We start from the raw sequence: 72,089 nt of genomic DNA on the forward strand, positions 1-72,089 counted from the left end.
CATTTGATTATGACTTGTCCCGAATTATTGAACAGGAATATGAATAGGGCATGAATGCCTGAGAATGTGCAACATTATGATTATGCTTGTGATTGTTGATTAAGCATGTTGAATGCATTGTATTTGGATATCAGATATGTGGATGCTCAATATTCCATGCCTATAAAAGATCCAAGGTGCGTGCTAAGGTCCCATAAAGGCCTAAATACATGTCTGAGCCGCAGCACACTCGGGCCACCGTCGTCTTGCAACGGCCTCGCATCACCTCATGGCGCATGTGCGTCTCGCGAGGCCCCAGCCTCGCATCACCTCATGGCGCATGGCGTCTCGCGAGGCCTTAGCCTCGTGCCACCCCTCAGCGCGCCCAGCGCCCCCGCGTGGATCGCCTCGCGTGCGCACCTCGCCCACCGCCTCGCGCGCCACGGTACTCAGGAGGCAGCCTCGCGAGCCCCAGCGCCTCGCGAGCCCCAGCGCCTCGCGAGCCCCAGCGCCTCGCGCGCCACGACACTCAGCAGGCAGCCTCGCGAGCCCCAGCGCCTCGCGCGCCATGGCACTCAGCAGGCAGCCTCGTGAGCCCCAGCGCCTCGTGCACCACGGCACTCAGCAGGCAGCCTCGTGAGCCCCAGCGCCTCGCGCGCCACGGCCCTCGGCAGACGGCCTCGCCTAGCCTCGCCACGGCTGCACCATGAGGGCCTCGTGATGCATCTCGCACCCCTTCACCTCGAGATGCATCTCCTATGGAGATCTGTGGAAACCCCACCATCTAGAAGTGAAAGCCCAAGTATGATTCAGAAAGGTCATGTTAGTACAATCTTGTACGGGGTACGGCTTTTAAGACCCCGTACGCCTGACCATGGCACTCATGCAGGACAAGTAGTTGGAGCACTAGGAGAGAGGGTCTGGCCTGCATGCTCCCAACCAGATGTCAGAGTTGACACCACTACTACCTGCACCACTCCTCTGACAGTCGTACGATCGAGTAGTGGAGATATCCTCATGGTACCTGGCAATGCACTTGTACCAACAACACCACCTCTGAAATCTCTCTCCTGACAGTGTACTTATGTACCACCTAGTCCCCTGGACCACAGTGTATCTAGGGCCATTAGAGCCCACTATATAATGAACCCCAATTCCACATGGAGGGGGGTTGGAAAAATTACTGTAGCAGTGCACCATAGTGAATACAAACTGATTTCTCCATTGTTCTTCTGCCATTGTTCTTGGAGTTTATACTTAGATTTCTAGAGTTTTTCTTTTGATAATCTATACTTTACAATTTTTCTAACTTAACTTAGTTGACGAGTTCTCACCGTCAACAGTTTGGCGCCGTCTGTGGAACTCTAAGTACCAAGCTACTGTTCTACCATTACTTCCGGCAAGAAAAAATGCTGAGACATTCAAAGTGACTCAGGGAGCCACAAGAGGTGGAGGTCCACCTTAACGGAGTCCAATTGAAGGCCTCCAAGAAGGATCCTCCTCCACCCAGAGATGTGGAGCCCCCAAGGGACCCTGAGGTTCACGAAGGTGATAGAGAGGCCTCATCACCGGCCGTCCCGCCCGGAGGGAGTCCTCCAAGGGCACCACCGGGGAATGCCAATGAATTTCGCTCCCTAAACCACCACAAGTACCGAACTCCGGCCGGCAGGACCCGGGCCCCTCGACGCGTAGACATGATAAGCATCCTCGGGTCCATTCCGTGAGCTCGAGTTCTAAATCTCGATTCTATGAAGAAGAACTATGTGAGCTCCACCGTAAGAACCAAAGGTTGGAGATCACCCTAGAGAATATGCAAAAGGTGCTGAATGGCCTATTGCAAGGTAAGTCGAGCGTGACCTTGCCCAAGAGAAAAGAGAAAGGTTGGGAGGGGGCAGAGACCACCGTACCGGTAGACGATGGGAGGACTCGACACTCCACCAGTAACACCCCCTGAACGAAGCAACGCAAACATCCTGAACCACCGAAGCAGGCCCAGAAACCAGAGTCGAGGACCAACGCCGCCCCTCGCAACGAGGACGAGGTCACCTCTAGGAGAGCACCCTCAGATTTACGGGAGGAGCTCAACAAAAAGAGGGCAGGTAAAGGGACCACACCCCCTATGGCACCTCGAGAGGGCAAAGGAAAGGGGGATCTTAACCCGTCCGCTTTAAGGGACTCCCTAAGCAAGAGGAGGTAGGACTTGGACACAGAAATGAGGAGCCTACGAAGCAAGATTGTCACCGCCTGTGGCGGTCAGGCTATTGAGGAAGAGTTTGACCATGAGTCACCTTTCGTGAGGGAGATCCAAGCCATCCGGCTCCCTGCCAACTTTAAGGAACCCAATATGACCCCCTACGAAGGAAGCACCGACTGCTTTGCTGTCACATTGAAAGGACCCGCATACAAATGGTTCAAAAGACTAAGTTCGGGGTCCATCAGATCCTGGATGCAGTTTTCTTATGAATTCCTCCAACAGCACCACGCCGTGCCAGACTACACGATGCCAGGCACCAGCCTTGCCAATGTGAAGCAAGGAGAAAAGGAGAGTCTAAAGAGCTACATTCATAAGTTCAACATGGAGGCCGCTAAAGTGGGGAGCCTGACCCGCCGGGAGTTAAAAATGGCCATTACAGCCGGGGTGCGCCCGGGAAGCAAATTGTGGGACAACATGTAACGTCCCTAAGGTAGGGTACGTCTGCCACATACTCGTAATTCTAGGGTTTACGAGTATGTAAGGCACTTGACCAAAAGAATTAAATAAAATGATACGAAGAAATACAGAAAAATTTAAACTTTTATATAAACTTATTAGAAGAAATTATTACACGTATGAATACTTTAAATTTAAGGCAGCCATATGAAAACTCTAAACTATTATTGCATTGCTACTGAGTCCGTGCTCCACAAGTTGCTCAACAGCTAAAGCCACACCTGGAAAAATGTTGGAAAATAACATAATGAGCTAACGCTCAGTAAGCAAATCTCATGCATACACATACACATGAATGTCGTGAGTTTGTAGTGCACATATACTAATATGCTGACTTATATACTTATGCATTTCATTTATTGCTCATGCACTTTCAAACTTTACTTTTATGCTCTTTCTTTTAGTTTCACATTTTTATGGGCCCAATATCACTTGTGCACACTGTTTGATTCAGCCAATGCCTGCAGGGCTTGTTACACATATCATATAGAATCCCATGGGTTCTCCTCCGGCTAGCCATCATCTCAGCTAGGCTCATCATAACACTCATTTCATCGTTGCCATAGCTGCCATACTTATTACACATATGGAGGAGAAAGACGGAAACATGGCAAACATATCTGAATGGTCAACTCTGACCTAGCCCACACTAGTGGGCAGCCACTATAAGTCTTATAGACTTCCGTCTTCTTTACTGAACTTACTTGATTGCTTCATCAAAACAGTGGCACCCTTTTTAAACATCTTATTATCACTTTGCTTAAGCCTTGTGTCATTAAAATGTTTAACTTTACATAAGACTTTTCAAGACATTTCATAACTTTTCTCATATCCATATGCATGGTCTTATATCACATAATAATGTATCACATAAATGTACATGCCATGCATACATGCTGATGCTGAAATGCCAATGTTCGTGTTCATGACTGATGTTGATGGTATTCAATCAAGGCATTGTATCACATCTCATATAACTCAAAACATCTTTAGTCATAATACATGAAGCTTTGGGTTGGTGGCGTTGTTATACCTTAACGTAGAGCTATGGCTCAGGTCTAAGGTTTCCAGCCTAAAAACTTAAACGCTTCATATATCATAACATATAACAAATCATGAACATAGAGTAATCCACATATCCATCAACATAAGAACACATACTTGCACATAATTCATATCATTCTTAACCAAGTAAGACATCTTTCACATATCACAGAATTCATCAATTACATATCACACAACACCCTTATGGTGTTCATATAACCATTCTTCACATACTTATCATATGCATCATCATCATACCATACTTAACTCATCAGATGTACACAATCAATGTAGTCATGCACCTTACACTTAAGCACAAAAGGTGAGATTTACTTACCTTAGGTCCTTAGCTTATTTTAAAACGGCTCACCAAGAGTCAATCAATCAAATCCATACAAATCCTATTCAAGGCACATAATTTATTAAATTCTATCTAATCCGTAAATATACACTATTGATAGTGTATATTAATCATACCAGAAACTATATAAATGATAATAATAATTATAATCCTAACAACAATAATAATTATCGTCTATAATTAAACTTATTTCGATATTAATAACAAAATACTTCAATAGCAATACGTATATGGATGTATATATTCAAATAGTCATTTTATAAAAGAAATCATATTTGTAACATAAAGTTGTAATAATCAATATAATGATAATAATATAAATATAAATATTTATATTATTATTAGTTAGTCATAATATCAATTCCAGTGATATAATAAATATACTTTCTCCAAACTTCACTGGTCTTACAAATATCAAAAACTGTAGGAAACTAATATTTGATATTATTTTAATATTCAAATATTAATATACAATAATAATGGTTAGATAATAGGTTTACTATAAATCATACTTTTCATATATATATATGAATCTGTATTCTTGATTTACTTAACAAAATAATAACAATAATAATTAAAATTACTTAATCATAATAATTTCCATATTAATATAAAATCAATTAAATATGTATTTTTATACTTGATTTAATATCTAATATTTTCTAGAAAATTAGACAGCACAACGGCTATAAAGTAGACAATTCCAAAATCAAAACCTGTATCAAAAATATATATAATCCCAGACAGCCAGTAAATTACAGAAAATATTCCATATATCAATAATATATAATTATATACCATAAATACACATAATAACAATTACTTTAATCAATCACAATTAAATCAAAATATATAGGTTAAAGAAATTATACCAAAATGATCGGGTTCCACAATAAGTCAAACGATGATTTTCTGAGACTCAAAACGTACTTCGGAACCTCGAACACTAAGTTTCGACCGTCGGTCTACGGTGGATCGCGGTGGCTCGTGGTGGGCCCACCACCCAACTATGGTAGATGTAGGAACAAGTTATTGGGTTTTGAAGCCCACAACACGAGGAGCACGATGGTGGTGACGGATCGGCAAACGGATGCCCGAGGTGGCCGAATCGCAACTTTGAAGTCGCGGGGTGGCCGAACTTAAATCGAGTGGTTGAGGCGTTTAATCGGCGAGTGAGCTCTAGATTCCCGCGTGGGTCGATAGTTCGGAGGCCTCTGAATCCAACGGTCCGGCGCGTGGCTAAAAATGGTGGCCGGAAAGTACTCCTGCGTCGTCGGCAACAGTAACACGCAGAGAGAGAGAGAGAGAGAGAGAGAGTTTCTGAGGAGAGAGAGAGAGGGGCTCGGGTAAAATGAAAGGCTGAAGCCTTTTATTTTATTTTATTTATTTATTTATTTTTAAAAATTACACTTGGACCCAAAATACTAAAATTCTTTTCAAATAAGCCCTTTAGCCAAACTTTCTTAATTTTATAAAAATCCCCAATTAAAATTATATGACATTTGGGTCCAATACTTGACTACTCAAGTTTCTCTTTCTTTAATCTCATTAAAAACATAAAATCATATTTTAAACACTATTTTTCCATTACTATTTCTTAATTTGTAAAGTTGTACATTTTATGTATTAAAACTTTGATTTATAATAAATAAATGTATTATGAAAATGTTGGATATTACATCTTGGACCCAGAGATGGTCCACAGCAACTTAGGGTCCGAGACAGGGGACAGTTTATGGAGGTTCAGATTTTTCCTGGTGAATAAGTACTCTGCCTTTTTCATAGCAGGGTCAGCGTTGAGGAACTTCCTCATATCTCTCACTTCCGGCCCGACGACTGTGAGTTCGGCAAATTGTTCTGCATAATACACGCCATGGTCGATATGAACGTAAGTCATGAAACAATAAGTTGCAAAAAAGTAAAAGAGAGAAAGTGATGCTTAGGGTACTTACTGGGAGTGGCTCAGAAGTGCTCGCGGACAGAGAGGGGGCCTTGCACGAAGAAAAAGTCCTGCTTCCAGGACACCAGGTTGGACACCGAGCCCTCTATCAAAGAGGTCTCGTTGTTGGCTTTTTGTAAATAATAGAAGCCCTTTGACTTGGGAGTGGGCATGAGGTCGTAGAGGAAATGCACCTCTAGCGCCATAGGAGCACGCTTCACCAGTTTCATAAACGCAACGAAAAGGCAGCTCAAAGTCAGCCAGCCATTGGGTGCCAGCTGAAGCGGTGCCAGGTCAAAGTAGTTGAGGACTGCAACAAAGAACGGGTGTAACTGGATGGTACCACCCGCTTTCAGGATGTGCTCACTAAGGGCCACAAAACCGGTCTTAGGGCAGTCAGCCCGGCATGTCTCCAAAGGAGTGTATAAAGCGTACTCCGGGGGAACCCGATAGTGATTCACAATTTCCCTCAGTTTGTTTTCGGACACATGCGACACCAGTTCGAATGCCAGTAAAGGAGCATCGTCCGGTTCATTGGAGGCTACCTGTCGTCGTGCCCTCGGCATATCTGCAAAACCAAAAGAAAAAGGTGAGAAAGAGATGGAACACTTGACCCTCCATTTTTTCTTCCTAGCAAAAGTCTTCCATCGGGGGAGCTACTGCGGAAGCGCTAAGCTAGGGAAAATCGAGACTAAGGGCTGAGGAGAAGCGGAAGCGGTCCCATGACAGTCATCAGGCGAGGATGGGCTGGAGGGCTCAGGAGGAAGGTGTCCCTCCATAAACTCCAACTCCCTCTGCAACTCTAAAAGGGTCACCCTAAGGCTCACTACATGGTCACTAAGATCTAGGGGGAAAGGTGCTCCGTCTCCTCTCAACGCTGAGTCAATTTCGCTCTCCACCACCCAAATTTTACGCCTAAGTTCAGCCAAGTGCTCAAGATGACGGATACGGGCCTGCCTTAAGGAGTCATAGTCTTGGTAAGGATTTTCCTCATGGGACTCTGAGTCTGAGGACAGGTCAACAAACTCAACCCCCGGAGGTATGTCGAACGGACCGTCACTGGCCATGAGGCCTCGTCCCGAAAGCAAAAAGGGGTTCACGTGTAAATGAGAGAATTGCTACAAAACACAAAGGAATGGGCTTAAAACCTCTAGGTGCAAGTGCCCTAAATGATCCACTACAGGGTATAAACAGGGGGGCATGCAACTGGGCTAACTCACGGCAAGCTTAGGCCAAAATACCCCATCCCGAGTAATTCTAGTTTGGACCCAATGAATATGAGGGAAAAAGAAAATATCTCAAGCAGGAAAAATAGAGTGCAATCATGGTCTATAGGAGGTCGAGGGCCAAACACGCCGGCAAGGTCAAAAAAAGATCTAAGTGGTCGAAATCACGTGTCTACAGAAATAAACAAAAAGGATGTGTTAGCCTCCAAATAGACATACCAAAATATTAGCTCATATGTATAAAAATAAAAAAAAATGAAGGAAACTATGGAAAAAATGAGGATGTGGGGGATTGAACCCCTCACCTCTTGAAAGAGGAAGGATTCTCAAAACCACTAAGCCAAGGAAGTAAGGTGAAAATAATATGCCTTGCATGAAGGCCTATTTATAAGAATCAAGGAGAATAGTCTACAAGAGCACCTAAAGGTCCTTTCCTAGACTGGGGGGCAAGTGTGGATGCTCAATATTCCATGCATGTAAAAGATCCAAGGCGCGTGCTAAGGTCCCATAAAGGCCTAAATACATGTCTGAGTTGTGGGACGCTCAGGCCACCGTCCTCTTGTAACGGCCTCGCATCACCTCATGGCGCATGTGCGTCTCGCGAGGCCCCATCCTCACATCACCTCATGGCGCATGGCGTCTCGCGAGGCCTTAGCCTCGTGCCACCCCTTAGCGCGCCCAGCGCCCCCGCGTGGATCGCCTCGCGTGCGCACCTCGCCCACCGCCTCGCGCGCCACGGTACTCAGCAGGCAGCCTCGCGAGCCCCAGCGCCTCGCGCGCCACGACACTCAGCAGGCAGCCTCGCGAGCCCCAGCGCCTCGCGCGCCATGGCACTCAGCAGGCAGCCTCGTGAGCCCCAGCGCCTCGTGCACCACGGCACTCAGCAGGCAGCCTCGTGAGCCCCAGCGCCTCGCGCGCCACGGCCCTCGGCAGACGGCCTCGCCTAGCCTCGCCACGGCTGCACCATGAGGGCCTCGTGATGCATCTCGCACCCCTTCACCTCGAGATGCATCTCCTATGGAGATCTGTGGAAACCCCACCATCTAGAAGTGAAAGCCCAAGTATGATTCAGAAAGGTCATGTTAGTACAATCTTGTACGGGGTACGGCTTTTAAGACCCTGTACGCCTGACCATGGCACTCATGCAGGACAAGTAGTTGGAGCACTAGGAGAGAGGGCCTGGCCTGCATGCTCCCAACCAGATGTCAGAGTCGACACCACTACCACCTGCACCACTCCTCTGACAGTCGTACGGTCGAGTAGTGGAGACATCCTCATGGTACATGGCCATGCACTTGTACCAACAACACCACCTCTTAAACAACTCTCCTGATAGTGTACTTATGTACCACCTGGTCCCCTGGACCACAGTGTATCTAAGGCTATTAGAGCCCACTATATAATGAACCCCAATTCCACATGGAGGGGGGTTGGAAAAATTACTGTAGCAGTGCACCATAGTGAATACAAATTGATTTCACCATTGTTCTTCTGCCATTGTTCTTGGAGTTTATACTTAGATTTCTAAAGTTTTTCTTTTGATAATCTCCACTTTACAATTTTTCTAACTTAACTTAGTTGACGAGTTCTCACCGTCAACAAGATATATGATATATGTCTGTCTGCATTATCTTCTAGAGCAAGGCTTGACTTGTGAGTCAAGGACGGCAATAGCGCGCTGATCACTTGTCATTTTGGTTAGGCTAACCGGGAGCACATCATACGCTTGTCTGACCCAATGGTCGTGGAAAATGCAGCGCCAGGTATGCTGGGCCAGCTCGAAGGCTAGTTATACAAAGGATAGGGCAATGGGCCCTGAGGTGACTTATTAGTCCCATATCCTAGGGCTGGGCCCCAGCATTGACTTATTAGTCAAGGACGGCCTTAGCACGTTGAGTGTTGGTCGTAAAGCATTGACTTATTAGTCAAGGATGGCCTTAGCACGTTGAGTGCTGGTCGTAAAGCATTGACTTATTAGTCAAGGACGGCCTTGGCACGTTGAGTGTTGGTCGTAAAGCATTGACTTATTAGTCAAGGACAATCTTGGCACATTGAGTGTTGGTCATAAAGCATCGACTTATTAGTCAATGACAGCCTTAGCATGTTGAGTGATGGTCAAAAAGCAACTTATGAGTCAAGGACGGAAATAGAGTGCTAAGTTCTGGTCGATATGGTTTAGTCTAACCAGGAACGCATCATACGCTTGACGGACCTATTGGTCAGAGAAAACTAAAGCGCCAGGTACGCTAGGTCAGCTCCAAGGATGTTTATACAGAGGACAGGGCAAAGGGCCTCGGGGTGACTCATTAGTCCCATATCCTAGGGCGCTGAGCCGGTATGATTTATTAATCACGTATTAGGGCATCAAGCCCCAATATGATTCCATAATCATGTATTTTGGGCATTGGACCCTGTTATGATTCATTGATCATTTATCTTGGGTTATTGGCCCCATATGACACTGTAGTCATTGATATGAATGGTATGTGTGTGAGTAGGGTTATTAATACTAGGCATGCTTATTATGATTTGGGAATATGTATTAACTGCTTATGAGCATGTTTAAGTTTTCTTGCAGAGCCTTGGCTCACGGGTGCTATACGGTGCAGGTAAAAGGAAAAGACATTTGGACCATCCTTGAGTTGGAGAGCTTAGGTGACGATTTGTACATATGCGGCTGCTCGACCATCACAGCCAAGGATTTAAAAAGGAACTAGGGTCAAACCCTATTTTTCTGCTTAGGTCAGTAGGTTGTAACTTTTTCATTATAGTTAACCTTTTAAATGTGTTATCCAAAAAACTGGCATGGATGACGTGGCAAGTGATTCCCGGACACGTGGCTAATACTTGGAGGAACTCTGCTAGGATATCGACCAGAAGACAAATTATAAGCAGTAGGCAGCCGAAACTTACCTGCAACCAGTATGGTCGCGGGTTCCGCATGCTTCATGATGTTTCAATAAAGATCTTTGTAAATCCCGAAATTAACTCCCACAATCTCCTGAGTACCCGATTATTTAGGAAAGAATATCTGTAACAAATTCATGTAATCCCCCTTGAGCCTATAAATAGAGAAAGATAGCTCAAGGAAGGGACTTTTGGCTTTCGAATTATTTGAAACTAGAGGGATTCTATTTGAGCTATTGTCTTGTTCTTCAGAGGTTGGTGAAACTCATTGAACCCTAGTTCTTTGATCACTCCTTTTGATCTTATATCAATAACAATCTAAGTGGACATAGGTTATTACCAGATCCTGGGGCCGAACCACTCTAAAATCTTGTGTTCTTATTATTTTCGTCATTACATTTATTTCAACGTATCCTTCCACGTCAAGCGTATCCTGACTCTGTGTCAGTTGGCCAAAATCAGGGTCAACATTCTGGTGCTTTCATTGAGAGCTTGATATATCACCGTTGAGAAAACCAATGGCGAAAACTACCAGGAAAACTTGACAGGCGGCCGGTGCTGTACCATCTAACCCGCCTCCTCCTCCCCCTCCCAACGTGGCTGAGGATGAGCCACATTTAGAACTTGAGGAGGAAGAAATGGATGACGCGACGCTAAAAAGTACTCTGGGGGCGTTGCACGAAGAGCTCGCCAATCTGAGGGCCAGCCAGGAAAGAGCTGCCGAAATCATGGCGCAGCAGCAGCAAGAAATTGAACGACAGCGCGTGGAGTTAAGTGAGAGGCAGGCGGATATGGACCGTCGCCAAAGCGAAGCCATGGCAACCCTCGAGATAGCCTTGCAGTTGGCTAGGAATCAAGCTGCACCTGCCTCGCAGCCTGATCAACCTACGAATGGACCAACACAAAGGGGTCCTAATCCTAGCCCACCTATCCAACCCTCGAGTCCACAAAGGCCCGAACAGCCTCAGGGGCCCCATGACGATTTCCCACTGGACCCTGAGGCACAGCCTCCATCCCAAGCTAGTCGTGGCAATCCCCCGCATCAAAGGCAGAATAGGACCAGGCATCAGCCTCGCAGTCTTAGACGCCATAGGGGCGACAAGCCGAACCTTCCGAACAGAGGACAGCATCCTCCTGGTAACAGGAGGAACTCGGAGTTAGGCTCTGCGGTCTGAGGTCCCCCACGGCATGATAATGCACGGGGACCTAACGACCAACGCAGGCCACCCTCTAACGCTCGGGACGTTTCAGCCTGGGAAGGAAATCGAGGGAACAGTCGATCCCGTCATAGCCAATCACGATTCAAAGATGGCAATGGTTATGATGAAGTCGATTCCAGCAGAGGAAATTCCGGTCGGAGGAATGACGAAAATGGTGGAAACAGGAGCCAGCCACCTCAAGATGACCAACCCGGAAACCAGAGGGAAGCCAGAGAGTGCTACAACGCCTCAGTCACGAAGGCGAAAAAGGGAACATCAAAGAGCACTACCTCAGATAAGTTGCAGATGGCGATCGATACACAACCCCAATCCGGTGATGAGGTCACCAAATAGGGTGTTGCCCAAAGTGAGGATAGAAATTTAGATCCTCGCTTTGGGGATTTTGAAGAGAACGTTGGACCCGTCGAGGACCTGGAAGAGGTCCAACTTGACGAAAAAGACCCGACCAGAGTCGTGAAGATCGGGAAAAACCTGGAACAAACCACGAAGCATGCACTGGTGGAATTTATGAAGAAGAACCAGGAAGTCTTTGCTTGGTCGCACAAAGACATGGCTAGGATAGACCCTGCAATTATCAGCCATGTCCTGAACATAGACAACACTTTTCCGCCCGTGCAACAAAAAAGAAGGCTGCTAGATAAAGATCGATCGAGAGCCTTAAAAGAAGAAGTAGAAAGGTTAAAGGAGAATGGGTTCATCAGGGTAGCATTTTATCCATCGTGGGTCTCCAATCTAGTGTTGGTTCCCAAGCCTAATGGAAAATGGCGAACCTGTGTGGATTTTACAGACCTCAATAAAGCCTGCCCAAAGGACTGCTTCCCACTCCCAAGAATCGACCAGTTGGTCGATGCTACTACAGGACACGAGATCCTCTGCTTCATGGATGCATATTCAGGCTACAATCAGATTAGAATGCATCCCCCTGACGAGGATCACACCAGCTTTCGGACCGATACGAGCTTATACTGTTATAAAGTAATGCCCTTCGGACTGAAAAACGCAGGTGCAACTTACCAGCGGTTAGTTAACCACATGTTTAAAGAATTGATTGGGATAAACATGGAGGTGTACATGGACAACATGCTGGTAAAGTCTAAGAAGGCAGAAGGACATGTGAAGGATTTACAAGAATATTTTGACGTATTGAACAAGTACCAGATGAAGCTAAATCCCCTCAAATGTTCCTTCGGAGTTGGATCAGGGAAGTTTTGGGGGTTTATTGTAAATTCAAGAGGAATCGAGGCCAACCCCAACAAGATAAAATCCCTGATCGACATGAAATTGCCAGAAAAGATTAAAGATGTACAAAGTTTAACCAAGAGGATTGCAGCCCTAAGTAGATTTATTTCAAAATCAACAGACAAATACGTCCCTTTTTTCAATCTACTTAGGGGCAATAAGAAATTTGCATGGACAGGAGACTGCGAGCAAGCTTTTCAGGCCTTGAAGGCCCATATGGCACAACCTCCCATTTTATCCAAGCCGATCGAAGGAGAAACTTTGTTCATTTACCTGGCGATCACTGAAGTTTCTGCGAGTGCGGTACTAGTACGAGAGGAGGAAGGCATACAAAAAGCAGTATATTATGTAAGCAAGAGGTTGATCGGAGCAGAACTGAGGTATCCTCCCATCGAGAGGTTAGCATACTGTTTAATCTTGGCCTCAAGGAAGCTACGTCCTTACTTTCAATCCCACCCTATCACAGTTTTGACTGACCAGCCCTTTCGGCAAGTCCTCCAAAAACCAGAGGCGGCTGGGCGCTTATTAAAATGGGCAGTCGAACTAGGGCAGTTTGATATCACATATTCACCGCGAGCAGCAGTAAAGGGACAAGTCTTGGCTGATCTTATTGCAGAGTTCACCGAACTCCCAGACAACGAGCAGTGCGTACATCCTAGCGTGCCTGAGCCCCAAGATGAAGCTCCTTCGTGGAAATTATTCACGGATGGGTCGTCCAACGAATCCCACGCAGGAGCGGGGGTGATATTGATAACGCCAGAAGGGCATCGATTTCACTGCGCCGTTAGGTTCGACTTCACTGCGTCAAATAATGAAGCCGAATACGAAGCACTCCTCGCTGGATTGAGAATGGCAAAAGATATGAGCATAAAAACGCTTGATATTTACAGTGATTCACAGTTGATAGTGAATCAAGTTCTAGGGGAATATCAAGCGCGAGGCCTAAAAATGGTGGCCTACTTGAATAAAACTAAAGACTTGCTTGCCCAGTTCACGAAGTATACCCTCCAGCAAATACCGCGGGATCAGAATTCGAACACAGATGCCTTAGCCAAACTCGCGAGCGCGAAAGATGTTGACACTTTGAACATTGTGCCAGTAGAAAGGTTGAGTGAGCCAAGCATACGAGCAATAGAAGCCCGTATGGAAGTCCGAACGGAAGATACATGGATGGTGCCTTACTTGGAGTATCTGACAAATGGTGTGCTACCAACAGATAAAAACAAAGCCAGAACTCTACAAAGGCAGGCTGCTAGGTACATATTGGTCGATGGTGTTATGTACAGGAGAGGATATTCAATGCCACTACTCAAGTGCGTTACACCAGAAAAAGCTAAGGAACTATTGAAAGAGGTACATGAAGGCTTCTGCGGGGATCACGCTGGGGGGCAGAGTTTGGCAAAAAAGATTCTAAGGCAAGGTTATTTCTGGCCGACCATGAACGAAGATTCGATGGAGTTTGTACGAAAATGTGATAAATGTCAAAGGTTTTCAAAAGCTCCACTAGCAGCTCCAAACGAGTTAAAACAGATGCAGAGTCCTTGGCCTTTTGCAGTATGGGGTATCGACTTGATTGGATCCCTGCCCACGGGAAAAGGCGGAGTAAAGTACGCAGTTGTGCCAGTTGACTACTTTACCAAGTGGGCCGAAGCTGAACCACTCGCTACCATAACGACCAAGAAAGTTCTTGACTTCGTCATCAAGAACATTGTTTAATGGTATGGTTTGCCCCGAAAGATTGTTTCAGACAACGGAACCCAATTTGACAGTGACTTATTCACCGACTTCTGCGAAAGGCACGGGATTATTAAAAGTTTTTCTTCAGTTGCGCATCCACAAGCAAACGGGCAGGTCGAGGCCGTGAATAAAACTCTTAAGGACACCCTGAAGAAGAGGCTTGAAGACGCTAAAGGAGCGTGGCCAGAACAGCTGCCTGAAGTCCTCTGGTCGTATAGAACTTCTCACCGAACAGCGATAGGTCATACCCCATTCTCCTTAGCTTACGGATATGAGGCCATGTTACTTGTCGAATTAGATCCCCCCTCACATCGACGTATAACGTACGACCAGGACCAGAACAGCCAACTGATGATGGAGTCCCTAGACTCAATTGACGAAATACGAGAAAAATCCCAACTCCGAGTTGCTACGTACCAGCGAAAAGTCGCCAGGTACTTTAACTCTAAAGTAAAGGAAAGAAAATTCAACGTCGGTGACCTAGTACTATGACGAGTTTTCTTAAATACCCGCGACCCCACTGTTGGAGTACTCAGACCAAACTGGGAGGGACCTTACCAGATTGAAGAAGTCCTTCGCCCGGGCACCTACAAACTTGCACGCCTAAATGGAGATCTCGTTCCACGCTATTGGAATGGAGAACACCTGCGCAAGTATTATCAGTGAACAGTCCTTTTTAAAGGGCTGGCTTGTATTAAATTTTACTTTTTACAAGTTTTGAAAAAAGGGTTAGCCACGTTGTATGGCTAATCGCTTATAAATGTAAGATCCATTTTTAGGATCACTCGTAAAGACATGTTTAGTCCATTTTTAATACGAGATTATAAGGGACTGTGCGCAGCCAGTCATTCTTGCCAACCTTTGTGAATTTATTTTTACAAGTATTTGTTCATTACATGTGTTGTTTTGCTGTATTATAAGTATTACGTTTTCCTACCGAGAAGAAATGTTCGAACAGGTCATGGTCAAGGCAAGTGACCAAGGACCTAAAGCTCCTCGGTCACTTGGGGGGCATATAAGGTACATCGATAGCAAAGCATACCAAAAGGTATGTAAACACATGAACAAAATAAGTGAAAGCATGCTAAGGTACTTAGAGTATTTTTCAAATTTTATATTTTGTTAAATCAAACCAAAGTACTATGCTAAGTTCGGTCATATGGACAAATGTTATAGTAAATGAAAATATTATAACATTATAATGCAGTCTTTTACACCGCAAGCATCACCGCTTGGATGTAATTGATCAAATAAAAGGAAAGTTTGCTGCCCATGCAGCAAATTTAAAAAAATATATAGTCTTTACATCACGACCCGTGGGTCGTGTAATTAAAGAAAGAAAAAATAAAAAGTTCAAGAAGCATTAGGAGCAGGAGGGTCTTTATCAACATTTTGATTGGTCGTATCCTCAACAACCCCTCCTTCCTCTGCGCCAGCGATGCTTGGGGAAACAGGGATCCTTGCTCTTTCCTCTTCTTTAGCCAATCGAGCAGTGCAGCGGGCCAGCTCATCATTCCTGGCATCTTCTGGAAGGTAGTCAAAGTTGGCACCCCGGTTGTGTTTCCAGAAGTCGTAGAAACACCAAAGTGTCACATTCTTGTACCTTTCCAGATCTTTGGCATTGGTAAGGTTAAGCTGCTCCACTTGGCTCTCAAAAACGGCTATGGCCTTGTCCTTAGCAAGAAGCTCCTCCTTAAGCCTCTTGACTTCACGGTATTGGATACGGCTGGACTCTTGGAAGTCATCCCTCTGCTTCCTTATGGCTGCCTTAGAAGACTCAGCCTCTGCCAGCTTTGCCACTGCAGCATCCTTCTGTTGAGTGACCACCTCCAACTCCCCAACATGCCTAGCTTCTGCAGCCTGAAGCTCCTCAGCAGCTTTCACCTGGTACCTCTCGATGGCCTTTGCCCGAGCCTGGTCGATGGTAGCTTGGGCACAGGTATGAGCAGTAGTTGCAGTCAGCAAGGCCTATGGACAAAGGATAAAGTTAAAGTCTGTGGCAAGGAAGAAAAAATGAAAGGCAGAGAGATAAGAAATGCTTACGCTGGCAATTTCGTTTAGGGCCCTGTTCAGAATTTGGTCAACCCCCATATTCTCTGCCTCAGCCATCACATCCTTGCAGCGGTCATACCTCACGATGTGTGCAAGACGGTCCTTGGCTGCTCGCAAGGTGCGGTTTGAAAGTTTGGCCCCAGGAGCTTCGGCCAGCTGGGATTGTTCTTTAGCGGCTGCAGGTGGAGGATTCGTCGTAGCAGGTGGGGTTTACTTCTTAACAGGAACCGAAGGCTGGGCAGAAGCTTGCCCAGTTGGCACGTCCTTGGAAAGATCTTCTGTTCGAACCTTCTTGGCAGGAGGTCCTTGGCTCGATTCGCCGTTATGCCTCCTGGACGTCTTTCGCCGAACCAGAGAAACTTCTACCTCCTCCTCAGCCGGATACAAGTCGAAGACGTTGGGAGCGGCCATATCTTCGTACAAATAAACATATGCAAATGATAAATAAAGGCGGATAAAAACTCTTGATAAAACAGGAAAGAGGTCACAAAGTTTAATACCCGAGCTACAACTACTGATCGCTATACTATTGACTCTATTAGTCACACACTCACTATCTGGCACGAAGAAGTCTGGCCCTAGATTTGGAGTATACGTAAAGTTGCCCTCCCCGTCAAACAAGTGATAGGGAATTGGCAAGCTATTTAAAAGCGAAATAACAGTACCGTTTTCATCGGAGGATTCACCCAAGTCCACAACAGACTCTGTTGCCTTTTGTTTCCCCTTGCCTTGGGGTACAGAAGGCCTTTCTGCAGAAGGATTGCCTGTGGGTTCCCTGATTGTAACCCTCGTCGGCCTCCTTCGAGGAGGGGACGCTAGGGGTTGCTTCTCGGGATCCCCCTCGGCCGCGGCATCTGCTACCACAGGTCCTCTTGTTTCATGGCGAGGAGCCAGGAGGCCGGATAGCCTTAGATTTTCATCAGTGACCAGGGACTTGACGCTTTTTTCTGCGTCTGTCATCCTGGCCAATGCGGTGGACCTCAACACCATGTCTGGTGTTGGGGTCGGACGTAGCCATGGTCCTGAAAGGCAAAGTGTACTTTAAGAAAAATGTAGGAAAATTCGCTGATGAAAAGTATCGACCAGTAAAAACAACACTTACCTCCTCGAGCGAAGGCCAGATTGTTGGTGGTCATGTCCGACGTGAGGAAGTACTCCTTGCTGTACTGTCCCACGTTGGATATGAGCGTAGTGTCACTCAGGAACATCCGGCTTGTCTCTTGGTGACAAAGATGGAAGAAGCCTGTCCCATACTGTTGAGGGTTGGACTTGAGGTCGAAGAGGAAATTGATTTCATGGAGGGTAGGTTCTGGCATTTTTTTAAGTTTGTACAAGATATAGAGTGCGGCCGGCATTCTATATCCATTCGGAGTAATTTGAAAGGGGGCGACACCAAAATAGTTGGCCACCCCCTGATAAAAAGGATGTAGAGGGAGGATAGCCCCCGCCTCTATATGATATCTAGACCAAGCATTGTATACACCTCCGGGAAGGTTAGCCCTTTGGTCTGCAGCTGGAATTTTGAGATTAACCCCTGTAAGAGGATACTTCCTACGGTAGTTGGCAAGCATCCGAGGAGTCACTTGGCTGGTCGGGGAGAGATACCACTCGACATCGGGAAGTTTTTGATGACGAGGGCGAGCCTTGACTTGGATACTAGGGTCTAGGGCAGCATTTTCTTGACCACTGGTCGAAGGAACCCTAGCATGTGAATCATGCTGGGCAGGAGAGTTTGGGCTATTTTCGGAGTCAAGTCTTTTCTTGCCTAAAGACTTAGAACGAGCCATTTAAGGAGGTGATGGACAAGGTCTAGGAAAAGATCGTGAAAAAGCGATCTCGTGAACTCGGTCAGTCGGTTGTTCTTCGCCTTCGAGCAGCTGGGCAAGAAGATCGTCGTCGATGGGCCGTTCACCTCCCCACAAATCTGGCATTAAGGTCTGCAAGCAGAAGAATGGGGAGGTGAGGATAGAGAATTTTTGAAAGTTTTTAGAATAGCGATGGTCAAGTATAAAAGTTAAGCTTTTACACAGCAGCATTCTAACAAAAAGCTAAAATTTTCCACGAGAACAGTTTGAGAAACAGATCAAAGGGTGAAAACAAAAAGTTTTTCGTAAAAGTTCTTTCAACTCTTCTTAGGGCGGGAAAAACCTATTTTTTCGGCTGGCATAAAAATCAAAATTTTACTTCGGTTTTACGTCCTAAAAAGTATGATCTCGACTATCAAACTAACTCGTAACTTTTTTCACCCACAAGACATTCTACTGACAAGCATATCAACCCAGAAATAGATGAACTCAACAGTCAACATACAGAAACATGCATTACAAAAACATGAAACATAAAGGTTCCAAGACTTACTAGGAAGAAGATCGTGGAGGTTGGTAAGAGTTTTCGGAGATCAGGGAACTCTCGGGCTGAGTCTTGAAAACGCAGAAGGACGGTCTCCAGAAGAAAATGGAAGCTCTGGTTTTAGGGTTTCTTGAAAGAGTAATGGCATGCGTAAAAAGAAAAGGAGAACTTTGGAGATGTTATATATATATTTTTGTCTGTGGCATTAAAAGGGAGTAATCACCAGTTTCCCTTTTTTCGAAGTATGGGGAAACGAGATAGCCGTCGAATTGTTACTGGGGAAGCAAAAAGTAGTGATTAGACAAGAGTAGGTTGCTTTTTCCAAGAACACACGAAGGGTTCTGACAGGTATGGCGAGATCACCGAAGGGTCGCTTCCTCAAAATTTTATTTATTGCTCGTAATAAATAAACTTGGGGGGCAAATGTTATCCAAAAAAACTGGCATGGATGATGTGGCAAGTGATTCCCGGACACGTGGCTGACACTTGGAGGAACTCTGCTAGGATATCGACCAGAAGACAAATTATAAGCAGTAGGCAGCCGAAATTTACCTGCGACCAGTATGGTCGCGGGTTCCGCATGCTTCATGATGTTTCAATAAAGATCTTTGTAAATCCCGAAATTAACTCCCACAATCTCCTGAGTATCCGATTATTTAGGAAAGAATATCTGTAACAAATTCATGTAATCCCCCTTGAGCCTATAAATAGAGAAAGGTAGCTCAAGGAAGGGACTTTTGGCTTTCGAATTATTTGAGACTAGAGGGATTCTATTTGAGATATTGTCTTGTTCTTCAGAGGTTGGTGAAACTCATTGAACCCTAGTTCTTTGATCACTCCTTTTGATCTTATATCAATAACAATCTAAGTGGACGTAGGTTATTACCAGATCCTGGGGCTGAACCACTCTAAAATCTTGTGTTCTTATTATTTTCGTCATTACATTTATTTCAACGTATCCTTCCACGTCAAGCGTATTCTGACTCCGTGTCAGTTGGCCAAAATTAGGGTCAACAAAATGTATTATGGGATTCCATGTATGAGGTAAACATTTTAATGAAACGATGATACCTTTGACCAAAAAAATTTAACCCTAAACTGTTAATCACGTTTAGTTACACGATTATGGCCAAATGACTCATTTAGCGAGTTTAGCACTATTCAAAATACGCAGTGCAACGGTCCCTGGGTAGTAGGGTGTTACAGTGGTCGTCTATGGATCCTTTGGCTTCACGCAATGGGAGAAGTAGGTCGACTCTGGCGAGTTCTTCCTCTTCTTAAGCATTGGGAGACTAGTGAAGGCCACTCCTCATGGCAGTTGGTGGTGATTGTTGTGTCTTGGCACTTTGTCTTAACACATCATCGCTTTGCGAGCCACCATGTGGGCCACTCCTCACGGTGGCTGGTGGTGGAATCAAGTCTTTCTAAGAACTTAATATTTATTAGTGATCGAGCACTAAGAGGAGAAAAACAGAGAATACAAAGGAAAAAGAAGAATTTGCTTTATTGAATTTGTGTAACCAAGTTGTACAAAAGGGAAGAGTTCTCCTTTATATAGGCAGCTTAAGTGTCTTGTTACAACAACGAATTGTGGTCTTAGCTAAGTAAGTAACAGAATTAGTCAGAGCAATTGCTAACTAAAATGTACAACTAATCAAGAAGCTTAAGCTAGCTAATATAGTTATAAAATAACTACTAATTAAGGGTATATCTAATAGGCCCCTTTAAGATGAAGTGTATATGTTAATGACACCCATTTTGGATACAATTTCTTTGAAATGAGCTGGCAAGAGAGCCTTGGTAAATATATCAGCCAAGTTGTGTTTGGTGTCGACATGTATCAATTTGAGTGTGCATTTAGTGATCTTCTCCCTGACAATGTGGCAGCCGATATCAACATGCTTATTCCTCTCATGAAAGACAGATTTACCAAGATGTGGATTGCAGTGTTGTTGTCACAATAGAGTATGGCAGATTGCGAATGTTGAAGGCCAAAGTCTTTTAGAATGGCTAATATCCATGTGACTTCACATGTTACATTGGCCATGGCTCGATATTCAGCTTCATTAGAGGATCTAGATACTGTTTTTTTTCTTTTTTGACTTCCAAGAGATAAGATAATTACCAAGGAAAACACAAAAACCATATATAGATTGACGTGTGTCAAGGAAAGCACCCTAATCAACATCGAAAAAGATCTTGACTTGAACAAGTTAAGCATTGAGGCTGGTTTCGGCATATGCAGACACCTAAGATGAAGAGTGAACAAAAAAGAAAAGGCCTTGGCCTGGTGATGCTTTCAAGTATTGTAATATTCGACGGGTACCTTGTTGATGAGGAACTCAAGGTGAAGTATGGAACTGACTTAGTCGATTAACAGCAAAAAAGATGGTAGGTCGAGTTATAGTCAGATAAATGAGTTTCCCAATTGAGCTACGATATGAGGTTGGGTCTTCTAAAAGGTCGCCAATGTCATTGCTCAACTTTAGATTGGGTTCCATGGGAGTAGATACTGGTTTGGCTCCTAAGAAACCAGTATCTATGAGCAATTGTAGAATGAATAGGTGTTGAGAGACAAAGATACCCTTAGGAGAGCGAGCAATGTCAAGACCAAGAAAAAAACAAAGTGATCCAAGGTCTTTGTGAAAGTGGAGATTATAGAGTCCTAGAATTTTACTTAGCTAGTTAGATAGTAGTAGTCGTAGTAGCAGTGGTAGTAATAGCTAGTAGTAGTGATAGTATGTTTATTACTGTGGATTTTGGTTCAAGTCGGGACTTAGTTGAACACTCGTAGCAACACTTATAGATTTTATAAGTTTAACCTATAGTTTAAGAATATTAATTATAACATAAGGTTTGATTAATATAGCTGATTATAAAGATGTCATTTATTATACTATAAGGTTTAGATAGAACTAATAAGATCATGACACTTGTCATGTGCTTGTTTGTTGAGAAATTAAGTATTTTTTATGAATAGTTTTATAAAAAGAAATATTTAAAAACCCTAGGACCTGCCAGCAGCTTTAAAACCATATTATGACTCAGTCAAACCTGATTAACCAATTCAAATTAAGCTAAAAAAGTGCAATTACGTGTATAATATTTTAGTGTATGTCGATATATCGCAGCTATAGGGGCGATATATCGCCACACGGGGAATACGAAAAACACGTCAATTTCGCAAAAACGAATCGACGAACACTCAGGACATAAGCCTAGGCGATATATCGCCTATGATGGGCAATATATCGGCTCTAGGGTAATGTTTTCAAACGTTTTCAAACCGAACTCATTTCATTCCTTAACCTCTTAACTAGCCTCTGAACGTTTTGACCGAGTCTTAAGCCTCTCTTGAACGAATATTCAAATATTTCTCAATTAAACTCATTATCTTTATTCAAGCTAAAAGGAGGTAGTTCACTCCTTGAACTCTATAAGTAGGACCTAGTACCCCAACCATTTCTCTCATTCTTCAAGCAGTATTCAGAGCCTTCAAGTTGCTAGGGTTACTATAGAGTGATAAACACTTGGGTTGGGTTATAAGCTTTATCATTTTTAAGCTTTTTAAACACTTGGGAAGTAAGATAAATAGTGTGTTTTACAATATCAAGGTGTAGTTCGGTTCTAGTACATCCAAAGGTATTCATAATATTAAGTTCATTTCAGTATGTTTCTTCAGTTTCCTTTAGTTTTCTTTACACAAATCCTAACTCATTGTTTTCATTCTTGGTTAGGTATTTAAGTTCTTTGAACTTAAGATTTATTTTAGGTAAGTTTCTTCTCTGTGGTTAGTTATCTTCTTTATCATCTCTTTTCTTTAGAATACTCACATTCCTATTGTTGGTTTTAGGAGTATTCCAAATCCCGTCCTTATTCTCATATCTTGGTATTGGTAAGGAAAATAGGATAGATCTTATATATTTATATGATATGTTATGCTTATGTTATGTTATGTTATGTTATCTTATGTTATGTTATTATATGTTAACATTATGTATAGTATGTTTTCCTTGGGCATATGACTTGTTTAGCTAGCAAGCCGCAATAATTTATGGGCATATGACTTGCTTAGCTAGCAAGCTCCATAAATCTATTGGGCATATGACTTGTTTAGTTAACAAGCCCCAAGAAGTATGATGGTCATTGTAGTATTATATGACATATGTTATTAGTATATGTTTATGATATAGTTTATGTATATGTGTTTTATGTTATTAGTAGATTTTCCTTGCTGGCATTAGGCTCATCCCTTTATTTTTATGTATGCAGGAAAATAGATTTGGCAGCGGAAGGATTCATGGTAGTTTGGCCTGTGTATTGAGGAAGAATAGATTCGATGGACTACGTGAACGATTCAAGGACGACGTTATTTTTAGTCTCATTAAAAAAATAATTATGTATTTTCCGCATTTGGTTTTGTAAACAATTTCCTTTGGTATAAAGTTATGTTTTATTTTCAAACAATGGGATCCCATACCGCTCATTCATGTATTTCAACATTTACCTTAGAGTTTTTAATAAAGTTGTGAATGTTTCTTATGTATGTTTTCTCGAAAATAGTGTCTATGTATAGTAGTTTTAATGGTGCAAAGTCTTAGAATTAGTTGGGTCACTACAGAGATGGCATTGAGTTGTTACTAGTTACGAGAATGTCGTCGACATAGACTAATATTGGTAGAAAAATGCCATTTTTAAATTTTGATAAAGAGTGAGTGATCGAAAGGCGATTGTGTGAAACCATGAGCAAGTAAGGTCGAAAAAGCTTGGCATACCATTGCCGTGAAGCTTGTTTAAGACCATAGAGACTTCTCTATAATTTGCAAACATAATATTTTGGTAATGAACTAGATGGTTGATAACCTTTGGGAATGGTCATGCAAACATCCTCTTCTAAGTCACCATGTAAAAATGCATTATTGATATCCATTTGATGAAGATGCCACAGTTTGAGGGCAGCAACTGCTAATAATATTTTTAGGATATTAAACTTAGCTACGGGAGCATAAGTTTCTCAGTAGTCAATGTCTTGTTGTTGGGTGTACCCTTTGGCAACTAGGCATGCCTTATACCGATCTATGGTACCATTGGGTTTGTATTTAATTTTATAAACCCATTTGCTACCAATAGGTTTGTGGACGAGAGTTAGAGAGGTAATAGTGCATGTATTGTTAAGCTCTAAAGCTTGTAATTCTATCTTCATGGCTTCTTGCCATTTGAGATGGACAGAAGCTTGTTTGTAAGATGTTGGCTCCATAAGTGTATTGGGAGCCAAGACAGCAGCTCGAAAAGGTGCTAAGAGTTTTGTATAGCTTAGGGAATATGGTATAGGATGAGATGTGGAAGCGGAAGCTTGAGATAGATGACAAACAAAATCATTTAAATGAACAGGTTTGGTGATTTGCCGACCTGTTCGTGTAGTGATAATGTTTGTTGGAGACTTGTTTGTGTCTTTTGAAGTGATAGAAATGAACTGAGGTAGAATTAATGATGGAATTGTAGTATTTGGAAAAAAAATCATCAATGTCCGTGTGGTGTAATTGATTTTGGAAGGGATATATATTTTCATGAAAGATGGTGTCCTTGGAGGTGAATATTTGATTGGTTTCTAAGTCCAATAGGCAATAAGTGTTCATGCCTTCGGGATAGCCATGAAGATAGAGGCGTGAGAACAAGGTGAGAACTTATGTCTAGTGCTATTGAGTGTAGAAGCATAAGTCAAGCAGCCAAAATTGCGTAAGTGATCATAAAGAGGTTCTTTTTGATATAGGACCTCAAATGAAGTTTTTCCTTTTAAGAGAACCAAAGGGGTTCTATTAATAAGATAAGTGGCTGTCCTAATGATGAAGGACCAGTAAACTAATGGTAAATGGGATTGAAATAGAAGAGCTCGACCAACATTTAAAAGGTGTTGGTGTTTCCTTTCAACCACAGAGTTTTGTTTAGGGGTATCTACACATGAATGGAAATGGATGACCCTTTTAATGGCATAAAAAGAAGTTAGACTTAACTCCTTTGCATTATCAGTTTGGACAGCTTTGATATTGGTTGAGGTGAGTATTTATCATTTAAAAAAATGATGGAATGATGTCTTTGACATCTTATATTGCTTTGAGTAAATAGTTCCAAGTAAACTGTGACTTATCATCAACAATAGTTAAAAAATACTTGAATCCTTCCACACTAATGATAGGAAAAAGACCCCAAATTTCAAGATGTATTAAGTCAAAAATAAAATCAGCAAAGTGATTATGTGAGGGAAAAGGTAATCGTTTTTGCTTTACCAAATGACATACTAAACAATGTGAGTAGTGAGACTTTGGAAAGAAAATACAAGATTTTTATTGATTGTATTTGAAATGTACAATGAGGGATGACCTAGGCGTGTATGCCAAAGGTTTACATCAGTAGTAGAATTACAAGTAATGGAAAAATCAGAGCAAGGTAAAACAGGAAGATCTTGCTTGAGTATGTAAGGATTATGAAGTCTTTCAGCAATCCCAATCTCCAAATTCTGGGTTGGAGCTTGGATTATGCATGAGGCATTAGTGAAAACCATGATGTTAGAAGTGGCTTTGAGAAAATAATTGACAGAAAATAGATTAAGCCTGACTTTGGGAATATAAAGAACATTTGTAAGAATAATGTCTTTGTTAATATAGACTATACCAACATTATAAACATCAATTGTTTGACCATTAGGCAGTAGAACATGGGAGGAAAAGGATAATTGCTAAAAGAATGAAGCAAATGAAAATTATTGCATATGTGGTTGGTTGTACCACTGTCAATAACCCAATAAGCATAAAAAATTAAAGAAGACTTACCAGAGAAATTAGAGGCAGCTTGGGTCAGAGTAGTTTCTTATTGATGAGCCTCTATGATCCGAGTGGCTTCAATCTGATGAGCATTGTGTTGAAGTTGTTGACTGAGTACAGAGATGAGTTGTTGGTAGTGGGTGTTTAGGGCTTGATTTGTTGTAGAAACCATTGGATTAGATGAAGTTTGACTTGTGCTTGCTTGATTGGCAGCAGGGGTGGGTCTTTCAGATTTTCTTTTGTCACTATAACCAAGTGGGAACCCATGTAAGAAGAAGCATTTGTCAATTAAATGACCTGGTTTGTTGCAATGGAAGCAAGAGGGTCGGGGTTTCTTGTTGCGAGATTGGTGTGGTGGATTTGTGATAGCCGAAGCAAGGGAGATTGGTTGGGAAGAACCAAGGGTCCTTTCCCTCTAATCTTGAACAACCATAGCACATGTTTTTTAGTTTGGTGAAGTAGGAGGTGACCGAGTGATCTCCTTGATGCATGCCTTGAGATTGGTCTTTAATTGAAAAAGTTTGGGTCCATTGCCTTGGTTGAATCGCTCAGCTAGGTCACTCCACATATCAGATGGAAGATCAAAGAACATTATGCTTTGAGCAATGTCGAAGGAGACCGAATGTAGCAGCCAAGACATGACCATATTTTTGCACCTGGTCCAAGAATTGAAAAGAAAATTAGAAGAATTAGGGTGTGAGAGAGGCCCATCAACAAAAACAGTTTTATTATTTGCAGCAAGAGCCATTGAATTGGCCCTTTTCCATGACTAAAAAGTGGGACCGGTGAGGAGTTCAGAGACATGAACGAGTCCGGGATGATCTAGATACATCTTCATGAGCTAGTCGATTGGTCAGCTGGAGGTTGGTGGAGCCATCAATGGTAGAAGAATGGGGATTGACGTTGATCTAGGGATCTTGAGTGCTGAGGTTGTCGACACCATCTGGGTTTGAAGTTCTCGTAGTAAGGCACACCATTGTTTTTAATCTTGAATGGTGTGGATGAACTCTAATACCATATTAGTGCTCGGGCACTGAGAGGAGAAAAACAGAGAATATAAAGGAAAAAGAAAATTTTGCTTTATTGAATTTGTGTAAATAAATTGTACAAAAGGGAAGAGTTGTCCTTTATACAACCTAAGTAGGTTGTTACAACAACTAATTGTGGTCTTAGCTAAGTAACTGAATTAGTTAGAGCAATTGCTAATTGAAATGTACAACTAATCAAGAAGCTTACGCTCTAATACAATAATGAAATAACTACTAAGGGAATATCTAATAATATTTAAAAAGAGAGGATGTTGGATTCCAACATTGATGATATCTTTCTTCTTTAATGTGAATCATTTCTATTTTAATCTTATGCTCTTTTGTTACTTGTTTTAATTCTTGACAAACCTTTCTGGGGATAAATTAGTTTGAATGAAAAAAGAAATTAAAAAATCACTAAAAAATACCCAAATTTGAATACGTAGCTAGTTATTAGAACACTAATAAATAATACTCAAATGCCTAAATGCTCAAAATCAGAATAAGAAATATTAAAAAACAGAACTATTAGTATCACATACCTAACCATTCATAATTAGATTAAAAAATACTTAAACATTTATGATTTTTTAAATCCATGAAACTAAAAAATATAAACAAGTTTGAGAATAATTTTTCTTGGCAAACAAGATTCAAGTTTGCATTTTTGTTATATATAAAATATATATATATATATAAATTTGAGAGAAAAATAATGTTTTAAAATAGAGAGGGAGAGAAATATGCGGACTATTGCGGAGGAGAGAGAGATGCAAAACGTGGCTAGTCTTTTTATTTATTATGTTTTCAAAAAATGTTTTTTTTATATTAGTGGGTACAAAATTTATGTTGCCATAATAAATAAAATTTTATCATATTAGGGGATCATAATTTTATTATGAGAAATGTTAGATGTACTCTCATTTGCAATCTTAAATTATACACTATTATGTGCAAGTAATTTCAACCATAGATATTTCAACTATGGATATTTTTAACCAGGGTCCACATTATATTTAATTATAAGGTTAAGATTACTACATATCATATATCTATATCATAGTGTGTAGTGTACAAATTAAAATTACAAATAGCTTTCTCATGATTTGAAATCATATGCCAAGTGAAAACCTATAACTTGGAAACTCTATTATGTAAGTTTGTAAACACAATATGAGCATCATTAATGCTCAAAACAGATTCTATGCAATCAATAAATGCTCACAATCAATCCAAGAACACATTTTATTTAGCGCATTAATTTGGGAATGTAGAGAACATACCTCCCATATTGCTCATCACATCTTGAGCCATTTCCACACTTAGAAATCTGCCAAAGTCACACAATACACAAGATCAAGTGCTATGGTTATAGAAGACCAATGGAGAGCAACCCTTACCAAGATACAACCACACTCCCTTATGCAACTATATGCCTTCTTCCCCTTTTATGCCCTCTTACCCTAAGGGGTATTAGTGGGTTAATTGGGTTCATTATGATAGTGGTGGTGGACTATAGTTTAATGGGTCAACATATAGTCATTAGGGTGCCACCATGTACCTCTAATGCAATTAGTAAGTGTGAATCATCCCATTATGGTTATTGGTAATTAATAGGCACTTTGGGTAATGGTTGTGATTATGAAATAATGTTTATGATTATATTAGTCCATAATAATAATTCTAACATTCTCCCACTTGGACAATATAATCAAACCACCACAATATTGTCTAACACACACATGGCAATAAAATAAATCACACATAATATCATACTGATAGGATACAAATATTACATATGACTTGGCCTTGTAGACATTTAAATATCATAACAACCATTAACTATCAAACCAAACATGCATGAGGTACGAGAGATTGAGACTATGCACATTCATCTCCTTTTGTACCTGTCACTTCAATGAACAATAATATATATATAAACATATATACGCAATAAAAACAATAAGAAGTGACTTCAATTATCATTATGCATATTCAGAACAAAATACAAGCTATAAGCAATCCATACAAAATACTCGCATGTTCAATACATAAATAACAAAACTCCCACTGAGCTTAACAAGCTAGGCTCCTGACAATCCCATTCGGGCAATGTGCTCTAAAAACACACATATAGGTAAGTCTTTCGTTAGTGGGTCTATAACGACCCAAAATTACTAATAAGGCTTAAGGGCCTTGATTAGTGTGACGGGAGGGCATAATTGGAAGTTATGTGAATTAATGGTGAAAATGCATGATTATGTGATATGCATGATCCTATGATTGTATGGATATGTGAAATGCATGTTTATGAGTATTAGATAAGCATGCGGACCCTGTTTAGCTTGTAAGGGCATAATTGTAATTTTGGCCCGTTAGGGCATAAATGTGATAAGTTGTTAAGACCACATTATTATGTGGATATATTTATACTTGCAGCATTCGGCACGAAGCAATCCTAGAGAGCAAGAAGCAAGAAAGTCACAAAGGGACCCGATACTTGACTCAGGGCGAGTCTGTAACGTCCTACGTTTTCGGGTACCTTTAAACGACTCGGGTCGGGATTTCGTCCCCGAGTTAAGAATATTATTTTAAATAATATTATACTTGTTTAGAAATTATTCCATGAGTTATTGCTCGCCAAATTATGAATTTTGTTATTTAAAAGTCAAGATAAGACTTTCGGTCTTGGACCGAAATAAAAACCCTGATCGGGTAAAATCTCGAAAAATAAAATGAAAATCTATGGAAAATATATTTTGGGCATAAAATACATTCATAAAAATTCAAGTTTGGTCAAAAATAATAAACCTAAGGGAAAATGGAAATTTTAGGGCATTTTGTGTTAAATGCTTAATTTTACCAAAATAGGAAATTTTATTCCATGAATGGACCTTAGGTTATATTTTATTGTGTGATTAATTAAATTAAATGTGAGAGACATTTAATGTTGATTTTTGTGATTAAAACTTAATAAGAGTGAAAAATGTATCGAAAGTCAATTTGGACTTTTCTTCTTATGAAATATTTATTAACCTTTATAAAAAAAAATATAAAACATAGATAAAATGAAAAGGATGGACGGCCATGTGATTTTTTAGAGTTGTGTGAACCCAATTTAATTAGTTTAATCCCATTATTTAAAAAGTTAGGGATAATGTCAAGTGAGCAAGTGGGAAGTAAAGCACCTAAGTGTTTTTTTAGGATAATTTAGAGTTGTAAACTCTTCTAACCTCCCCCTAAAAACCGACCGCTCACTTTACTTTCACTCTCTCACTGTCATCTTTTTTGAAAACTCTCTCAAAGTTTTCTCTCAATATTCAACCTCAAGAACACTAAGGACTCTTGGAAGCTAAGCCTTGGTCTAGGAAGGATTATTTTTCCCTAAGGTAAAGTTTCAATAAACTAGACTTTTGTGAAGTTTTAACCATAGATTTTCAAATAGATAATTATCTATGTTATTTGGGGGAGTTTATTAGGGTTTTTGAAAGGTTTTGAAGGAGAAAAAGCTAGTAGGAAGATCCACACCTTAAGCAAGAACACGAAAGAGGTAAAAAGTCTACTTTTATGGTTGTTATTGTATGATTTTTAGTTTTAAGCATTATTTTGTATAGTTAATTCTTAAAGTTTCTTATTGGTGATGTAATAAGGTTATGGTAGTTGTTTTATAATTTTTATGATGCTTGTGTATTGATTTTTGACAATAGGAACCAAAACCCCCAAGGGTTTTGTAGAAAACCTTAAAACAAAATACATGTTTTGAGCTGTGACTTCCAAGGGGTCTAGCATCCACTGTATATTAATTTTGTAAAATTTAATTATACTGTGATGTTGTTGAGATTGAGTACATAAGATTGAGCTTTTGAAACACTCAAAAATGTTTAGAAATGAGTAAGTTATGCTATTTCAAAGTTTAGGTAAAAAACTGTTTTTTCGTATACTTATTTTCGGAACCAAGTTTGGACAGCCACTGTATAGAGCAAATGTTTTCTAAAATTTCGTTGACATATTTTTGGCATAACCTAGTATTCCACTGTAAAATTTGGTAAGAAAATACTGAACGGTTTTAAAGTTATTAAGTGTCAAAGTTTGGAAAAAATAAAGACTTCAAAATAAGGTCATTTTTACCTCATTGTTGGAAAATAATTTCACCAATAAAAAATGCTCATTTTGACCTAAGATTTTACAAAGACCTAAAAGGCATACCAAAAATGGAATTGGGAAATTTTAGTAATAATTGGGTAAGTAAATTTCATGTTATGAACTAACAAAGTATGTAGTTAAAAATGTGAAAAATAGGGTTTTCACACTTAGTGCAAAAATGAGATTTTGGAACTTAAAGGTAAAAAAAGTAAAAAATTTCTTATTTCAAGATATAAACTTGGTAAGTCTTGAAAACATATTTTCACTAAAATTACCACTTTGAGTTGAGTGTGAATTATTTTTATTAAAGAATTTTTATTCTTTTTAAAAATAAGAGATTTAATTTATTAATAGTTAATAAATTAAAAGTGGATTTAAAACCCTATATTTTGAGAAAATAATTAAGTGAATTATTTTTCTAGTAAGTAAAATTGATTAATTGATTTTGGAAAATTAACTAGTCAAGATGGGAAATTTTTAACGGTTTTCCTAACTAAGACAAATTAGGCAATTTCCTTAAAACGGTTTTTAGAGATTAAAACCTTAAGAAAAAAAAAGGAAAATTAAGAGTTTATTTTCTTTAAAAATAATTAAGGAATTTATTAGTATTTTCTAGATATAATACTGGCTAAAATCTTACATATTTTAACTGACTTGTCGAGAATGCGGGTTAATAGCGATACTTTTAAAGAATAAGATTTTTAGCGGATAGTGGGAAAATACTATTGTGATACCCGAGCCTAGGTATCGAGACCATAGGATAGGTCTCCCCAAGACTTAGGGTTTAGTCTAAAATATTTTGTATGAATTTCCTTAATGGGTTTAAAACCAAATAAGGATCATAAATCTTTACAAATAATTTTTATTAAAATGACCAAACTGCCCAAAATAATAATAATAAATTATGAGTGCCATAATTAATCCGAGTATACTGTTAGATAACTACAGTATTGGCTAAGCATAACTGGACTGAACGTTGGAGGGTGAAAACCTGCTGAGTGCTAAGGACTCCAAGTAAGTCAACTTATATTGTATGGCTGCAACATGAAACGATTATTGTATTGTATGTTAGTATAAGGATACATGCACATATACAGATTGTCATAGAAAGTTTCTTAGAGACGTTAGTCTAGTGAGTGTTGATTTAGAAAATATGAACGGTAGATATCCTTCATATCTTAGACGGTTGATCCCCATCACACTGCTTGATTTTATTATGTTCGGCTCATTACCGCGACGAGTGGCCAAGAGGTGAGGATTAGCTGGTTAAACCTAGGGGCGCCAAAATAAACGGGACCTTGGGGCCCTCATGCTTACTTAATCAGTGAATGGTTAGAACCCGAGCAAGTCCTCTGATAAGTTATTCCCAGAGAACAGCTGTGAATATTGGCCATTCAGTGAGAGTGCCTATAGATACTAGGGGTTGCCAAGATTGAGTGAGGTTGAACACCCTAGGGGCAACTGCTCACCACCACTGATTAGCATAGAAGTCTTTGTAAAACCGTGTAAATTCGATTTCACTCTTGGATAAGTAGTGATGCCCTAGGTAATGCGATAGTTACCCTTGATGGAGATATTTATTGGCTAGATCTTAGTGTTGAGACTCAGTTCTCTCTTACAGATTAGTAATTATGTTGGAGGGCGCGTTACGCCTGAATTGTTGGAAATTGTCGAGCGTTGGTCTCGAATTATATTGTGATTTGATATATCTGCTTGCTTTGGGGTTTTCTGAGTGTAGGGATATATTTGTTGATAAGATATAGTTGTGAAATAATATATCTGCTTGCTCTGGGATTTTCTGAGTGCAGGGATATATTTGTTGATAATATATAGTTGTGAAATAATATATCTGCTTGCTCTGGGATTTTCTGAGTGCAGGGATATACTTGTTGATAAGATATAGTTGTGATATAATATATCTGCTTGCTCTGGGATTTTCTGGGTGCAGGGTTTTATCTGTTTATAGGAAATAATTTATTATTGGTTATCAGGCATGACCATAAGTTTGCCAGGACGCTTTGCGTTCTTGAAATTGATTGTGTAGGGTCCGAGTGGATCCGGAACCCTAATTCTCTACATGCTTTTATTTGAAAGTAGAACTTACTAAGCGTTTTCGCTTACCTAGTTGTTTCATGTTGTAGGTAAGAGCAAGGGTAAGGCAGAGCAGTGAGAGACGGAGTCTACCTTGCAAATATACGTGTGGACCGACCTTTTGGGAAGCCGTTTTGTTTTTGGAAATGTTGTGTAATTTTCCTAAACTAGGCTCACTCTACTCTTTATAAAATATGCTTGTAACTAAATGTTAAGTATGGTCATACGACTTTTTTAAAAAGTTTTTTATACGGGTTTTTGAGACATTTTGTTAAATGAAAAAAAATTATATTTCTGCATTATCGAGTCTTGAAAATCCAGGTCGTTACAGAGTCAAAGGGTATTTTGGGTATTAGACAGTTATTTGGGTTATCGGGTTATGGAAATAAATAATTAGAGATATATTTGAGGTTAGGAAGCCTAGGTGGGAATACTGGGAAAATTTATCATTTTGCCCTCAAGGACGTTTTTGGTACCCCAAGCCTAGGGATTTACTTAAGTAATTAAGGATAGATAAAACAAATTAAGAAAACATCAGAAGATACCCAAACCGATCCTTCTCCTCTCTCTCTCCTCTCTCTCAAGGGAAACCACAGAAACAAGAGGAAAACTTGGCTGGAAACTCAGGGAATTGGGTTGAAGCTTTGGAGATTAACCCAGTAGTAGCTAAGGAATCCAATCAAGAATTGAGGTAAGACTTGAATTACAGTTTGATCATTTGATTATGTAGCTTTGTACTGGTTTATAAGAGTTCTTGGGTTTTGAATTTAAGACTGAATTGATGCTAAAGACTTGGGAGTTAGCTCAGTAATCTCTTGGATGATTGGTTCTTCAGTGAAGGTAAGCTTTAATTTATGGTTAAGCATCTAAATTCTGTGTTTTTCTTTGCTGGGTTTTGGTGTTTATAAGTTTATGGGTCTTAAGGATTAAAGTGAGATTTTGATGAGTTTCTAAGCTAGGTTCTGTTGGGTTATGTTGTTGGAAACATGTTAGGATGTTTGTGATAATTGAATTGTATCATGGTAAGATTTTGGGTGGATTTGAGTGAGGTTTGAATGTTGAAAATGGTGAATTTTCTGGGTTCGAAGGGGTCGGGCCATGGCTCAGTTCTTGGTGTGACGCAGCCTTTGGAAGTAGATGGGAGCTGAGAAAGAAGGGCGGTCCGCGGCATGGGGAAGGTTGGGCCGCGGCGCGTGTCTGTCATTAGGTGAGACTGGGCCTCTGAGAAAGGGCGGGTCGCGGCATGGAGTGCTTGGACCGTGAATCTTAAGGGCAATTTTGGCCTTAAGGAAGTTTTACGCGCGGGAACCTAACCTAGGGCGCTCGGGATCGATTCCACTACCGTGTTCGGTAGAATCTGATGTCTCGAAGGCTAGAACCTGGTCCGGAAACCTTTATTCACCTATTATTGATGAAGTCCTTTATCTTGGTTGTGACTAGGTGTACGCTAGGGCTCGGGGCAAGATCGTGCTCGAGGGTCGTCTTTCTTAATCAAAGCACTCTGAATTTAAGGTAAGAAAACTGCACCCGGTTAGGTGATTATGTTGGGACTAAGAGTTCCCTATACTTGTATGTAATGTCATATGATGTTATTATGCCATGGGGACATGAGATAAACGGCCTAAGAGTGATGTAATCAATATTTGCACACAGGGAGCAGCTTGGCCACTAGTAGCTGAGGACAGCTTAATAATCACTGAGCTCGGTTTAAGCGGACCGGAGTCAGTGGTGTTGACGGTAAGAACTCGTCAACGATTGATGGTTAGAAAACTACAATCTCTATATTATAGGAAGCTTTGAATCAGATAGAAAGAATACTAATCAACAGAAGAAAACTCAGGCAACCATGAAAACCAGAAGCATATATTTCTTAAGTCTCTTTCATACACTCAGTTTTTCCAACCCCTTAGCCTGAGGGGTTGGAGCCTATTTATAGGGGGGGCTCTATTGGCCCTGGATACAAACAAGTCCCAGACCACAGGGACGTACACAGGTACTCTTATAGTGTAGTGGCTCACGGCGTAGTGGTGTCTACCCTGGTGGTGTCGGAATTGTGGCCTAGGACATAGTACTGTCGGCTCTAGCGTATGGTCGGGGGTGTCCAAGTGGTACCACTACTCTTCGTACAGGTCCGTACCGCCACTACTCCTCAGACGCAGATCATAGGGTCGTGCCTCTGTTCTCTCCACAACCGTATGCCCCGTGTCAGCGCACGTGTTCCGTACTTGGTCGTCCTCATTAATCCCCGTTCAATGCTCCATGTTCGTTTGGCATATCAACAAGGTTCCTTCAAGTGCTCCCGTGCCTATGTCAAGGAGGCATCAACCTATGTGTGTCCTGAGAAGTCAAGGCGCCAGGGGTCAGGGCCGGCTTATGCGGGTCACATGGACACGAGGCTCACACCATGGACGCCGTGGCAAGGCCACACCCTCGCGTAGCGAGGCTGGCCCTTTTCCCTCAGGCGTAGGCATGGCTCGGGACACGGGCGTCGTAACAAGGCAGAACCCTCGCATAGCGAGGGTCCCTCGCATAGCGAGGGTCCCTCGCATAGCGAGGGTCCCTCGCATAGCGAGGGTCCCTCGCATAGCGAAGCTGCCTTTCCTTCCCCCTGGTGCAGCGTCGCGAGGCTAGGGGCACGGATGCCACAACAAAGCCTCACCCTCACATAGCGAGGGTGCCTCGCGTAGCGAGGCTGACCTTCTTCTCCCGAGTGTAGACGAGGCTTGATGCCTGATGGAACGGGGCGCACGCGAACGACCAGCTAGGGACCCTCGCATAGCGAGGGTGAAGTTTGGATTGGAAAGTGGCCGAAGGCCCTCGCCTAGTGAGGGTGACTCTCTTGTCCCAGCTCCCTCACCATCATGTGACGCCCTTTTAGGATGTCTCGTAGTATAGAGCTTCACTCGTGAATAGAATTCACAAGGAAAAATTTCCACATTTACACTTCCCCCCGAGTCTATAAGTACATTTTTAAATGTGTTTGTAGACTCTCTCCATTTCTCTTGCTTGACACGCACGGCCAGCCTTGGGGGACTTAGCCTTGGAAATTTTTCCAACGTCGCTCGAAGAAGCCCGAAGTGTGGCTTGGAGTTGTGTTTCTTTTTAGTGTTCAAAGAAACACAATAGCCACCTAACACTTGGGGGATCCATGAAAGTTCCTAAGATTGCATAAGGACCAATCATCCTCCATCGCGGATCCCAAGATTACCCATACTCTTGATCTCCACCATTTATGGGGAAATAGATCCAATGGCTAGGGAGCATTGACTTTCCCTATAAATACTCCAAGGTTTGAAACCACTTCTCTACACCAAGACTTGCCTAGCCTAGTGGCATGCCCTCCAACTTATTTTCAAGAGTTCAAGGGTTCCATTCTCCTTCAAAGCATTCTTGAGGTACTTTTTCTTTTATTTTAGTTATTCATTTTCTTCCTCCCTTCTTTTTTTTTTTTATAAATTTTTTTTTTGTTTCCTTTTCTTTTTTAGCCTCGTGGTGACGCTGGGCATTCCCTTGTTCCTGCGGTCTTGCTCCTGCTCTTTCGCAAGTCTATCCCCGTGCCCTCTCAGCTTCGTATTCCCACAGGTAGGTTTCCTTCATCTCTTCTCCCTTTTGTTTTGCATTGATTACGCGAGGGTAGAATTGTTGGTTGTATGACACTCATTCTTCAGAGTTTAACATTTTCTTCGCATAGCCTCTCCAGTATCCATACACAGGCCCTTTTCTTATACCCTCACACTCGTGTTGTAGATATTGAGTCGCCCTTATGCGTACACGCCCTCGAGTCTTAGCTTGTCCATGGCATCTAGGCGATGTCCCGAAGGTCCGTCTAATGTTGAATTTATTGAGTTGTCCTCCTCCGACTCGAGGGGCGACGCACGTAAACCCTCTAACCGCGGGGGTGTGCGAGCGCTCTACCTCAGGAGACTATCTTACCTTAGACATAAGGCGTACTGTCTAGAGAGGGAGCTAGAATCCTATCCCGAGGACGCGGGTTCTGATCTCTTCCCCCGTCAAGCGACATACATTTCCCAACTACAATCAATCCTCCAGGATTGCCTTTCCGAAATTGCTTGCCTAGAAGAAAACTTGCCCCCTGAGCCTTTTTCCTTTTGTCGTGACGAGTCTCCTGATTACGTGGATTCCTCCTTTGAAGGCGGTAGACATGAGTTGGTTGAACCGGAGTTCCTTTCCATGGTGTCGTCCATGTTCCCTCTCCTATCCCATGTCTTGCGCCCTAGGGTCAAGCAAAGAGCTGGTAGACATAGGACATGTGGGGAATCTTCTAGGACCCTAAGAAAGTCTGTCGCTCATAAACTGCCTTACTTTGTCCAGGTACCCGAGATGCCGAAGAGAGCCTTGGACACTTCTGATGAAGCCGGAAGATCTACCGTTACCCTGAAGAAATTGGGCAACATGCTGAAAGCCCATAAGTTACCCTTGAACCTCAAGTTCGTTATACCAGAGCGCAAGGAATGCGCGTCCGCACCACAAAAGGGGTTCGTGGCATTTAGCGATGCCATAATCCGATCTGGTGGAGCTCTGCCACTCCACTCTTTCTTCATCAAAGTACTGGACTACTTTGAATTGGTGCCACTACAATTGTCCCCCAACTCCTGGGTGATGCTCAGCTGTTTGTATGTGTTGTACCATCAGGTGTACTCTAGGGGGCCTTCAACAAGCGAGGTTCATTACTTCTTTACCCTGAGGGAGAATACGTCGGCCCCCGGGTTCTACCAACTCCAGAAAGCCGCGGCCCTTAAAGGGAGTTCCCTCTTGGAGGGATCTATTTCCAATAGGGGGGCGTGGAAGTCAGACTACTTCTATACTTACATTGGGCAGACCCGATATTCTAGCTTCAACACCCCACGTAAGGCTATCCTCACCTTGATCCCATATACCAAGAATTCCTCTTATTATTCGACCTCTCTTTTTCTTTTTTTTATAGTCCTTGTAACTGTGGTTATTTTCTTTCATTCGATGGCAGGTCTCTTAGGGGTCGTTGGTCCCAACTTGAAACGGGCGGCTCATGACCGGGTAATACAAATCCTGGCTATGCCGAAGGTATGCAAACAAGCCAGCGCCCTTTTCACAGAGAGCAATCTCCACTCGTGCGGGCTGCTGACCCCGGACCAGAAAGTTACCTTATGCTCCATTTCCCCTGAATCTGAGGATCCGCACCCCGCGTCACCCGACTCTGTTGATTTACCCCCAGCGGTGCCCGTACTTGAGAGTCCGTGGGTATATGGTCACGATGAAAGGAATTATGATGAAGCCGCCGATAGGGATTATGTCTACTCCCCGGGTGACCATATGGATGTTGAGGAGACCGTGGTGTCTGAGAACTACTCCTGCTTGTACTCTGTTGCTGGCAGGGCTAAGGGTGTAGCCGATGACGGCCACACTGGCGGTGCTTCCTCTCGGATGTCGCCGTTAACGCCTGGCGGCGAGTTTGCCTTCGATGCCCCTGCCCCTTGCCCCTCTGTGCCTAGAAGGAATTTTGTCATTCCTTCTTTCGATGGGGCTCCTTCACCCCCGAGGAGGCATCCTAGGTGGGCATCCATAGGTGTCTCTTTACCCCAGGAAGCGACTCCGTACTCTTCTGCCCCCCGCACCACTGCAGATGGGTCTCCTTGCCAAAGCGGGCCTCGGTAGGTACTCACGCCTCTCCCGGCCCAGCTCATGTTTCTATTCCTGAAGATCATCCTCTGGCGAGCCAATATGGGGAAGCCATGAGCCATCACTTAGGAAACTTTCCCAAAGGTGAATGGGGGACGCTACACGATGTACCTGAGGCTCAGCTAGAGAGCGCCTACATGCGAGCCTCCCTGCAGGTAATTGTCGCGATACTTGGTTTATTCATTTGTGCTGGCCATATATATACTTTTTATATTATTTCTGGCATATCGTCTAACCCTTGAGGCTTTGCTTTATATTCTCGCCCTCACACAGGCTTCCATTTTGAACCATCGACTGCTTGCCTCCCACTCTTCATCGACCCAACGGTTGCAACACGAGCTTGAGGAGGCACTGGGGAACCTTTCGGTGGCTCAGACTGCAAAGGATACCTTGTCAAGTCAATTGGCCGAGGCGGTATGCCAGAGGGATACTGCCTTGGCCCGGGCTGCATCAACCTCTCATGCCAACATTCAGCTGGAGGCTACCGTCCAAACTCTAAACGGGAGGATTGCTGTGCTCGAAGCTGAGCTTATGACCGTTGAGGATCGCATAATCGAGAAAACGTTGCATGCTGTCTGGAGGACTAACCCCGCTGTTGACTTATCTTCTTTTGGGGACTATGCCGTCGAGAGGATTTCTGAGTGGCAGGGTCGAGGTGGAGATTTGTAGGTCCCCTTGTACTCAGTCTATGTATGCTTTGGGTGTGTAATCCCTCGCACCACTTCTTCTCTTTTTGTTTTTTTTATCAAACTTAAGGGGCTCTGGCAAGTCCCTCTTATTACTGTTGTTCGTGGGCTATATGTTTTTCTTTGATTTGATGAAGATAATCTTTCTGGTGCACCTTGATTATACTTGTAAGGACACGTTAACCCGTTGGGCTGTTGTGGTCCTTTTATGTTCTTTGCGCGCGCTTATTACTTTTTGCGAGAAGCGTCCTTCTCGTCCTTATACATAGTACTATTTTTTTTCCAAGGGTTCCTTGTAAGACCCTTTTTGGGCTAGCTGGCTTAATGGCCGATCTAGATTTATCGGGTGATTCTCTCCTTACAGCCTCACCTCTTGGGGTGTCGACCTTTCGTTGGAGGTCATCCTTTTAAACTGCTCCCTTGATATTCATAAGGGTAGCTAATCCTTTTGAATATAAGAGATTTTTTTTTTTTTTACTTTTGTCGTCCTACCCCCCCAAGTACCTGATGAGATTTATCTTGGCGGGGACTTTAGTTGATGCTTGCACAAAGAAGTAAATAACATACGAAGTGGAAAATAGTTTCATTCATAGTAGTCAGATTACAACGATATATAAATAAATAAAAGGCTTGCATCTACTTGGGAGGTTATCTAGGTAACCTCTTTGATTCTCGTCTACTAAAATAGCATAACCTGCAACAAACTAAACACAGCTACTACCTGCATCAGGCGTGGGAGCCTTATTGCTAGCCTTACCCGGTTGGGCCCTTCACGATTCTGGGGTCTCGTTCCTGTGGGTCTGTGCCCCCATGCACCACCATTGCCATCGGTTCTCGCAGTTTCGCAGAAGTGTGAAGGGTGGTGTTATAACACTCTCTAGCCTCTCTTTGTTCTCCCTTCATGCCTGCTATCCCACCAGGAGTTGGGAACTTGACGGTGAGGTGATATATTGAAGTGATTGCTTTCAGTTCTCTTAGGGATGGCCTCCCCAATACCGCATTGAAAGCCGAAGCACAATCTACTATGACGAAGTTTGCCATGATCGTGGTCTGTCGGGGTTGCTCTCCCATGGTGAGTGCTAATTCGATCACCCCTAAAGGTTGTATCGAGTCCCCCGCGAACCCGTATAAGGAGGATTGACAAGGCTTCAAGTGCCTGATGCCCAAGCCCATCTTCTCCAAGGCGGGGCGATATAAGATATCTACGGAACTTCCATTGTCTACGAGGACCCGATGCACCCGCAGGTTGGCCAACTGGATTGTCAACACCAAAGGGCCATTATGGGGAAAGTGCACCCCTCGTGCATCCTCCTCTGTAAAAGTGATTGAGTCATTTTCTCCTTTAAAGTTTTTTGGGGGGCGCTGTTCCAGACTCATGACATAGGGTGGTGGACTTCGCCTGGCTTCTCTAGCGTACCTATCTCATCCTTTCCGGGAGTCTCCCCCAAGCCCCGGACCTCCAAAAATAGTTCTCACTTCTCCCTGGATCTCTGGAGCTTCTCTTTGCGTCTTAGATATTACTGGTTCGTCCTCCGACTTCGGCCTCTCTCTCCTGACATATCGGCCTAGGTGCCCCCTGCGGATGAGCTCCTCAATTTCTTCTTTCAAATGAATACACTCTGCTGTGGTGTGGCCAATATCCTTGTGGTATTGACAGTATCTATTGGGATCCCTCTGGGACCGATCCTTCCTCATTGGTGGGGGCTTCTTGAAGGGAACCCGCCTCTCGTTGGTGAGGTAGATATGCTCCCTTGTATCTGTCAAGTCCGTATAGAAGGTATAAGCCGTTTGCCTAGGGTCGCTTCCCCGCTTGGGCTTTCTATGTTGATCATCCCTCGGCCCTTCGTACGCCCTCTTCTTCTTTGCACCATTCGACCCTTCATTAGTTGGGGGCTTCGCAGGGGACTCACACTTTCCCGCCTTTAAGTTCGCGTGGCCATCCTCTACATGAATATACTTCTGCGCTCTCTCGTAGAAGTCATCTAGATCTGTGACTTCCCTTTTGAGCATATTATCCCACAATTTGCTTCCCGGAAGCACCCCGGCAGTGATGGCCATTTTTAACTCTCTGCGGGTCAAGCTCCCCACTTTGGCTGCTTCCATGTTGAACCTGTGGATGTAGCTTTTTAGACTCTCATTTTCGCCCTGTTTTACATTGGCGAGGCTGGTGCCCGGCATGGTATAATCACGCACGGCATGATGCTGTTGGAGAAACTCATCTGAAAACTGTTGCCAAGACCTGACGGATCCCGGTCGAAGTCTCTTAAACCATTTGTATGCGAGTCCTTTCAACGTGACTGCGAAACAGTGGCATCTAGCCCTGCTACTTATCCCCCTTAACTTCATCAAGTCATTGAATGCGTCTAGGTGGTATTTGGGGTCGGTGCTTCCTTCATACGGGGTCATATGAGGCTCCTTAAAGTTGGCTGGGAGTCGGATGGCTTGGATCTCTTTGGTGAAGGGTGATTCATAGTCAAACTCATCCTCAAGGCTTTGCCCTCCGGACGCGGTGACAATCTTACTCCGCAGGCTCTTCATCTCTGTATCGAGGTCCTGCCTCCTCTTCTTCAGGGAGTCTCTCAACATGGACGGGTTGACACCTTCCTTTCCTTTGCCGTCCCGGGGGACAGTAGGAGGGGTAGTCCTCTTATCCGCCCTCTTCATGTTGATCTCCTCTCGTAGATCCGAGGGCGTCCTCTTTGAGGTGACCTCGATGTCGTTGCGAGAGCCACCATTGTTCCCTTGCCTTGGCCCCTGGGGTGGCCTCGACGGTCCGGGACGCTCATGCGGCTTCTCCCTGGGGGTGTTGCTGGTGGAGTGTCTGGTCCTCCCGTCGTCTACTGGGACAGTGGTTTCCCATCCCTTCTCCTTCCTCTTGGGCAAGGTTACGCTGGACTTACCCTGCAGCAGGCCATTAAGGACCTCTTGCATGTTTTCTAAGGTGGTTTCTAATCTTTGGTTCTTACGGTGGAGTTCACGTATCTCCTCTTCATAAAACCGGGATTTCGAACTCGAGCTCACGGAGTGGACCCGGGGGTGCTTGTCATGCCTACGGGCAAAAGGGCCCGGGTCTTGCCTGCCGGAGTTCGGTGCCTGCGACGGTTTTGGAGGAGGGAACTCATCAGCGTTTACCGGTGGTGCTCTTGGAGGACTGCCTCCAGGTGGAGCGACTGGCGATGAGGCCACCCTATCACCTCCGTGAACCTCAGGGTCTTTCGGAGGCTCCACATCTCTGGGTGGAGGAGCGTCCTTCATGGAGGCCTTCAGCTGAACTCCGTTCAGGTGAGCTTCTACCTCCCGCGTCTCCCTCAGTCGCTTCGAGCGTCTTGGCATCTTCTTCTTGTCGGAAACAATGGTGGAACAGTAGCTTGAAACTAGCGTTCCCACAGACGGCGCCAAACTGTTGACGGTAAGAACTCGTCAACGATTGATGGTTAGAAAACTGCAATCTCTATACTATAGGAAGCTTTGAATCAGATAGAAAGAACACTAATCAACAGAAGAAAACTCAGGCAACCATGAAAACCAGAAGCATATATTTCTTAAGTCTCTTTCATACACTCAGTTTTTCCAACCCCTTAGCCTGAGGGGTTAGAGCCTATTTATAGGGGGGGCTCTATTGGCCCTGGATACAAACAAGTCCCAGACCACAGGGACGTACACAGGTACTCTGATAGTGTAGTGGCTCAGGGCGTAGTGGTGTCTACCCTGGTGGTGTCGGAACCGTGGCCTAGGACATAGTACTGTCGGCTCTAGCGTATGGTCGGGGGTGTCCAAGTGGTACCACTACTCTTCGTACAGGTCCGTACCGCCACTACTCCTCAGACGCAGATCATAGGGTCGTGCCTCTGTTCTCTCCACAACCGTACGCCCCGTGTCAGCGCACGTGTTCCGTACTTGGTCGTCCTCATTAATCCCCGTTCAATGCTCCATGTTCGTTTGGCATATCAACAAGGTTCCTTCAAGTGCTCCCGTGCCTATGTCAAGGAGGCTTCAACCTATGCGTGTCCTGAGAAGTCAAGGCGCCAGGGGTCAGGGCCGGCTTATGCGGGTCACATGGACACGAGGCTCGCAGCATGGACGCCGTGGCAAGGCCACATCCTCGCATAGCAAGGGTACCTCGCGTAGCGAGGCTGGCCCTTTTCCCTCAGGCGTAGGCATGGCTCGGGACACGGGCGTCGTAACAAGGCAGCACCCTCGCATAGCGAGGGTGCCTCGCGTAGCGAGGGTGCCTCGCGTAGCGAGGCTGACCTTCTTCTCCCGAGTGTAGACGAGGCTTGATGCCTGATGGAACGGGGCGCACGCGAACGACCAGCTAGGGACCCTCGCATAGCGAGGGTGAAGTTTGGATTGTCAAGTGGCCGAAGGCCCTCGCCTAGTGAGGGTGACTCTCTTATCCCAGCTCCCTCACCATCATGTGACGCCCTTTTAGGATGTCTCGTAGTATAGAGCTTCACTCGTGAATAGAATTCACAAGGAAAAATTTCCACATTTACAAGTGGGTTGAACACTGGGCTTGGCCTAAGTGAGCCAAAGACAGTGGATTAAACAGAGGGTGCGGCCTAAGGGCATCGACCCTAGCTATTCCATGACATTTGTATTGTTGCTAAATTGATGTATATGATATTTTGATTATCTAGATGATAGATCATTGGTTTATTGACTATTGTCCCTAATTAAGTGAGTGTTATGGCTTGCTGGGTAATTGGTTAATGACTTGTAAATTGTTTGGTTATGCTCTGTGAATTATCTGGTTATTGATATTGATTTTGCTATGATGTTATAGTTTTCTTGTTGGGCCTCGGCTCACGGGTGCTACGTGGTGCAGGTAAAGGCAAGGGTAAGAGGGATCGACCATGGGTTAGAGAGCTCTGGGGCGAGGTGTACATTTTCGGCTGCTCGGCTACCACGGTCGAGGGTTTGTGCAGGGACGAAGACCTAAAATATGCATTTTTCCATTAGAGTGGCTTTAATTATTTATAACATTTGGAAATCTTGTAAATATGTCATTTAAACCCTGATTTGGGATCCCATATTCCAAACATTTATTTTAATGAAAATTATTCGTTTATAACCAAAATCTTTTAAACTTAACCTGTTTATGTCTTTAGATTCACATTTTATTTAAATGACTTGGTTAGCAAGTCTCGCACTATTTTAAACACAAAGTGTAACGGTCGTGGTTATCTAGGGCGTTACAACATGGTATCAGAGCATCCTAGGTTTAAGGGTTCCTGAGACGGGCTTGACATGTACACTTGCCGCTAAAGACAAGCTCGACTCAGGGTTCCGTAATTGAATATATGAGATTAGATGTTTAAGTTCTTGATTGAAGTATGAATGTATTATGTTGTGTGATTATAGGGAGTATGAGAAACTGATAGGGCCTGGCCCTTGACTATTGTGTGATGAGATTGAGGCGTGCAGATTGGCATTGCTATTGCATGTCAATGAATATTTGGACGATGGTTTGTATATTGATTGTATATGGTTAACTGATTTATATGTTGTACTTGTTTCTAGTATGTAGGAAGCATGGTAAAGTGTGAATGTACTTGGTAGCAATGAAATTTGATAGCTAAATACATAGAATTGTGGATTAGTGTTTATTATGCTTTTGTGTGCATGATTATTGTGGTTATTTGTACTTGGTTGTGGATTGGTTCGGAGTGTAAACCTCAGGGCTGAGGAGTTTAGTCAGCAGTGGCAAATTAATTAAAATTGTTTGCGCCCAGAATGGTTAAGTGGACTTGGCATTGTATTATGGGTGTTGCAGATGATAGCTGGGGTTGGAAACCTCCGTCTGCCCCTGGAAGTTGCAGCAGATGATCGCTAGTATGTGAGTAAGCTGTGGGGTCTAATAGCAGAGACTAGATGGGAGAATAGCAGACTTTTCTGGGGAAAGAGCTGCTTTGTATACTTTGACAGTGAGGTTACCAGTGTTGGTTTAATATGAGGACATAGACAGATAAGAGTATTATATGGAAGGCTTAGAAGGCATTATCCTCTAGTTTTGAGGAAAGTTCGGATTCGCCTAAGAATTAGTCGGTGGATAGGCAAAGCTAATCCCATCCTTGGTTATATGAAGATGAGAGGTGATGACTAAGGGGTTGCGCTAAGTATTTATGGCAGAAGGATGCCTAGAAAGGGTACTCAGACCGATACATTGGCATGATGAGTTGGGAGGAACACAGATGGTGATTCGATAAAAGAGGTTATAAAGACACAGTTTGAACTGCGGAGACTAATAGGTTTATAAGCTTGATTGTAATGGTAAGATAACGACAATGTATGTCAATGAGTGTTGTGAGTTGGATAATTTATTTTGGAAATTGATACAAGCGGGTATAGCTGGAAATGATGACCCGCTTAAGGATTAAACTCTGGAATGGTCCAGAGCGTCGGGGCTGCTCCAATGTACGGGATCTTCATCTGTATTTAGGTAGCAGAGAGGGACATGTTATTTGGGATCTGAGGAATAAGGTATAGGGTGTGAATGTCGTAGGGCAAGAGATGCAAATGACAGTATTCCCATTGGTGGAAATTAGTAAGGACAGATTCTCGGTAATCGAAGCAAAGGAACCTCGGACAGTTCTATGGCTCCTAGTTTTGACAGGAAGGGGTCTGATTTATAAGATAACTGTCAGGACAGTGATGGGAACCAGTGGGGTTATTTATTATGCACCAGAGGCAGGGGACGCCACCCGGAAAGATGTCAGGTGAGGGCACGACTTCTACATGAAATGATTTGATATGTTAGGATGGATTGCCCATGGTTAGGGAATGGAAGACTAGAATGCCTTGTTACATTAGAAGTCTGAGGCTAGTTCTTTAGAGATGATCGGTTGACTGGATAGTTCACGTTTTTGGTTATATAGCGAGCTGGAAGAGTTCGATGTTGAGAATGTCCCAGGAAAGGTTCAGACATAGAGAATATGCCTCAGGGGTAATATATGAGGGGTCAGAGATATTAGTACTTGTTGAGGAGGAATTAGAAACTTCTGGAAAAGGAATTGAAATACAAGTAATAAAGAGGTTCATAATGAGAGTAACAGAGCTTGTCATATGGGAGCCTTGACATGAGTTAGAGTGAGAGTTAAATTGTTAAAAGACAACCATGGATTGTAGGGGATATCGCTTGGGAATGTTAATTGGACTGAATGGAAATTGAGCTGACCAGTAGAAATTCAGATGGGTATACAACGAAGGATTGGGTACGCTTCAGGACTGGGCTACAGGTAGGCTTGGTATCAGGGAAATTGTGGAAGATGGTAATGGTTTGATAGAAAGAATTACTAAAGCTGTCGAAGAAGTTGACCTCGGGGTGGATCGAATAGAGCATCATATTGTGTGAATTGTTGGCATCGTCTGTTAAGGATGAAGAGTTTAAATGCCCGGTTACAAGACAACACAATGTCTTCAGGAATTGATCTACGATCTGGTTATTACCAGCTGGGGATCAAGGAAAGAGACATTTCAAGAATTACTACTTGTACCAGGTAGGGTGTGATGAATTAGTAACAAAGGTTCTCAACTGATTCAAGCTTCAGCAACACAGGTAAGTTCTACAAGCAGAAAATATAGGAACAGCGTGAACAAGTCACCTTCAGGTTTATTGGTGGTATGTTGGACTACTCTCCAGTTAGAAGTGGAATGTGAACGACTACTACGCCGATGATGTTAGTACCAAAGAAGCAGGGTCACAGGTAAGGCTCCATGAAGTGTCAGTTTGGTCTCGCCAGGGGTATTCAAAATAATGCTACAAGAAGTGAAGGGGGTCAAGTATGAAGAGATTTGCTCTGAAGCCACAGAGAAGCTACTGAAGAATGTCTAAAGGATAGGGAGCACAGCGAGGCTGGTAAACGCGTCATCTACTACGTAAGTATCTTCATAGGCAGCTACACCAGAGATTAGAAGGACAGTAAAACTTGAAGTTAGACTGAATGGATAGTGTCAGATCAGAAGTTCAGAAGACAGAGTGAGAATCGATTAGCGCATGGTGATGTGGGAATATGCGTGTTATGAATGAGTACAAAATGGTAGCATGAAGGACCTAACTTTTTATAAAGATATGAAACTGTGAGGGGTGCATCACAGGTTGGGGCACACCCAGGCTCAGACTGACGAGAGAATGGATCGAGCCTCACAGAAGGTAAAAGAATGGGAACATGGTTGATATACATGGAGCATTAAGTTGGCGATGTAGTAAGGTATTAAAGGATGAGCCTGACTGTCCATTCCCTTTAGGACTAAGTGCCTTTTTCTTGGGAGGTTTTTGGTTACCAGAGTTATTGGAAGTGAACTTTCTCTTGTGAGGATTGTTTGGATTGTTAGGATTTGTCACCATAGAGATGCTTCTTGCCCTACCTTTTCTCATGTCCTCCTCTTCCTTGGCAAGAATAGCGGACATCTCCTCAACAATCCATTGCTCTTTCTGAGCATTGTAGCTTGATCTGATCGCATCAAATTGAGATGGAATGGTCTCCATCACCAACCATACCATGTAATCCTCACCAAGGTCCATACCCATGGCCTTAAGTTTGTGATAATAGCTCATGAGCTTGTCAATATGAGCCCTGATGTCACCTGAACCATCATAAATGGTGTGATGGAGCATGTTCAAGTGTTCATTCTTCTCATTCTTTGAGAATTTCTAGTACTTTTCCTTAATGGCAGCAAAAAAATCCTTTGCATTTTCGGACTTAGGAATACTATCACGAATGGATTCATCCATGTGATATCTCATGAGCATCAAGCAACAAAGATTGGAGTGTTCCCAATCCTTATAGAATTTATTATCCTTCTCAGTAGCATCATCAGCAGGCTTAGATGGTGCATCAATTCTCAAGGCCAAGTCCACTTTCATGAAAGTCAAGTTCATCGTGATAGACTCAACCCACTGTTTGTGGTTGGTTGCATTTAGTGTCAAGATGGCGGAGGTTCTAGGATAGCTTAGTGCTGAATGAGAAACAAGAGCAATAACCATTAAATGCATGTTATAACAAAGTCATGACATTTGTTCTCTTTTCTCATAAATGATCGCAAAAAATAACAAATGATCATTATGTATGCTAGAGTTCTTAAATAAACAAAAGATAGAACTCATTCACAAGTAAGAACAATCTATTAAGCATTATAACCAAATACTTGAATTTACTATCTAGAGGATAGACAAATTGCGGTTCATAAAATTCAATAGACTTTCTTCACCATATTAAGCATCATTACCAAATAATTATTATTGATAGGATAATTAACTACTCATATTGACCTTAATGTAACTTTGGAGGAAAAAACACAAAATTTAAATAAATAATTATTTAAAATTTCCTCATTACTAAACAATTGACATGCTTATTCTTACGACAAGCAAGAAAAAAAGCAACAATAATTGTTGTCAATATATAACTAGATGTATGGCACAAAAGATTGAATAAAATTCATGGATTAATCTTGTGCATAATCATATAGAAATGATAGAGTATTAAAGATTGAGTGAAAATGTGAAAAATGGTCCAAAATGGACCTAACACGCGCCCCCACGCGCTCTAAATTTCATTAATAATTTTTTTTTTTAATTTCTGGTCCAGAAAACGACGTATCGTTTTCATAAAAACAACATGTCATTTTTTAAGGGAAAACGATGAGCTTCACATGTCAAATGACGTGTCATTTTCTGCGGGGTCACCCTTGACCTTGGAAATGGGCTTGCGGGTCAACGAATCGGGTCGACGGGACCTGAAGCTGAACCCGCCTGGAACGGACACCTCCGATCTCCATTTCCGACGCCGTTTTGAGGGGTTTTCATCCTCTCATCATCGTCGACCACCTTCCCATATCCACTCGCCTCATATTCATTCAAAAACATCAAAACAAGTATGAAACCCGAAATGGGTTTCCTCCATTTTTGAGCTTCAAGAAAAGCTCGGTTTCAAAGCAATGCAACATGAATTTTTTGTCCAAAACATTGTTAAAACCCAGCACACATTATCAAACCAGATTTCCCACATTAACATAACATTATTTCGAAAATTTAGTGCAAAAAATCAGATTTGGAAAAATGGGTTTATGTCAAAATATTAAGCCCTAAAATCAAATGAACCAGCTCTTGATACCATTTGTAAGTTTGTAAACACAATATGAGCATCATTAATGCTGAAAACAGATTCTATGCAATCAATAAATGCTCACAATCAATCCAAGAAAACATTTTATTTAGGGTATTAATTTGGGAATGTAGAGAACATACCTCCCATATTGCTCATCACATCTTGAGCCATTTCCATACTTAGAAATTTGTCAAAGTCAAACACAATACACAAGATCAAGTGCAATGGTTATAGAAGACCAATGGAGAGCAACCCTTACCAATATACCACCACACTCCCTTATGCAACTATATGTCTTCTTCCCTTTTTATGCCCTCTTACTCTAAGGGGTATTAGTGAGTTAATTGGGTTCATTGTGATAGTAGTGGTGGACTATAGTTTAATGACCCAACATATAGTCAGGTGCCATCATGTAATTCTAATGCAATTAGTAAGTATGAACTATTTCATTATGGTCATTGGTAATTAATAGACAATTTAATTAATAATTGTGATTATAGAATAATGTTTATGATTATATTAATCCTTAATAATAATTCCATCATATTATCTATATATTTGTGCCAAAAAGGAAATTGATATTAGTACTAATAAAACAAAATTCGATCATAATTCATAAATGAAGATGTCCCAAATAACAGACCAGATTCGAGTTAGCCAAAAAGGAAATTGACATTAGTACTAATAAAACAAAATTCGATCATAATTCATAAATGAAGATATCCCAAATAACAGACCAGATTCGAGTTGGCGCGGGTTCCTACTCCAACTCTAAATTTTATTCAAGCATTATTACGTTAGCCCTGACTTCAGTTCAGAACAAATAAAGCCACCTATTTAAATATATTTTTAAAAGTTGAAAAAAAAATCATAATTTTCATTACTATTCCTACTAAACCTTTTTCATATTTTTAAGGTACTTTTTTTTCCAAGTCAGAGAAAGAAAAAAGTGAAATGCATATAATTAGATATGAGGAAAGTTGTAGAAGGGGAAAGAATGGGCAGTATAACCGTCTAAGGAAGGGTAGAGAAGAGGACACGATGATAACTGAGCACAGAATAAATAAGGACCCCAATGACAAAAATCCACGTGGCATGCATCCGATCAGGTGATGATTAAGATCACAATTCAACGGCTAAGATTAAGTTATAAACATATAATATAATAAATGGTGTAATTAGTCAAAAACAAGGGTGACGTGACACTACATAAAACCGATGAATTATCAATAGGCTTACAGTTTATAGAGATAGTTTCTTCTTCAGAACAGAGAGAGAGAGAGAGAGAGAGAGAGATGGCGTTAAGGGTAGCGGCAACTCCGTTGACGTACGTGGCACACGTGTTGGGGATTGTAGGACTGGTTCTAGTTCTGGTTTGGACTATACACTTCAGAGGTGGCTTCGCATGGGAAGCTTCTAACAAGAACCTCATCTTCAATGTAAGTACTCTTTAATATTAACTTTTCTTAATTTCATAAGTAAACAATTTCTGGGTTTCTTTTAGTATTATTTATTTTTGTTTGGACCATGCTTTTATTTTTATAAAATTGCCTATTGGTTGTGGTTTCTAGGGATTTTTAAAATTTTATTTTTATATAGTAAAATCTATCTATATATATGTTTATATGTTCCCAAATTAACTCCACTCGTTTTTTTTCTTTGCTTTCTGGGTTTGTTTTTCGTTCACATAATGTTCGGTTTTCTTGTTCGTACAATTTGTGACATTACTTTTTTGGAAAATTAGGCTCATTTGTTGGTAGAGAAATACTCAATTTTTACTTATATGATATACAATTAGCACTTCCTTTAATAGTTGAATAGCTTTTCATTTTAAAGTGGTTCGTTACTTAGTGCGTTTTGATTCTATTCTAATGTTCATAGTTTTTATATTTGGAATAAATTGTCTTTTGTGGTTCTTGTTTTTTTATTGGAAATGTGCTCTTCCAATAAGCTCAGGACTACCTTATCCTATTTATTCGATGACTTTTTTTCTTTTTCTTTTCTGGTTTGCCAGTCTGTTAAATAGTACATAACATGATTAACAGATATTAAAAAAAATTAACGAAATAATAATATTATTCTCTGCATTTCTCAGCCATTAATATCGCTGTCCCTTTATTATAACAATTTTCACATTATCTTCATTCAAATAAATAAAATAAATATATAAGAGCTTGACTACTTGGTGTATTATAATTTAGTGTTTTTTATTGGTTCTTGGTCTAAGCGCCGAGAAAACTTAGGTGGCCAACCCAATTATATGTTTTCCTTAGAGATTGATTCAGACTTTAGACGTGGAAATCCAACCAAAGACTTTCATTATCAAACTAGAATTATGGCCAGATCAAGGTAACAGAAAGAGCAAAACTTATTATATTAGGATATGTATGATGTGTTATATTATACTGTATTGCATTATATTATATTAGAGTATGATTGATACCATTTATATTTATATAAAAATATATAACAATTTAATAAAACAAAATACTAAACCTATTTTTATATAAATATGCATTATACAATATAACATAATATTATATAATACAATATCACATACCAAATGCATGCATAAACAATTAAAATAAACATGCTTTTTTTTTTTTGAAAACTTTGCCTCGTTAAAACCCCAAGAGCAAAACCTTTTGGGGGAAAAAGCTCGAGAGGGAAAAAAGTGTCAAGGGGATATCATTAATAATAGTCATCAATTTGAATACAAAAGTCAATACAATATGGATGTCGAGGATGCCATAACATATAGACATCTTTAGATAATGTTAACTTGGCTAAGGAGTGAGCCACACTGTTAGCGACTCTTGGAAAATATTTGAATGAAACACCAATAAACTCATTACAAATTACAATGATATCCCTAATAATAGAGCCTAGATAAGAATGGTCTGAGGACTTATTATTAATCGCCTAAATCACTAAGGGGCAATCACATTCCATGATGATGCTTAAGTAAGCCAAATTTTTGCAAGTCTGGAGGCTCTTCAAAATGCCCAAAGCCTCATCAATAACTGGAGAGAAAGTAGCACAGATAAGCCAAACAGTTGAGGCAATAGTAGTATTATGATGATCTGTGATAATCATGCCAAGGCCCACTCTCTTGGTTTGATTAGGGATGGATGCGTCTGAATTTACCTTCAAGAGATGAGTAGAGGGGGGCTCCCAATGCTGAGGCTCCTGATAATAGGACCATGGTTTTGACATCCTTCATCATCAGTGAATTTGTTAGCACAATGGTATCGATGGATGTAGTCAAGAGCCCATGAAGAAACCATCTCATCTTTGAGCTTTATCCCTTTATTCACAAATTTATTTTTGAAAAACTAGGTCCTCCATAATACTATGAGCATTCTTTCTAGTGCCTTGTCACACACGAAATCAGAAAGTTCTATCATAAAATCATATATGTCCATATGAAGAAAAGGGGGAGGCTAATATTAGAGCAGCCCTGATCTCTGATAGTGATCAACCCTAAGCATCCCCACAAAGCATGGAAACTAGACTCGGGACCTCTCAGACAGACTGGACAAATCTCCTCCATTCATGCCAGGTGATGAAGGTTACTAAAAGTGGGGAGCCAATTATGAGAAGCCTTCCAAATGAAAAGTTTAATTTTTGGAGGCAGTCAAAGGGACCAGTGTCTATTCCACCACCTGGGCACACCATGGGAGGATCCAGCTTGGCCCATCCCATGTAATCCAACAGCTTGTCAATAACCACTTCGAACAGTATAGATGCCCGAATTATCATAATGCCAAACTAAGAAATCTTTTTTGTCTGAAATGGATGTCGAAATAGAAAGAATGACCTTATCTTCTTCCTGTAAGAAAGATTGATTAATCAAAGCTACATTCCACTCACCAGAAGGAATGCGGAGAGAGTCAACCTTAGCCTCAGGAGGGAGAAGGCGAGGGGATATGGAGAGCAGGCCTGAACCTCTAGGAATCCATTTGTCTTTGTAGAGTAATACATCACGCTCATTTTCAATTTGCCATCTTGTACCATTATTGATGAGGTCACGACCCCAAAGAATGCTACGCCAGATGTAGGAAGCATTGCTAGGAGCTTTGGGTTGAAGAAAAGGCTTAGAGTGGTGATAGAACCCTTTCATCACCTTACTAACCAGAGAATCAGGATGAGAATGCAAACGCCAAGCTTGTTTAGCCTTAATAGCTTGGTTAAACAGATAGAGGTCCCTGAAGCCAAGACCCCCCACGTTTTTATGCTAGCACAAATTTTCCCATTTGCACTAGTAAATTTTTCTTTTACTATCATCACCTCCCCACCAAAACCGGGCACAAAGTTTGTGAATTTCATGAATAAGGGTCAAGGGAAGCCTGAATAGGTTCATAGAGTAGGTAGGTATGGATTGGATGACAACCTTGAGCAAAACCTCTATCCCAGCTACAAAGAAAAGTTTAGCCTTCCAACTAAAAATTTTGCTCCAAATGCGGACATAAGTTTATTTAAATAAACTTCGTTTGTTAGCACCAACAAATCAGGGAAGGCCCAGATATTTCTCATGACATGCTACAATGATCACATCAAGGATATTAGCCACGGAGGTGCGATCTTCTTCGAAGATGGTGGAACTAAAACAAACGGCAGATTTAGAGAAATTGACCAACTGCCCAAAAGCCTGACTATACCAATTAAGAATCTCTTTAAAGTGGGAGGATACCCCAAAGGAAGCTTTGAAGAAAAATAAACTATCATCTCCAAAAAAAAATGTGAGAAAATGGAAGGACTAGTTCTACCACGTGTAATCCTGCATCAGAGTCTCGTTTAACAAGGGCAGATAAACCTTCAACACACAAAAGGAATAAGAAAGGAAAAAGAGGTTCACCTTGCCTGAGGCTCTGCTGTGTGATGATATGGCCATTGATTTCTCCATTGATAATTACTGAATACTAGAAAGTTGAGATGCAGGCAAAGACTTTCTCAATCGAGTTTTCATCAAAGCCAAATTTTCTCATGATGCTACACAGAAAAGGCCACTCAGCACGATCATAGGCCTTGAACATATCAAGCTTAAGTGAAAAAGTGCCACTTTGACTAGTGATGCACGCTTGAGAGCATTCACACATTCGAAGCCAATCATAGCGGTGTCACTGATAAGTCTCCCAAGAATAAAAGCATTCTGCTCTTCTGAGATGAAATCACCTAAAATATCTCTTAATCTGGTCGTCATGACTTTGCAATGATTTTGTAGAAAACATCGCATAAGCTTATGGGCTTGAAGTCTGCTGGACTCACTGAGTCTTTTAATTTCAGAATGAGGGCAATGAAAGTTTTATTGATACTTCAGATGTCACAATCACCATTTAAAAAAAGCCAAGCAAAAACCACTGACATCATCACCTACAATGTCTCATAATTTTTTTATAGAAACCTGCACTTAAACCATCTTCACCAGGACTAGTGTTAGGATTCATATGAAAAGGACTGAGTTTACCTCCTCATAAGTAAAAGGCCTGATGAGCTTATCATTCATATAATTCGTGACTCTAGGTTAAATGGCATTAAGAACCCGAAGAGTGGCATCGCCATTCGTGACTCTAGGTTTGAGAGAAATAATCTTGAAAAATCAAAGAAATACCCTGTTGATCTTCAACTGGGATGCATGCGGCATTAGACAATCGCATAATATTATTCTTTTGTTTGCGACAAGTAACACTACGATGAAAATAGACAGTGTTCTTATCCCCCAATTTTAACCAGCTATTCTTCGAACGGGCAGCCCAGTACTTTTCTTGCTTATAGTAGAGGATGTCAAGATCATTCTCTAGTTTGCTATATTTCACCCCAGATTGACAATTGAGATTCACATCAGCAGTGTGAAGCTCATTTTTCTTCTTATTGATAGCCTTGCGGGGTCGCCCATAGGAGACTCTATTCCTGTGGAGCATTAATGATACTTTGAATATTATTGTGGGGATTGGAGGGCAAGGCAGTAACATTTTTTGGCAGGAAGCTGCCACTTATTCATGACATTCTTTTTCATCCGCCCAAGCACTCTCATATTTTGCCTTATATTTTGCTAATGTTTTTGCTCTTTTTTCTTTTTCAAAGAAAACATGAAATAAGGAGTAGAAATCTTCCTTTTGTTTTTCTTCTTATAATTTTTGTTATTAAAGTTATTTAAAAAGAAAATGAAAATATTCATATAATAAGACAAAGTCTAGCATAAATACTAGTTGAGTTTTTTGCTATTTAGGAACTCAATTTTTGAGAAAAAAAATTTAGCAATCTTGTCATCAAGTTCTATAAAAATAGTAATTAAGTACTTATTGCTTTCTTTTGTTTTTGGACAAAATTCTTCGTTTTTGGAAGTTTTTCTTTTTACAGTCTTAGATATATAAAACAAAGTACCAAAATTGTTTACAATATATTTATAGTTTTTGTTAAGAAATTAAGTAGAAAACTTAATTACTAATATTTTCAAAACTCAATAATTTGTGGAAAACAAAAATTCACAGAAACTAAATTGTAAAAAAAAAAATTAAGAAGCCTGCTAAAAACCTTGTTGACCCCAACAAACAGACAATTTGATCATTGTTTACAGGTGTAGCTACCCTTATACCTACCTTCCAAGTAGTTAGTAGTCAAAGTACCCAAGTACCTCAAATTATGTATAATTCTCTCTTTGGCTTCACTTTGGACACGTATATAGTCCTACATCAATAATGTGTGTGGTGATTTTATTTTGGAGAATTTAATTTTTGGAAGACATGTTTGAAAAATGGTCGTATTCATAAATAGTATCCATTTACCATGTTTACATACTATAATTAATTAATTAAATAATATGGGGTGGCAAATGCTTATCCAATTTGGAGTTTCGTCTCTTTGTGGGATGTAAAGTCCTTACGCACGTACGGGGCTTATCCATTGTGTAGCTTACCCCATAAAACACCAAAAAGTCTAATCAAAACTGTCTTTCATAATAAAACATTTTATGATCATGGAATGATTTTTCTTTATCTTCGATTTTGAGTTAAAGACTTATTCTCTGATTTTTTTTCCATTATTGTTATTATTATTAGAGGCCCTTCAATACACTTCCATATTTTTTTAATAAGTTGTTTAAAGGAAAATGAAGATAAAAAAAAAATATCGTGCTTAATTTAATTATATATTTATTTATTTTCAGCTGGCAAGCATTATCCAATAATTGGAATTTTTTTATGGAATAATTTTCTCTTTTTTCTTTGCTTGGGTCAATTAGTCATGCAATCACTTTGAATAAAGTAATAAAGCAAAAATTTACTTTTAAAAGTGTTCTTTTTCTTCCTTTTTAACAGTAAGCCTAATTATTAATTAAAACACGCAAATGAGCCCCATCTTGTTGTTTAATAATGTTAATATATATAATAGTAGTGCGGATAAGGATATTGTCTAATAGATTTTAATCCAAGGAATATCTCAGTGAAGAAAAATAATTTGTTTTATTTCTTTTATTTAATAATAAAAATTTCATCGTCAAGTAACCCGACTACATCGTGAAAATCATATAATGCCCTGTTCCTGTAATATTATAAAAACACACAACTCCAAAAAAAAAAAAAATCTATCATTTTTCTAAGTGTTAAATAAAGAAAAATAACATTGTTTAATTGTATAGTTTGATATGAATAAATATATCAAAATTGGATAATTATTTGTCATTTGAATAAGAAATATATATATTTATATACAAGCAAGTTTTTATTAATAGTTGTTTTAGTAAATTAACTATGTTGAGTAATTTGTGTTATTACTGTGAATTATCTCATGATATTCCCTTATCTAATTCTTACAGCTCCACCCTCTTCTTATGCTATTTGGCTTCATTGTCCTAGGAGGTGAAGGTACATGTTCATCCTCTACCATAAAATAATTTTTTGTGTTTCACACACAATACACTATCGGATCAATAATTGGACTGATTGGATGATGATTAATCCCAAATAAGGAACAAAATCCAAAACCCATAAATATATATATATTTCTAATATGTATTTATATTTGGTGCAGCTATAATAAGTTATAAATCACTTCCTTTGACAAAGGAGGTGAAGAAATTAGTTCACCTAGTACTCCATGCAATTGCCTTGGGACTGGGTATTGTGGGCATATACACAGCATTTAAGTATCACAATGAGAGTGGCATCGCTAATCTCTACAGTTTGCACTCATGGCTTGGGATTGGTGTTATTGTACTCTACGCTATTCAGGTATACTACTTTTACCATTATTTATACCTAAATTTTAATTTTTTGTTATTTTTTTTATTAAATCACCTCCAAATATATATTTAAAAAGTTATCTATAATTAAAATTAAGTATAACTCAGAATAATTACTCAATTTGACATGTTTACAGTAACTATACAATTTAAGGTAATTGAAGAGTTCAATTACACTTTCTAATTCTCATAATCTAAGAGAATTTGGTATAATTACACAATGTAATTACTATTAATTTTAAATAATTTAAATAGTATTTATTATATGATATTATTTTTCTCTATAATTACTAATTGTTTTGCCAAAATTTACGATAGGAATTAATAAATAATTCTCACCTGAGATCTAAACATACTTTCTATTTTAAAATATAGTATAATTTATCATATATATGTAATTAGTTTATTTCCAAACACACTCTAAGTAAAATTGTGCTATTTTGTAGTGGCTTTACGGGTTCGTGACCTTCTTCTACCCTGGAGGGTCGAGTGGGCTTAGGAGCGAGTCTCTGCCGTGGCATGTGTTCTTTGGGCTTTTCGTGTACATATTGGCTTTGGGCACTGCTGCTTTGGGCTTTTTAGAGAAGCTGACATTCCTGGAGACTGGGGGAGTTGAAAAGTATGGCTCTGAGGCCTTCTTAGTCAACTTCACTGCCATTGTCACTGTTTTATTTGGAGCTTTTGTTATATTATCGGTTATTTCTCAAGGCCCACCAGCTGAAGATGAGTATAGCTATTCAGCTATATAAATAATATTATATTATCCTCATCACTATGATAACTTCGTTGTCCTTCTTATCTGAAAGTACATAATGTTGATTATTTATTTATAATTATATTTGTACTAGACTGTTAATCAAAATTCAAATGAGTAATTCAGTTGAATAAAACCATATGTATTGTTTTGTCTTGAGGGTTAGTGGTAATGAATGTGGAATGTTTTCAGTACACAAATGATTGACCATTAATTTTTTTAAAATCTCTCTAAATCAAAGATGAACTATAATAACATTATTTTTCATAAATTGTAGTTAAACTAATTACCAAACCCATTGTTAAAGCAATTATTTATAGACATAATAGTTAAATAATAAATTAATTCCATTAGCTGCGTGATACACAATTAGTTGAATCATTATGTATAGAAAGATTTAGACTCTGTTTTATGCCAGGTTGTTATATTGTAACCTGTGTGCATCATTCTTTTTGTAACAAACCAGCTATGTGGCAGCTTGCAAAATGCTAGCCTTTTGTGTATACTGTTCCATTGATTATATATATTGAATATACATCACCAGCCTCCAATTGAGTTGGAAAAAGTTTCCCAAGAGATACTTTCTGATTTCTAAACTTGGTATCAGAGCCAGGTTAGGCATACGTCATGGCGGACTCTACCTCGCTCCACAAACAATGGAAAGCACCGGAGCAACGCCCACACCGGTGACTCCTACCTCTGCAATAGCTCCATCTTCGCCAACTGCATTGATGCCGGCTTCTGCACCGAATCCGATTCTGGTTGCAACCCCCTTCAGCACCTTGAGCCAACCATTTGCGATGAAGCTCGACAGAAATAACTACCCGCTGTGGAAAACGATGGTGACCACCATCATCCGTGGGCATCGACTGGAGGGGTATATCAACAGTCTGAAATCGTGCCCTCCAAAATTTTTGAACTCAAGTTCTGCTAAATCCCCTAATGTGTCTATTACTTTGAAACTATGAGACTTGGTTAGTTCATGAACAGCTCCTGATGGGCTGGCTTTACGACTCAATGACTTAGGCAATTACCTCGGAACTAATGGGATCGAAGACCTCCTAAGCTCTCTCGACTGCTCTAGAGCAGTTGTATGGAACTTACTCTCAGGCTCACACCGATAAACTTCGGAATAAACTTCAGATCACCAAAAAGGGCTCAATGAGCATGGTTGATTACCTGAGACAAAAGAGAATGTGGGCTGGCACTCTTGCGATCGTAGGAGATCCATATCTTGAAAATTACCTTGTTGCTAACATTCTGTCAGGGCTAGATAGTGTAGATTATTTGTCAATCATTGTACAGGTTGAGGCAAGACCCAACATTACTTGGGAAGAGCTGCAAAATTTACTACTGAGATTTGATAGTAGGCTGGATCGACTCAACAACACTGGTTCTGCTCCTAAATAGATTTCGCTAGGAGGACCATGAGTGAATTTTGCTCAAAAACCCTCAAACAACTTTGGGTCACAATGATCTTACCCACATACCTCCTCACGTCGAGGTTACTCCAACTATTCGGGGAATCCACGAGGTGGTGGTAATCGTTTTAGAGGTAGAGGTGGTCGTTGAAATGGCTCTAAGACAACTTATCAAATCTGTGGAAGATATGGTGACCTAGCCACGCACTGCTACAGTTGCTACGATGAGTCATTTATGGATCAGCAACAAAGCAAGGAGCATAATCAAGACAAGCAATTAACATCTATGATTGCAACACCAGAAGTTCTCAATGATGAAAGTCGGTATGCCGACAGTGGTGCAAGCAACCACTTGACCTCAGAGGGAGATAAGATGGCTACAAAAGTTTATTATGGTGGTAAGGAAAAGATTGCTATTGGTGATGGTCACCAATTGCATATTTCTCATATTGGTATTGGTGCTCTTAAAACTGATTCTCATGCATCTCGGATGTTAAATGATCTACTATATGTGCCACAAATTACTAAAGACTTGATAAATGTATCCAAGTTAACAGCTGATAATAATGTCTCTGTCGAATTCTTTTGTGACTCATGTTGTGTGAAGGATTGAGCAACAGGGACAATGGTATTTTGAGGGGAACTTAAAGATGGACTGTATCGGCTGGACACCACTCTTTTGCCCTAGTCAAGTTCAACTCAAACAACAGCTAAGGCAACACCCTTCTCTGGTGTTGCAACAAAGGAAAAGCCTAATAAGGGTGCTTTGAGTGGGTGAATGGTAGATGTTTGACATGGGAAATTGGGGCATCCTTCTATTAATGTACTTAAATAGACTTTGTAAATGTCTAATGTAAAAACTGGAATGAATGAGAATCTTCAATTTTGTGATGCTTGTCACTATGGGAAATCCCACTCTTTGCCCTTTAAGATTTCAATGAGTAGAGCTACTGCAGTGCTAGATTTAATTCACACTGATCTTTGGGGACCAACCCCTATAACTTCACACACAAACTCCAGATACTACATTCATTTTCTTGATGATTACAGCAGGCATTTCTGGTTCTTTTCTTTCAAATCTAAATCAGTTGTGTTAATAGTTTTTATACATTTCAAGGCTTTAGTTGAGAATCTTTTTAGCAAGAAAATCAAGACCTTAAGATCTGATATGGAAGGAGAATTTCAGGCTTTCACTGAGTTACTTCATAGCAATGGGATTGAGTTCCAACATCCATGTCCACACACTTCAGCATAGAGTGGACGAGCTGAGAGAAAACATTGGCATATTGTTGAAACTGGGCTAACGTTACTCGCTCAAACTCACATGCCTCTAAAATATTGGATAGATGCGTTCCAAACGACATTCTTCTTGATTAACAGAATGCCAACACCTGTACTACAAGGAAAGTCACCATTTGAGGTCTTAAATAACAAGATGCCTGACTACAAAGAACTGAAGGTCTTCGGAGCTGCTTGTTTTCGAGCATACCAGCCACATAAGTTCAGTTTCCGCACTATTAAATGTGCACACTTGGGATACAGTGAAGTATACAAAGGGTACAAATGCCTCAGTCCTCATGGGCGAATATACATTTCTTGGAATGTGATATTTAATTAAAATGAATTTCCTTTCATGACAGGTTTTCTGAATAATTATGCAGCTGAGAGAGAAGTGGAAATACCTCAGTCATGGTTTACATTACCTGTAAACATACAACCAACAACAAGTTGTGCAACATCCAGTCAAATGCATCCTCAAGGTGATCAAGAAGACTCAATGTTAGCTGCCGAATCTATGCACATCAGACAAGAAAATATCTTAAATAGCTCTACAGGCACACCAACAATGGCTGTACCCGATATGTCTCAGATGATGATTGGGGCATTGCAATATCTAAACCATACCAGACCGGACATATCCTTTTCAGTCAATATGCTGAGTCAGTTTCTGTAACGACCCAAATTCGCTAATAAGGCTTAAGGGCCTTGATTAGTGTGCCTGGAGGGCATAATAGGAATTATGTGTGACTTTAATGAGTAAAATGCATGATTATTATCTAAAGCATCTTATATGACTATTTGAATATTCGAGATGCATGACTATGTGTATTAGTATGCATGTAGGCCCTGATTAGGTTAGAAGGGCATAATCGTAATTTTGGCCATTATGGGCATAACTATATTTTATATATGTGATAATTGTTGAGACCACATTATTATGTGGATATATCCGTGATCTATGACTCAAGACGATCCTAGTGAGCCGAATAGCGAAAAAGTCATGGCGGGGATTTATACCCGGCTCGGGGTGAGCCTGGGGGTATAAATGGGAATTTAGTGAGTATATTGGAGTCTATTTTGACATCGAGGAATATAGTTGGTGATTAATTAGGTATCGGGAGGTAAGCGGAAAATATTAGAGACACTCGAGGAATTAGCGGGAATTGGGTAAAATGACTAAAATGCCCCTAATGGATTAAAGGGTTTAAAATTAAAAGGGAGGGCATAATGGTCATTTGGCTGTTTAGAGATAGGTATTATTGAGGCTTTATGCTCAGTGGAGTTTGTAGAATGTAATAGAAGTCTGAAGAGAAAAGAAGGAAAAGAAAGGGAAGAAAACAGAGTTGTTTTCCTAGGAGTCGGTTGATGATCTCCTTCACCATTTCTGGGTGTTTTCTTGGAGCAAAACTCAGAGGGGAGCTAGGTTAGGCTGAGCAACAGGAATCCTGAGCTAGGCTTGAAGAGTTGAAAGGGCTTAGCAAGAACACACCATCACTTGAGGTAAAACTTTGTAGTTCCTTCAGTTCTGGTTTTGGTTTTTAACTAAGGTATCTAAGCTGTGTTGATGGGGAATTCTAGGGAAGTTGGAGCCAAGGGTTGAGGAAGAGCAAGCTAAGGAGGTCTATAGGCAACTTGAGGTCGAATTTCCATCAAAGGTATAAATTCTGAGCTTTTAACTTTGATGTTTTGACTGGTTTCTGCTGAGTTTTGAAGTCTAGAAGTGGCTATGGTGAATTTTGAGATTAGGGATGCATGTGCTTGGGTTTTGAGTATTTGGGATGCTTGGGATGAGTGGAGTGTGTTAATAAGCTTGTTTTTGAGTTTGGTGAAGGTTTGGAGAAGTTTTGGTTAAGTTTGGTTCGAGGAAATCGCAGGAAGGAAAAATGGGATTTTGGCTATCTGTGACTAGCGCTAGCCTTTGGGTGCTGTAGTGCTAGGCCATGCTTTCTGGGGGATTTTGGTTCTGCTTGTAGCGCTGTAGCGCCCTCCTTAGAGCGCTGCCCTGTTTCCATAAAGGGATTTTAGGGTTATTTACAAGAGTTTTTTACCAAGGGTTCGGGGTTCGATTCCACCACCTTGTTTGGTGGAACTAGGACTTCCCGGGGGCTCGGGATTGGTCCTGAGGCTAGGTTTTGGACTTGAGGTTTGGTGATGACTTTGACCTATGGTTGTGATTAGGTGAGCGCTAGGACTCGAGAGGGATCGTGTGATAACTCTACAAAATAGAGTTATTTTACAACTTTTTATATACTAATTGTTGCTTAGTTCTTGAGTTTTTAATTAACTTATTAAGTTTTTATGTAATTTTTAATTTATTAGTCTTATTGTCGTTTTCTAGATTTTTATATGTTTTATAGATATTTTATTATAATATGTTGTAGTTTAATTATTTGAAATTTGTGTTGATAGATTATAAGTTGAAAAAATGTGATTTTATTGAACTTAATTCCCAAAGTAAATTAAATTTCAATTAGTATTTTCATGGATTTAATTTGAGTTATTTTATAATTGAAAATATTTGATTCTAATTTATTATTTACTTATTTTGTAGGGAGTAAGTTGTATTTTTTTTGGCTTTGAAAAGAAAAGGAAAAGAAAGAGTGGCAAATTTGAAAGAAAATAGCATGAAAAGTGGCATTTGTCAACTCCTGCCCAAGCCCAAAAACAGCCCAGATTTTGGGCCCAGCTCTTCCTGAAGCCTTCTCCTCTCCAGTCGGCCCATCCATCAGCTGCACAAGACAAGTGCTCCCAGCCCGCCAGCTGTCACTCCACCAGCCACTTCACTCAGCAAAGCTTCTCCCCTGCCTGCCGAAGCACCAGCACCACAAGCTTCTACCTTCGCCAGCTGTCCACGCAGAAACCATTAGCAGCCTCAGCAAAGCATCATGGGCCAGCCTAACATCCAAAGCATCACTCAGCAGCACACTCCACTCCCCAGCCGAAGACCACACCAATTCGGCCCAATTTGCCAGCTTCGGCCCAGCTCCAATTCACAGTTGTGGCCCAATTCTGCTCCCTGGCCCAATCTGAAGCAACACAGCCATGCAATCGTGCTCCCATGCCAAGACAACCAAGCTGCCAATAGCCACCAAAAGGCCAAAAACCACATTTTTATTCCCAATATTTTTCACTCAAATATCAATTCACTCTTCCCTATTTTTCTTACCTAAATAAACATTCATAATTTATTTTTTTACCCTAGCTTTTCACTAATCTTTTACCCAACCAAACATTTCATCTTTCCAATACTCTTACACTTACTCTATTTATCCTACCACTTCCCAATACAATTAAATTAATCAATTTATTTATTTTAATTTGATTAATTTAATCTCCATATTTTGCCTATAAATAGAATCTTGTAAGACCATTTGGGGCGCTCTTCTTCTTCATCTTTTCAACATCTTCTACACATATATTTCTCTCTTCTTTTAACTATTTTCTCTCTACCATTTTCATCTTTTGAGTATGTTATTTTGTAATTTTTATTTCAATCTAGTTATGAGCTTCTAATCTTTGTCAAAGATTATTAAGATGATGATGAAGCAAAATGTAACTAGATAGTATTTTTTGTTGTATGTTGATTTCCCATTTGTACAACATTGTTTATGGATTTTTCTATCAAAGATATGCATTTTTCATCTAGTGTTGATTGTTAAAGCATATTACACTTAGTTCTTCATTATGCAAAAATATGATATTCTTTGATTAAATGTTTTTCATTAAATTGTTCACATCTAATTCTTAGAGCATAAGTATCATATTTTGCCAAAACATAATCTCTTTGATTTTTTGTAGTTTCATTAGGTTGTAACACAACTAATGCTTAGAAATTATATCTTATATAAGTGAAGAAAAATCCTACATTTTGTAAAGTAACTTGTGCTTGAATAGAAAATGTATTTTGAAAAAATATAGTGTGATTTATTTCAACTATATCTAAACTTGGGAATCAATATACTTACAAATACTATTGAACTTGCATTTTGTGGATTCTAATATCTTAATAATCTTATTTTACATATCTCATTTGAAAACCATTTTTCTATTTAATCTTAAATTTTTTTATTACTTGTCTTTTATTTTTCGAAAACAAAATCTCATCAAATATTTGGAACTAGGTTAGAATCTTCTTGCTTTGTTTGAAATAGTTTCTTTTGATGTTAGTCAACTCCCATGGGTTCGACCTCGTACTTACATGAACATTATATTCTGAAACGATTCGTGCACTTGTGAGTTTAAATATTAAAACACCCTATTTTGGGATCAACATCGTGCTCAAGGAGTCAAGTGATCAAAGCTAGCGAATCTAAAGGTACGAAAACTGCACCCGGTTATATGTTTGTGATGGGACTAAGTGCTCCTGATATTTGTGTTATGTCAATGATGGTATTATGCCATGGGACATGTGATAGCGGCCTAAGGGTGTCGTACACAATATTTGTGCACAGGGCGCGGCTTGGCCACTGGTAGCCGAGGGCAGCTTAATATTCACTGAGCTCGGTTTAAGCGGGCCGGAGTCAGTGGGATAACGGAGGGTGTGGCCTGAGGGCGCTAACCCTAGTTATCATATGTGATTTGATGTATGTTATGAATTGATATGTTTAGTATGTTGAATACTTGACTATTCTGAATGTTGATATGATTAAGAATATGTGGTGCAATATGAGATATTGGATTGTCTGTTGATTGCTTATGCTTTGTTGTTGTGTTTTCTTGCTGGGCTTTGGCTCACGGGTGCTACGTGGTGCAGGTAAAAGCAAAGGCAAGTTGGATCGATCCTAAGATGGAGGGCTGCGGGGTGGAATGTACATAGCCAGCTGTTCGGTCACCATGGCCGAGGAGTGGATCAGGACAGAGATTGCCTAATTGTCTGTTTTGCCTTATTATGGCTAATACTGTATTTAGTCCTTGAATCTTTTGTAAACGGTTTCAATCTTAACATTTTTGGGATCCCGTGTGAACAGGAAATGTTTCTTTATGAAAAATGTGACTTTTGAGACCAAAACATTTTAACCCTAGTTCCATTATAGTTTCAATAACACGTTCTTAATTAAATGACTTGATTAGCAAGTCTAGCACTTTATTAACACACAGTGTAACGGTCTTGGCTATCCAGGGCGTTACAGTTTCTCAAGGAACCCACAATAGTTCACTGGAGCGCAGTTAAGAGGGTTTTAAGATATCTGAAGGGCACAATGCATCATGGTCTACATATCTCACCAAGCCATCAACTAACATTGATAGGCTTCTCTGATGCTGACTGGGCATGTTGCCAGATGACAGGAGATTAGTGGGAGGCTACTATGGATTCCTTGGTGAGACACTCATATCTTGGTCGTCGAAGAAACAGACAGTTGTAGCAAGGTCAAGCGCTGAGTCTGAATACAAAGCATTGACACAACTGGGAGCTGAACTCTCTTGGATACAAGAAATGCTGCATGAAATGAGATTTAAATTTCCATCTGTGCTAATCATCTGGCGTGACAATATGGGAGCTAGCGCCTTAGCATCTAATCTGGTCTATCACGCTAGAACCAAGCATATAGAAATTGATGTGCACTTCATCAGAGACAAAGTCATGTAGAAACAATTGGAGATACGCTATGTACCCTCTCATGATCAAATAGCGGATTGCTTGACATAAGGACGGGTTCAAATTTCTCGTAGACAAGCTCGGAGTGACAACATCGCCCTTTCGCTTGAGGGGTGGAGTTAAAGAATACATTAGTTCCATTAGCTGCCTAATACACAATTAGTTGAATCATTATGTATAGAAAGATTTAGACTTTGTTTTATGCCAAGTTGTTATATTGTAATCTGTGCATTATTGTTTTTGTAACAAACCAGCTACGTGGCAGCTTGTAAAATGCTAGTCCTTTGTGTATATTGTTTCATTGATTCTATATATTGAATATACCTCACCAGTCTCCAATTAAGTTGGAAAAAGTTTCCCAATAGATACTTTCTGATTTCTAAACTATAACAAAAATTGTTTCAAATCAATCTTTTTTTTTTGTTGGGATAAATCATTCTTTAAGATGTATAAGTTTTGTAATTCATTTACATAATTTAAAAAAAATATGTATATAGTTCTCTTAGTTTCTTACACTAGTGATATTTATGGAAGTTTTTTTTTGTTTAATGCCCTAAATGATCAACAATAGAAATTTTATTAATTTCTAGTGCAATTAGACAAATTAGAAATTATGACTTGTTTGGTTTGGCAAAATTGGCCATAAAATAAAAGAAAATATTATATTTGGAAGAAGGAAAGTTGGAGTGGCCACTAATGTAAGCACACATGTTGAACCAGCTGTAATTGAATGCCAAACTAACATATGAAAATGGGTTTGATGGTCCAGTTGGAGAAAGCCACATCACCAGCAGCAGGAAGTGCCGCAAGGAACCACCACGTGGCAGACGATGCTTAACTTTTACCAGGAGTGGCCCAGTTGTAACGCCCAAACGTAGTAATGAAATCACACAATTGTACTTCTTTCAACTTCACCTCACCTTCAGTAAGAGTAACAACACTTTTCTTTTCCCCTGCTAACATAGAAGAGGACCATTCCTGCTTGGCTTATTTGCATCAAACATCCATCAGCCTAACTATTTTTTGCTCTTAGATATCGAATCTCTTTTTTTATTTTGCATTTGAATCTTCAATCTCTTAAAATATTAATATTATTAGTCTTTTTTACTTTTGCATCTAAATTTTCTATAAAAATTAGTATTTTACGGCAAAAATTCATCACCTATATATCATTTTATACTTAGATCACCAACTTTAAATTTTGGTATTATTTTTATAAAATCTAAATAATTAAATAACAATAATAACATAAAATTGTAATTTATTTAGTGGGAATCAAAATAAAATGTTAATTATTTGAAGAATTTATAAAATAACAATTGAAATTATCATAAATTATAATAATAACTATTTATTGTAATTATGCTAAAAATATATTTTAAAATATATAAAGTTAACCTATTGTTGAGAGATATTATAATAAATCTAATATATTTTTCAATTAAAAATGATTATAAAATATATATTTCAATAAATTTAAAGTTATTTTTATTTGGAGGTAAAAAAATTAATATCAAAATTTAAAGTTGGAAACTTAAGTACAAAAAGATGTACAGGTTAGATACAAAATCATAGTTTTTAACATAAAATTTGGGTGCAAAAGTGAAAAAAAGCTAACATTGATAATTTTTTTAAGAGTTTAATGATTTGAATGTCAAAATTTTAAAGTTAACAACCTAAATACAAAAAAATGAGTTAAGTTTGAGATATTTAATGCGAATACGCCTTCTTATTTTCATCATTACTTTGCTTTTTGCCTTTTTATTTTCATAATCACAAATTATTCTAGCAGACTAATAAATTAATAGAAATTTTACCTCTTAGTTATCCAAATACTAATTAGTAACAAAACAAATAGTAGGTTAACATACTTTTTCTTTCATTTCATTAGTTTGTTTTCTTAGGAAACTTTTGTTTATTTTTTTTCATTGTCATTATTATATTGTTGTTATTTGGTTACTGTTGACAATCTTTTTCGCTATCAACTTAATCAGAAAGATTAAAGGAAATACTAGAGAAGAACACAAGGATTTTACACGGTTTAGGCTATAAAAGAGTCCTAGTCCACGAGTCTTTATTATTTAGTGAGCTTGAAGCTTGTTATAGCAACCTTCCATGGTGGTTCTTTGGCAGCGTGTATATTGCACTGAGTTACAGAGTTTCTCTCTCCAGAAAACCGAACCATTTACAAGTAGATACCCATCCTTATTTATGGGGGTTGTGATCATGAATGTTAATCATCGATCATTAATACAAAATTCCCCCACTTTGGGGTGTTAATGCCGAATTAATACATAAAGACTTGTACTAAATAGAGACTATGGCCCAAGCGGATTGGACAGGGCCCATTTCAGAAAGTCGCACACCAACTTTATGGGGAACGTATCTTTGAGTTGTCAGGGTGCGACACACGTTTTCCCATGTCAGGAAACGTTGTGGGAAATGTCGATTGTTGAGTGTATGAAATTGACACCACCAATCGAGGCTCACCAAAAGCTGTCAGACAGTCGCCTGGTGGCCCACAATTATAGTGACTAACACCTAGCGGCTACCCAGGTCTGAGGACCGGAATCATAGACCCAGGGGACGAATGAGTGAAGGGAGCTCCTCCGAATGTGGCCTCACCTGGAGAGATCCTTGCCTTGAGGACAGGCCTCGGGGCATGACCTCACTCGGAGACATCCACAACTTATCTACCGACCTGGGAGGTGGCTTCACCTAGAGGTACTCTCGCCTCGAGGATAGACCTTGGGGCGTGGCCTCCCTCAGAGATGTCCACGACTCGTTCGAACTGGCCTTCTTGGAGGAGTTACACTCTGATAACCTCATAACCTACCTCATCACTAATCACTCTTAAATGACACATGTCAGGAGGTGAAAATACGACAACATTTTCCCCCCAAGTATTCACTCGTCCTTGGGCAGTGGAGACTTAGATTGAGAGGAGTGATTTGAAAAATTGGGGGGTGGGGGGAGACGTTCGAACTTCCCCTGACGTCACTCTGAAAAGTAACGCCACATGTCGACTCCCTATGGTTGGGCCCATAAATCCATGCAATTAATGAGAGGTCAACTCCACGATCCCAAACGTCCACTCCGTACCCGAGGTGTCCTTTCACCCCATGCCCAAGGCATCTTTTCCCAAGACCAATTATCACAATCCGCACCATTAGGACCCTAATCGTTGGATCGCCCTCGGGTACTAGTGTGGTAGGTAATCTGACGGTTGTGGAGGGGTTGATTCCCCTCCAAGTTCTACTGGGTATAATACCCAGAGAATCGCCCATCAACCTCTCACTCTAGCCATTTCAAAATTAAAAAACTTTACGCCATAACCCTCTCTTCTCTCTCGCTCTTCCAATGCCTCCAACCATTTATGAGTTCTCAGCAATTCTGGATGATTGGCATGAATCGTCTTACTTCTGGGCAAATGGCAGGCGATATTTCAAAGTTTGAACTTGCCTCAGCACCTATCTATGCTTTATCTCAAGTAAGTGTGACGGCTGTTGTGTGCCATGTCAAATTTAATTATTGATTTTATTAATTCCTTATACTAGCTACTTCAATATAGTGGTAAATAAGGTTTGAACCCACGAGGACTGTCATTCACTTTATTATTCAATAATTAGCACTAAGAATTAAAATGGGGATTTAGATTTCAAACTCAAAATTTAATAACATAAACTAGAAAGCAAACAAAGATTGATATTACGATAATAAGAAATATTTAAAGGTTAATCTCCACCCTCAACAATCATTCATAATCACTAATAATAAATATTATTCCAGTTTTTCAATTAAACTATTAACCCAACAGATAACGCTAAAGCAGACAATTATCCCAGTCTCCCTATTACAAGTAATCAAGGCGAAACGCTCCATAATTAACTCTTTTACCCAAGCAATAAATCTATGAAGCATACAATCTATTTAACTTAGGTAAAACATTAAATCCTATGGAGACAAGTTAATCTAGGCAATAAATTAATGAAGCATATAATTCATTTAACCTAGGTTCTATTTTTCATCACAATCAACAATTCTTTTGACATGACTATCAATTGCAATTTATCACATACACTTAGAATCCTAATGCAACGCCTTGGATAACCAAGACCGTTACACTGTGTGTTTAAAATAGTGCTTAACTTGCTAAGCAAGTTGTTTGAACTTAAATGTGTAATTAAAGACTAAGTCAAGGTCAAGTAATAAAAGATTTGGTCAACAAAAACACTATTTTTCATTAAAATATTAAGTTCGTACACGGGATCCCAAAAATCTGTTTACAGTTTGGTAAAAGATAAACAAATACAATTTAGCCATCCTAAGCGGAAAAAACAGGGTTTAACCCTAATTCCTCCTAAGCTACCCCGACCGTGGCGATCGAGTAGGCCGCATATGTTCACACCGCCCCTGAAGCTCTCCAACTCATGACTGGTCCAACTATCAACTACTTTACTTGCACCACGTAGCACCGGTGATCCAAGGCCCAACAAGAAAACTTAAAACAACATGCACAATTAGGCAACAGTATAAAGACAGTAAATATAATACACCAGATTCAACTGATAAATAGATTATAGGCATCAATCCGAAACAAAGAGCAACAGTAGCATTTAATCAACCTTGACCCAACCAGTCCAATTATTCAACAGAGTACAAGCATTATGCTAAACAACGACAAATATATATTCTCAAGCATACATCTTAATCAGTAATACAAGTGATTAGGTGTCGGTGCCCTTAGGCCGAGCCCTCTATTTATTCAGCTGACCCCGACTCGCTTAGGCTGAGTCCTATGACTATTTAGTTGACCCTGGCTCACATTGGTCGAGTTGCATCTAGTGCGCTTATCAGCAGCCCCGACACCCTTAGGTCGTACTTTCATATAAAGCATATCATCAATACAGTCACACATTGCATATATTCAGATACATGGAACCTTAGTCCCAAACACAACCACATGGGTGCAATTTTCTTACCTCGGATCCCGAGCAACAAGCGTATAATGGCCCCAAGCACGATCATTAACTCCTGAGCCCTTGTGGTAAAACCTAGTCACATATCGATAATGGATAACCACAAGATTCTACACCATTTAAAATTTGGATTCAAATACTAGCCTCCAAGACCTCAATTTCTATTAAACTAGGTAGTAGAAATATTCCTGAACACTTAAGTTTGACTCCCCAAGCCTCCCCAAGCTTAAAAACAACCATAGACAAAAACTTCCAAGGCGGGCCGCGACCTGAACCTAAGGGTCGCAGCGTGCCTCAAGTCAGAGGCATGGCCTCTTGCATTAGGGGGAGGCAGGCCGCGACTTTCCCCTTAGAGTCGCGACGCGCCCTACAATCAGCAGCCCTCCCAGGGACATCTGAACCACACGGGTCGCGACGCCCATGAACTGAGTCGCGGTACGCCCTCGTGAACTTAGAAATCCCTGGGTTTGCAATGTTTTTCTCCATCTCAAAGGCCTACAACCCA

The 72,089-nt window shown here is 40.5% G+C and overlaps 2 protein-coding genes and 1 long non-coding RNA gene across 5 annotated transcripts; 1 reads left to right on the forward strand and 2 right to left on the reverse strand.

The window, feature by feature from the left end:
• Positions 1-2,755: 2,755 nt before the first annotated feature.
• Positions 2,756-26,666, reverse strand: LOC133834737 (uncharacterized). Of its 3 annotated transcripts, none has more exons than XR_009893426.1 (3): positions 25,591-26,666; positions 4,071-4,134; positions 2,756-2,910 (listed from the first exon to the last, which is right to left on the reverse strand). It is a non-coding gene; the product is annotated as an uncharacterized LOC133834737 (long non-coding RNA). The 3 variants fall into 3 exon arrangements; XR_009893427.1 differs by lacking the exons at positions 2,756-2,910; positions 4,071-4,134 and adding exons at positions 5,644-5,951; positions 6,047-6,601; XR_009893428.1 differs by lacking the exon at positions 4,071-4,134.
• Positions 15,531-16,868, reverse strand: LOC133780351 (uncharacterized). Its single transcript, XM_062220145.1, has 2 exons — positions 16,406-16,868; positions 15,531-16,330 (listed from the first exon to the last, which is right to left on the reverse strand). Exons 1-2 carry the CDS (start codon positions 16,469-16,471, stop codon positions 15,716-15,718), a joined length of 681 nt encoding a protein of 226 aa, XP_062076129.1. The 5' UTR covers positions 16,472-16,868; the 3' UTR covers positions 15,531-15,715.
• Positions 26,667-50,541: 23,875 nt separating the features above from the next.
• On the forward strand, positions 50,542-58,466 carry LOC133834739 (transmembrane ascorbate ferrireductase 1). The gene is made up of 4 exons (XM_062264447.1): positions 50,542-50,753; positions 57,128-57,176; positions 57,343-57,542; positions 58,000-58,466. The coding sequence occupies exons 1-4, from the start codon at positions 50,610-50,612 to the stop codon at positions 58,300-58,302; spliced, it is 696 nt and encodes a 231-aa protein (XP_062120431.1). The 5' UTR covers positions 50,542-50,609; the 3' UTR covers positions 58,303-58,466.
• Positions 58,467-72,089: the final 13,623 nt, after the last annotated feature.

The sequence above is a fragment of the Humulus lupulus genome, chromosome 5, assembly GCF_963169125.1.
Source record: "Humulus lupulus chromosome 5, drHumLupu1.1, whole genome shotgun sequence".
NCBI classification, from domain to species: Eukaryota; Viridiplantae; Streptophyta; class Magnoliopsida; order Rosales; family Cannabaceae; genus Humulus; species Humulus lupulus.

Excerpts from the sequence above, each read along its gene's own strand:
- LOC133780351 (XM_062220145.1), bottom strand. The coding sequence starts at position 16,471 with ATGGCTGAGGCAGAGAATATGGGGGTTGACCAAATTCTGAACAGGGCC. Across the intron at positions 16,331-16,405 it reads CCCTAAACGAAATTGCCAGC|GCCTTGCTGACTGCAACTAC; the intron begins GTAAGCATTTCT and ends CTTTGTCCATAG.
- LOC133834739 (XM_062264447.1), top strand. The coding sequence starts at position 50,610 with ATGGCGTTAAGGGTAGCGGCAACTCCGTTGACGTACGTGGCACACGTG. Across the intron at positions 57,177-57,342 it reads CATTGTCCTAGGAGGTGAAG|CTATAATAAGTTATAAATCA; the intron begins GTACATGTTCAT and ends TATTTGGTGCAG. Across the intron at positions 57,543-57,999 it reads TTGTACTCTACGCTATTCAG|TGGCTTTACGGGTTCGTGAC; the intron begins GTATACTACTTT and ends GCTATTTTGTAG.